At 47.4% G+C, this 70,970-nt stretch overlaps 4 protein-coding genes across 8 annotated transcripts; 1 reads left to right on the forward strand and 3 right to left on the reverse strand.

The window, feature by feature from the left end:
• Positions 1 to 26,635: 26,635 nt before the first annotated feature.
• On the reverse strand, positions 26,636 to 30,351 carry LOC122379624. 2 transcript variants are annotated; one of them, XM_043361964.1, is made up of 2 exons: positions 27,433 to 30,351; positions 26,636 to 27,399 (listed from the first exon to the last, which is right to left on the reverse strand). In XM_043361964.1, exon 1 carries the CDS (start codon positions 30,328 to 30,330, stop codon positions 28,741 to 28,743), a length of 1,590 nt encoding a protein of 529 aa, XP_043217899.1. In that variant the 5' UTR covers positions 30,331 to 30,351; the 3' UTR covers positions 26,636 to 27,399; positions 27,433 to 28,740. The 2 variants fall into 2 exon arrangements, with proteins under 2 accessions (XP_043217899.1, XP_043217900.1); XM_043361965.1 differs by having other exon boundaries at positions 26,636 to 27,390; positions 27,424 to 30,351.
• Positions 30,352 to 37,830: 7,479 nt separating this feature from the next.
• LOC122379631 (protein atonal homolog 1-like) lies at positions 37,831 to 41,912 on the forward strand. Its single transcript, XM_043361972.1, has 2 exons — positions 37,831 to 38,069; positions 40,605 to 41,912. The coding sequence occupies exons 1-2, from the start codon at positions 38,049 to 38,051 to the stop codon at positions 41,226 to 41,228; spliced, it is 645 nt and encodes a 214-aa protein (XP_043217907.1). The 5' UTR covers positions 37,831 to 38,048; the 3' UTR covers positions 41,229 to 41,912.
• Positions 41,913 to 46,910: 4,998 nt separating this feature from the next.
• On the reverse strand, positions 46,911 to 54,351 carry LOC122379626. 4 transcript variants are annotated; one of them, XR_006256204.1, is made up of 3 exons: positions 54,197 to 54,351; positions 53,647 to 53,993; positions 46,911 to 46,955 (listed from the first exon to the last, which is right to left on the reverse strand). XR_006256204.1 is itself a non-coding variant. In XM_043361967.1 (2 exons), exons 1-2 carry the CDS (start codon positions 53,170 to 53,172, stop codon positions 48,221 to 48,223), a joined length of 4,419 nt encoding a protein of 1,472 aa, XP_043217902.1. In that variant the 5' UTR covers positions 53,173 to 53,394; the 3' UTR covers positions 48,081 to 48,220. The 4 variants fall into 4 exon arrangements, 1 of the variants encoding a protein (XP_043217902.1); XR_006256205.1 differs by having other exon boundaries at positions 53,647 to 54,351; XR_006256203.1 differs by lacking the exons at positions 53,647 to 53,993; positions 54,197 to 54,351 and adding an exon at positions 47,159 to 53,394.
• A 10,597-nt stretch (positions 54,352 to 64,948) lies between these two features.
• Positions 64,949 to 67,216, reverse strand: LOC122379630 (pancreas transcription factor 1 subunit alpha-like). Its single transcript, XM_043361971.1, has 2 exons — positions 66,917 to 67,216; positions 64,949 to 66,328 (listed from the first exon to the last, which is right to left on the reverse strand). The coding sequence occupies exons 1-2, from the start codon at positions 67,149 to 67,151 to the stop codon at positions 65,793 to 65,795; spliced, it is 771 nt and encodes a 256-aa protein (XP_043217906.1). The 5' UTR covers positions 67,152 to 67,216; the 3' UTR covers positions 64,949 to 65,792.
• Between the last annotated feature and the right edge of the window lie 3,754 nt (positions 67,217 to 70,970).

Below are 70,970 nucleotides of genomic sequence, written 5' to 3' on the forward strand. Positions count from 1 at the left end.
AGCCTTAAACTGTAAGCCCGTATTGGTATTGTTTCTTTTATTTGGCTGTCGAACATTATTTATGGTTTGAAATATGATTTTATGTAAAATAATTGATATGAAAAAGCCGTCTTATAAGTTATGACCCCATTTCACCACACGCAAGTGGCAGAAATGACAATGATCAGCTGACGCATTTTTCTTGGCCGAAGTCAGAGCGCGCGGCCCGACGCACCACGCGTATTTGGAAATTCCGACCTCGACGAGCATCAGAAGCCACCTAACAGGCTTGTTCGAAACCGCAGGAGATGATGATGAACGGGTTTATCGAAACTTGATTGGATGAGCATATCGGTAATAGCGATTTCAGTGTGTGCATTTATTGTTCATAGTGGTGTGAAATGTGGTTGGGGTACGACCGACAACCCGTCGGGGCGAATTTCGCACTGGGGTACTCAAAATTTGAAGAATTTAAGACGTTTCCATGAGTTTTGAAGGTATGGATAAGTTCTAAAAATCCGGTTCTCCTTATCTGGGCCATTAACTCCATACGGTCCAAGAAAGCTGGCACACTACCTTTAAAGGGCCATCAGCTAGGGCCAAAGCACCCTCAGCTGACGTCAAACGGCCCTACGAAGGCCTCAAAGGACTCTTAGTTGGTGTCAGAGGGCCCCCAGCAGGTGTCAGAGGACCCTCAGCGGACATCAAATGGCCCTCAGCTGGCGTCAAATGGCGGTCAGAAGGCTTAAAGGGCCATCAGCTAGGGCCAAAGCACCCTCAGCTGACGTCAAATGGCCCTCAGAGGACCTCAAAGGGCTCTCGCCTGGCATTAAATGGCTCTCAGAAGGCCTCAAAGGGCCCTCAGATCTTAGGGCCCTTTGAGGGCTTCTTCGTTGTGACAGTGCTGCTTTGTCGGTAAGGTGCGCAGTCGCCGTGGGTCCCTCGCTCGCCGCCGTGACAGCGGCGGGACAGGGACGGGACAGCGAAAGGTTGGTGATCGGGGCCGCCGTATGCCCTGGTACGGTCTTCCTGAATATCTGTTACGACTGTTACTAGGAAAGTGAGCATGCCGCCTGAAAATTGTGTCTTTGTAGTTTGTGGAATACAAGTGAGAAGAAAAAACTTTCAGTCTCTGGTCTGTGATCTCGCCACGTATCATTGTAATGACTTTTCATGTCGATGTGCCTAAATAAATACGCGAATTGGCATGAAAATGGGGCGCTGCCCCGCTCATACACATCCGGGCAAACCCGTGACTAGCCTCCGCTTCTAGCAGCCGGGATCGGTCGGCCGGCCGGCAGTCAGGCGATGCCCGGGCTGATTTCCGAGGGTCCCTTGCATTCACGCTTATTAACCCGCGACCGCCTGGGGGGGGGGGTCGGATTCAACTCCCCCCCCCCTCCGTTTTTCTTGAATAACTCATGAACCGCTTACACTATCAACCTGAAACTTGGCATACCTTCTCCTCCATCAATTTGACGTCTCTTGTGTAATTTTTAAGATTTTTTTTCTACAACTTTTTTAGATATATCGAATTTAGCGATGTAACTCTATAGATGGCCTTGGATGTAACTACATGGCGTTTCCACTCAAAAGGTGGTAAATGTTTAAAAATAGCCAAAAATCAAGGTTTTAATCAAATTGTAAATTAGGGACATGAATAGACGCAGCTCAACGAGTTTTAAAATAGGTATCTCGGATTTTCCATGACATGCGTTTTTCACCCCTAAATATTCCAAAAACTTTATTTTTTGGAAAACAGCTAATGAAATCAAAAATTTTGAGAATTTCCAAAAAAGCGGAATATATGTTATAGAGCTCTATTAGAACATTAGATGTCCCAAATTTCAACTTTCTATCTTGATTTTTGACCCCAAATTGTAAAAAATAGCTGCAACATGGTAGGGATGGTGACGTCATAAGCATTTTCGGGAATTAGAGGCACTTCTGAACATCGCATGTGAAAACAAATGGCACCACTAGAGCTCTGGGACAAAGGTCGTATAGAAAAGTACATTTTTTATGTCAAAAATAAAAAGTTGAAAAATTGATTTTTGTGTCGCACGCCCATGTAGCAGAAAGTGAAAACCGTGACCTTTCGTGACCTGACCTGACCTTGACCCGTACTTAGTATGACCTCTATACGCACATGGTACCTTCACTAGGTCTTTGAGATCATTATTGGTGAGTTTCGAGCAGCAGCTATCGATTACACTGTCCGTAAGATTAATCATGCAAAACCCCAGAATTTGACCTTTGACCTAATCTTGACCCGAAAGTTGACCTCAATCTTAAAATCTTAACACGCGCACTGCAGGGGGGGGTTGTTTTCAACCCCCCCTGTGGTTTTTCGCAAATCGCGAGAAAACGGCGGCGCGTAGCGCCGCCAAATTTTGCATACCTGTTCTCCCAACTTTTGCACACCTTGAGTAAAAATTTTGACCCCAGGTGACCTATGGTCAGGTCACCAGGTCAGGTCAAGTGACCCTACCTCGAAACGTAAATTTCGAAGTTTGCAATCCCACCAAGCCCACAGTTGTTGAGATATGATCTTGAAACCCACAGGAAATAGTAAAGTCATCACGAGCTACAACTTGTATATCTCGGAATTTTTATATCGATGACCTAAGGTCAGGTTATTTTTGCGACCGGCCCATTATAAGTCAATGGGAGAAATTTCAACTTACTCTGAATGCCATCCTATGACTTCAATACGCTCAGGATCATAGTATTACAGGTCCCTGTTGGTGATTTCACCGAAACATATCACTTATGATCTTTGGAAGGTGATCTCCAGGTCATCTTCTTAGGTCACCTGAGGTCACCAGCGGTATCCGAAGGTTGGGACTTTTCAATTAAGAACAATCACTATTCTTTAGAATTGTGATTTTCTATTGAAAATCCCAACCTGAGCTACCTCTCTAGGGGGGTGTTTAGCGTTTCGGCCGCGATTTTGGTCATTTTGATCCCCGCGAAAACGGATAGTTAGATTTTCTTGCCATTTTCACCGTTTGGTCCCGTGTGGGGGAGCTACCGGCTGGCAAAGTTACAAAAAATATAATTGACACGTTTTGGGGTAATCGGCACGTGCATTTTCCCATAGGGTTAACATGGGGAAAAATTAAAAATGCGATTTACGGAAAATCTGTTCAGTAATATTTGTCCACATTTTTAGGGTCGGCTCTCGGGTTGGCACCCCACCCGTCGGTGGTAACCGCTTAAAATATAATTAGAGAACTTTCGGGTAATTGGCACAGACAGTTACCCCATGTTGAGCCTATGGCGAATTCGAAAAATTATTTTCAAATAGATTTTGCAAAAAAATTCCACGTTAGATTTTGAAAATATCCCAATATGTTGTGCCCCGGGGTGTCGGCTACCACATGGTATGGGTCAGATATGGGGCGATTGAAAAGCACGTGCCACGTGCAAACGTGTTTGATGGGGTAACCTCCGGGAAAATCCGACATTGGCCAACTGGGGGTCCTATGGCGTGGAAACCACTGCACCTAGCGACACCAAATAAGTGCAGCCGGTGAGCAGATGAGTCCAGCTTGTCCCACTAGTGGTCACGTGGCGCACGTGCTATTGCACGTGCCGTGGCACGAGGTCAATTTTTGTGCTTAAATACACCGACGTTGTTAAATGCAAGGAATGGGGGAAATGGCCGTCAGGCCGTCAGTTTTTATCATAGGGTCGATCTGAAAACGGGTATAGACACAAAATGAAAAGGCCTAAAAAACTGCTATCTCGGATTTTTTGCAAAATGAAAAATTTAAAATTCTGGGGAAATTTTATATTCGAAAGGTAAAATTTCCCTAAATTTTCCCGTTTTTCAAGTTTAGCCGTCCACTGTTCAGAGACGGTGACACCGGCCGGGGTCATCTTTTATATGCCGATGGCCACTTATATTGGTCATGACGTGGCGTGAGCCGTTAAGCTGTCAAAGGTCTGGCACGTGCCACGTGGCCACGTGTTTGAGCCGAGTACCTCCCACATAATGGTGTTTTGTCCAACTGGTGGCCGTATAGCGTGGAAACAGAACCAGCCAAGAACACTAAATTGGGTCAGTCGGTGAGGGGACAGGTCCTGCTTTCATCACCAGTGGTCACGTGGCACACGTGTTCAGCTGGGCTCCTCCTTTGCGGAGATATTTTATCGTGAAATATTCAAACGTCCATAACTTTCTCAAATATGGTCCGATTGGGTTCAAATTTGGTGGGTGGATGAATTGTTAAGCGACATGAACGAATGCGCCATGTTTGTTGCAGTGCGCCACATTTGTCTCAAAGCGCCATTTTTGCCGCAAAGCGCAGAATGTGCGTAACTTTGTCGAACATTGGACGATTAGGATGCGCTGTAATTAAGGGATGGCTGCTTAAACGGCAGATATGATTGCACCACATTTGCCGCAGGGCGCCATATTTGTCTTAATGCGTCAGTGTTAGCGTTTTTCTCACGGCGGGCGTTTTTTGCGGCGGTGTTTGCGTTTTTTTCGGGGTTTGCGTTTGACGGCGGGCGGCCGTTTTTGCGTTTTTGGCGGTGTTTGCGTTTGGCGGCGGGCGGCTGTTTTTTTGCGGCGTTTTGCGGTTGGCGGCGGGCGTGCGTGCGTTGCGGGCGTTTTTTTGCGGCGGTGTTTGCGTTTTGTGCGGTTTTTGTGTTTGGCGGCGGGCGGGCGGGCGATGCGGGTGATTTTGCTGTTTGCGTTTGGCGGCGGGCGGCCGTTTTAGCGGCGGTTTGCGGCGGGCGGCCGTTTTTTTGCGGCGTTTTGCGGTTTGCGGCGGGCGACCGTTTTTGGCGGCGTTTTGTGGTTTGCGGCGGGCTGCCGTTTTTTACGGCGTTTTGCGGTTGCCGGCGGCCGGCCGTTATTTGCGGTTAGCGGCAGGCGGTCGTTTTTTGCGGCGTTTAGCGGTTTGCGGCGGGCGGCCGTTTTTGCGGCGTTTTGCGGTTCGCGGCGTGCGGCCGTTTTTTTGCGGCGTTTCGCGGTTGGCGGCGGGCGATGCGGGCGTTTTTTTGCGGCGGCGGTGTTTGCGTTTTTTGCGGTGTTTGTGTTTTGCGGCGGACGCGCGTTTTTTTGCGGCATTTTGTGCGTTTTTTTCTGCGGTTTTCGGCGGGCGGGCGATTGTTTGTTTGCGAAGTTTGCGTTGGCGTTTTAGGCGTGCGTTTTGCGCGTTTTGCGGTGTTTGCGTTTGGTGGCGGGCGGGCGGGCGGTTTTTCACAATTAAAGTCCCAACCTTCGGATCCGCAGTGCTGTTCGACAAGCGCTGCCCGGGCCTATCCGAAGGTTGGGACTTTTCAATTAAGACAAATCACTATTCTTTAGAATTGTGATTTTCTATTGAAAATCCCAACCTGAGCTACCTCTCTAGGGGGGTGTTTAGCGTTTCTGCCGCGATTTAGGACATCTTGATAGGGAAGAAAACGGCACGGTAGAATTTTTTGCTATTTTCAGCGTTTGGTCCCGTGTGGGGGAGCTACCGGCTGGCATCGGTCGCTTGAAATATAATTAACCCGTTTTGGGGTAATCGGCACGTGCATTTTCCCATAGGGTTAACATGGGGGAAAATTGGAAATTCGATTTGCGAAAAATTTCGTCAATTATATTTGCTGATATTTTTAGGATCGGATCTCGGCCGGGCACCTCACCTTTTGATGTTAGTTATTTAAAAATCATAGGGTACAGTTTCGGGTAATCGGGACGGATAGTTACCCCATGTTGAGCCTATGGCAATTTTGAAAAATTATTTTCAAATCGATTTTGCCAAAAATTTCCACGTTAGATTTTGAAAAAGTTCCAATATGTTGTGCACCGGGGTGTTGGCTACCACGTGGTATGGGTCAGATATGGGGCGATTGAAAAGCACGTGCCACGTGCAAACGTGTTTGATGGGGTAACCTCCGGGAAAATCCGACATTGGCCTACTCGGGGTTCTATGGCGCGGAAACGACTTCATCTAGCGACACCAAATCAGTGTAGCCGGTGAGCAGATGAGTCCAGCTTGTCGCACTAGTGGTCACGTGGCGCACGTGCTATTGCACGTGCCGTGGCACGTGGTCAATTTTGGTGCTTAAATATACTAGCATTGTGAAATGCAAGGAATGGGGGAAATAGCCGTCAGGCCGTCAGTTTTTATGATCGTGTCGATCTGAAAACGGGTATAGGCACAGAATGAAGGGGGCTAAAAAACTGCTATCTCGGATTTTTTGTAAAATGAAAAATTTAAAATTCTGGGGAAATTATATATTCGAAAGGTGAAATTTCCCTAAATTTTCCAGTTTTTCGAGTTTAGCCGTCCACTGTTCAGAGACGGTGACACCGGCCGGGGTCATCTTTTACATGCTGATGGCCACGTCGATGGGTCATCACGTGGCGTGAGCGGTGAAGCTATCAGAGGTCCGGCACGTGTCACGTGGCCACGTGTTTGAGTCGCGTACCTCCCAGATTATCGTGTGTTTGCCGATTTGTGGCGTTATAGCACGAAAACAGCACCAGTCAGGAAGCCTGAAATGGTGCAACCGGCGAGGGGACAAGTTCTGCTTACACCACCGGTGGTCACGTGGCAAACGTGCAATTCTGGGCACCTCCGTTGCGGAGATATTTTATAGTGAAATATTCAAATGTGCATAACTTTGTAAGTTTAAGTCCGATTGGGCTAGAATTTGGTGGGTGAATGAATTGTTAAGCGACATGAACGAATGCGCCATGTTTGTTGCAGTGCGCCACGTTTGTCTCAAAGCGCCATTTTTGCCGCAAAGCGCAGAATGTGCTTAACTTTGTCGAACATTGGACGATTAGGATGCGCTGTAATTAAGGGATGGCTGCTTAAACGGCAGATATGAATGCACCACATTTGCCGCAGGGCGCCATATTTGTCTTAATGCGTCAGTGTTTGCGTTTTGCCTACGGCGGGCGTTTTTTTGCGGCGGCGTTTGCGTTTTTTTTCGGGGTTTGCGTTTGACGGCGGGCGGCCGTTTTTGCGTTTTTGGCGGTGTTTGCGTTTGGCGGCGGGCGGCCGTTTTTTGCGGTGTTTTGCGGTTGGCGGCGGGCGTGCGTGCGTTGCGGGCGTTTTTTTGCGGTGGTGTTTGCGGTTTTTGTGTTTGGCGGCGGGCGGGCGGGCGATGCGGGTGTTTTTGCGGTGTTTGCGTTTGGCGGCGGGCGGCCGTTTTAGCGGCGGTTTGCGGTGGGCGGCCGTTTTTTTTGCGGCGTTTTGCGGTTTGCGGCGGGCGGCCGTTTTTTTGCGGCGGTTTGCGGCGGGCGGCCGTTTTTTTGCGGCGTTTTGCGGTTTGCGGTGGGCGGCCGTTTTTTGCGGCGTTTTGCGGTTGCCGGCGGCCGGCCGTTATTTGCGAATTTGCGTTTTGCGGCGGGCGTCCGTTTTTTGCGGCGTTGCGCGGTTGGCGGCGGGCGATGCGTTTTTTGCGGAGGCGGTGTTTGCGTTTTGCGGCGGACGGGCGTTTTTTGCGGCGTTTTTTTTCTGCGGTTTTTGGCGGGCGGGCGATTGTTTTTTTTTTGCGAAGTTTGCGTTTGCGTTTTAGGCGTCGTTTTGCGGTTTTGCGTTTGGCGGCGGGCGGGCGGTTTTTCACAATTAAAGTCCCAACCTTCGGATCCGCAGTGCTGTTCGACAAGCGCTGCCCGGGCCTATCCGAAGGTTGGGACTTTTCAATTAAGACAAATCACTATTCTTTAGAATTGTGATTTTCTATTGAAAATCCCAACCTGAGCTACCTCTCTAGGGGGGTGTTTAGCGTTTCTGCCGCGATTTAGGACATCTTGATAGGGAAGAAAACGGCACGGTAGAATTTTTTGCTATTTTCAGCGTTTGGTCCCGTGTGGGGGAGCTACCGGCTGGCATCGGTCGCTTGAAATATAATTAACCCGTTTTGGGGTAATCGGCACGTGCATTTTCCCATAGGGTTAACATGGGGGAAAATTGGAAATTCGATTTGCGAAAAATTTCGTCAATTATATTTGCTGATATTTTTAGGATCGGATCTCGGCCGGGCACCTCACCTTTTGATGTTAGTTATTTAAAAATCATAGGGTACAGTTTCGGGTAATCGGGACGGATAGTTACCCCATGTTGAGCCTATGGCAATTTTGAAAAATTATTTTCAAATCGATTTTGCCAAAAATTTCCACGTTAGATTTTGAAAAAGTTCCAATATGTTGTGCACCGGGGTGTTGGCTACCACGTGGTATGGGTCAGATATGGGGCGATTGAAAAGCACGTGCCACGTGCAAACGTGTTTGATGGGGTAACCTCCGGGAAAATCCGACATTGGCCTACTCGGGGTTCTATGGCGCGGAAACGACTTCATCTAGCGACACCAAATCAGTGTAGCCGGTGAGCAGATGAGTCCAGCTTGTCGCACTAGTGGTCACGTGGCGCACGTGCTATTGCACGTGCCGTGGCACGTGGTCAATTTTGGTGCTTAAATATACTAGCATTGTGAAATGCAAGGAATGGGGGAAATAGCCGTCAGGCCGTCAGTTTTTATGATCGTGTCGATCTGAAAACGGGTATAGGCACAGAATGAAGGGGGCTAAAAAACTGCTATCTCGGATTTTTTGTAAAATGAAAAATTTAAAATTCTGGGGAAATTATATATTCGAAAGGTGAAATTTCCCTAAATTTTCCAGTTTTTCGAGTTTAGCCGTCCACTGTTCAGAGACGGTGACACCGGCCGGGGTCATCTTTTACATGCTGATGGCCACGTCGATGGGTCATCACGTGGCGTGAGCGGTGAAGCTATCAGAGGTCCGGCACGTGTCACGTGGCCACGTGTTTGAGTCGCGTACCTCCCAGATTATCGTGTGTTTGCCGATTTGTGGCGTTATAGCACGAAAACAGCACCAGTCAGGAAGCCTGAAATGGTGCAACCGGCGAGGGGACAAGTTCTGCTTACACCACCGGTGGTCACGTGGCAAACGTGCAATTCTGGGCACCTCCGTTGCGGAGATATTTTATAGTGAAATATTCAAATGTGCATAACTTTGTAAGTTTAAGTCCGATTGGGCTAGAATTTGGTGGGTGAATGAATTGTTAAGCGACATGAACGAATGCGCCATGTTTGTTGCAGTGCGCCACGTTTGTCTCAAAGCGCCATTTTTGCCGCAAAGCGCAGAATGTGCTTAACTTTGTCGAACATTGGACGATTAGGATGCGCTGTAATTAAGGGATGGCTGCTTAAACGGCAGATATGAATGCACCACATTTGCCGCAGGGCGCCATATTTGTCTTAATGCGTCAGTGTTTGCGTTTTGCCTACGGCGGGCGTTTTTTTGCGGCGGCGTTTGCGTTTTTTTCGGGGTTTGCGTTTGACGGCGGGCGGCCGTTTTTGCGTTTTTGGCGGTGTTTGCGTTTGGCGGCGGGCGGCCGTTTTTTGCGGTGTTTTGCGGTTGGCGGCGGGCGTGCGTGCGTTGCGGGCGTTTTTTTGCGGTGGTGTTTGCGGTTTTTGTGTTTGGCGGCGGGCGGGCGGGCGATGCGGGTGTTTTTGCGGTGTTTGCGTTTGGCGGCGGGCGGCCGTTTTAGCGGCGGTTTGCGGTGGGCGGCCGTTTTTTTGCGGCGTTTTGCGGTTTGCGGCGGGCGGCCGTTTTTTTGCGGCGGTTTGCGGCGGGCGGCCGTTTTTTTGCGGCGTTTTGCGGTTTGCGGTGGGCGGCCGTTTTTTGCGGCGTTTTGCGGTTGCCGGCGGCCGGCCGTTATTTGCGAATTTGCGTTTTGCGGCGGGCGTCCGTTTTTTGCGGCGTTGCGCGGTTGGCGGCGGGCGATGCGTTTTTTGCGGAGGCGGTGTTTGCGTTTTGCGGCGGACGGGCGTTTTTTGCGGCGTTTTTTTTCTGCGGTTTTTGGCGGGCGGGCGATTGTTTTTTTTTTGCGAAGTTTGCGTTTGCGTTTTAGGCGTCGTTTTGCGGTTTTGCGTTTGGCGGCGGGCGGGCGGTTTTTCACAATTAAAGTCCCAACCTTCGGATCCGCAGTGCTGTTCGACAAGCGCTGCCCGGGCCTATCCGAAGGTTGGGACTTTTCAATTAAGAACAATCACTATTCTTTAGAATTGTGATTTTCTATTGAAAATCCCAACCTGAGCTACCTCTCTAGGGGGGTGTTTAGCGTTTCTGCCGCGATTTTGGACATTTTGATTGGGGCAAAAACGGCTAGTTAGATTTTCTTGCCATTTTCAGCGTTTGGTCCCGTGTGGGGGAGCTACCTTGTGGCAAAGTTACAAAAAATATAATTGACACGTTTTGGGGTAATCGGCACGTGCATTTTCCCATAGGGTTAACATGGGGTAAAATTTAAAATTCGATTTGCGAAAAATTTCGTCAATTATATTTGCTGATATTTTTAGGATCGGATCTAGGGCTGGCACCTCAACTTTTGGTGTTAATTATTTAAAAATCATAGGATACAATTTCGGGTATTCTTGACGGACAGTTACCCCATGCTGAGCCTATGGCGATTTCGAAAAATTATTTTCAAATCAATTTTGCCAAAAATTTCCACGTTAGATTTTGAAAAAGTTCCAATATGTTGTGCACCGGGGTGTCGGCTACCACGTGGTATGGGTCAGATATGGGGCGATTGAAAAGCACGTGCCACGTGCAAACGTGTTTGATGGGGTAACCTCCGGGAAAATCCGACATTGGCCAACTGGGGGTCCTATGGCGTGGAAACCACTCCACCTAGCGACACCAAATCAACGCAGCCGGTGAGCAGATGAGTCCAGCTTGTCGCACTAGTGGTCACGTGTCGCACGTGCTATTGCATGTGCCGTGGCACGGGGTCAATTTTGGTGCTTAAATATACTAGCATTGTGAAATGCAAGGAATGGGGGAAATAGCCGTCAGGCCGTCAGTTTTTATGATAGGGTCGATCTGAAAACGGGTTTAGGCACAGATTGAAGGGGGCTAAAAAACTGCTATCTCGGATTTTTTGTAAAATGAAAAATTTAAAATTCTGGGGAAATTATATATTCGAAAGGTGAAATTTCCCTAAATTTTCCCGTTTTTCGAGTTTAGCCGTCCACTGTTCAGAGACGGTGACACCGGCCGGGGTCATCTTTTACATGCTGATGGCCACGTCGATGGGTCATCACGTGGCGTGAGCGGTGAAGCTATCAGAGGTCCGGCACGTGCCACGTGGCCACGTGTTTGAGTCGCGTACCTCCCAGATTATCGTGTGTTTGCCGATTTGTGGCCTTATAGCACGAAAACAGCACAAGCCAGGAACACTGAAATGGTGCAATCAGTGAGGAGACAAGTCCTGCTTACACCACCGGCGGTCACGTGGCACACGTGCAAATTTGGGCACCTCCTTTGCGGAGATATCTTATAGTAAAATATTCAAATGTGCATAACATTGTCAGTTTAAGTCCGATTCGGCTAGAATTTGGTGGGTGGATGAATTGTTAAGCAACAGAAACAAATGCGCCACGTTTGACTCAATGCGCCACGTTTGTCTCAAAGCGCCATTTTTGCCGCAAATCGCAGAATGTGCGTATCTTTGTCGAACATTGGACGATAAGGATGCGCTGTAATTAAGGGATGGCTGCTTAAACGGCAGATATGAATGCACCACATTTGCCGCAGAGCGCCATATTTGTCTTAATGCGTCAGTGTTTGCGTTTAACGGACGGCGGGCGTTTTTTGCGGCGGTGTTTGCGTTTTTTCCGGTGTTTGCGTTAGGCGGCGGGCGGCCGTTTTTGCGTTTTTTTGCGGTGTTTGTGTTTGGCGGCGGGCGGCCGTTTTTTTGCGGCGTTTTGCGGTTGGCGACGGGCGGGCGGGCGTTGCGGGCGTTTTTTGCGGCGGTGTTTGCGTTTTTTGCGGTTTTTGGGTTTGGCGGCGGGCGGGCGGGCGATGCGGGTGTTTTTGCGGTGTTTGCGTTTGGCGGCGGGCGGCCGTTTTTGCGGCGGTGTGTGGCGGGCGGCCGTTTCTTTTGCGGCCTTTTGCGGTTTGCGGCGGGCGGCTTTTTGCGGCGTTTTGCGGTCGCCGGCGGCCGGCCGTTATTTGCGGTGTTGCGGTTTGCGGCGGGCGGTCGTTTTTTGCGGCGTTTCGCGGTTGGCGGCGGGCGATGCGGGCTTTTTTTTGCGGCGGCGGGGTTTGCGTTTTTTGCGGTGATCGCGTTTTGCGGCGGACGGGCGTTTTTTGGCGTTTGGCGTGCGTGCGATGCGGGCGGTTTTGATTTTTTGCTGCGTTTTTTTGAGTTTTTTGCGGTTTTCGCGGGCGATTTTTTTTGCGGCATTTGCGTTGGCGTTTTGGCGTCCGTTTTGCGCGTTTTGCGGTTTTGCGCGTTTTGCGGCGGGCGGGCGGTTTTTCACAATTAAAGTCCCAACCTTCGGATCCGCAGTGCTGTTCGACAAGCGCTGCCCGGGCCTATCCGAAGGTTGGGACTTTTCAATTAGACAATCACTATTCTTTAGAATTGTGATTTTCTATTGAAAATCCCAACCTGAGCTACCTCTCTAGGGGGGTGTTTAGCGTTTCGGCCGCGATTTGGGTCATTTTGAATCCCTCGAAAACGGCACGGTAGAATTTCTTGCCATTTTCAGCGTTTGGTCCCGTATCGGGGAGCTACCGGCTGGCATCGGTCGCTTGAAATATAATTAACCCGTTTTGGGGTAATCGGCACGTGCATTTTCCCATAGGGTTAACATGGGGGAAAATTGGAAATTCGATTTGCGAAAAATTTCGTCAATTATATTTGCTGATATTTTTAGGGTCGGATCTCGGGCTGACACCCCAACTGACGGTGGTAATTATTTAAAATATAATTGACAAAATTTCGGGTAATCGTCACAAACAGTTACCCCATGTTAAGCCTATGGCAATTTCGAAAAATTATTTTCAAATCGAATTTGCCAAAAATTTCCACGTTAGATTTTGAAAATGTTCCAATATGTTGTGCCCCAGAGTGTCGGCTACCACATGGTATCGGTCAGATATGGGGCGATTGAAAAGCACGTGCCACGTGCAAACGTGTTTGATGGGGTAACCTCCGGGAAAATCCGACATTGGCCTACTCGGGGTTCTATGGCGCGGAAACGACTTCATCTAGCGACACCAAATCAATGTAGCCGGTGAGCAGATGAGTCCAGCTTGTCGCACTAGTGGTCACGTGGCGCACGTGCAATTGCACGTGCCGTGGCACGTGGTCAATTTTGGTGCTTAAATATACTAGCATTGTGAAATGCAAGGAATGGGGGAAATAGCCGTCAGCCCGTCAGTTTTTATGATAGGGTCGATCTGAAAACGGGTATAGGCACAGAATGAAGGGGGCTAAAAAACTGCTATCTCGGATTTTTTGTAAAATGAAAAATTTAAAATTCTGGGGAAATTATATATTCGAAAGGTGAAATTTCCCTAAATTTTCCCGTTTTTCGAGTTTAGCCGTCCACTGTTCAGAGACGGTGACACCGGCCGGGGTCATCTTTTACATGCTGATGGCCACGTCGATGGGTCTTCACGTGGCGTGAGCGGTGAAGCTATCAGAGGTCCGGCACGTGCCACGTGGCCACGTGTTTGAGTCGCGTACCTCCCAGATTATCGTGTGTTTGCCGATTTGTGGCGTTATAGCACGAAAACAGCACCAGTCAGGAAGCCTGAAATGGTGCAACCGGCGAGGGGACAAGTCCTGCTTACACCACCAGTGGTTACGTGGCACACGTGCGAAGATGGGCACCTCCGTTGCGGAGATATTTTATAGTGAAATATTCAAATGTACATAACTTTTTCAGTTTAAGTCCGATTGGGCTAGAATTTGGTGGGTGGATGAATTGTTAAGCGACATGAACGAATGCGCCATGTTTGTTGCAGTGCGCCACGTTTGTCTCAAAGCGCCATTTTTGCCGCAAAGCGCAGAATGTGCGTAACTTTGTCGAACATTGGACGATTAGGATGCGCTGTAATTAAGAGATGGCTGCTTAAACGGCAGATATGAATGCACCACATTTGCCGCAGGGCGCCATATTTGTTTTAATGCGTCAGTGTTTGCGTTTTGCCTACGGCGGGCGTTTTTTTGCGGCGGTGTTTGCGTTTTTTTTTCGGTGTTTGCGTTTGACGGCGGGCGGCCGTTTTTGCGTTTTTGGCGGTGTTTGCGTTTGGCGGCGGGCGGCCGTTTTTTGCAGCGGTTTGCGGTTGGCGGCGGGCGGGCGTGCGTTGGGGCGTTTTTTGCGGCGGTGTTTGCGTTTTTTGCGGTTTTTGTGTTTGGCGGCGGGCGGGCGGGCGATGCGGGTGTTTTTTTCTGTTTGCGTTTGGTGGCGTGCGGCCGTTTTGGCGGCGGTTTGCGGCGGGCGGCGGTTTTTTTTTGCGGCGTTTTGCGGTTTGCGGCGGGCGGCCGTTTTTTGCGGCGTTTTGTGGTTTGCGGCGGGCGGCCGTTATTTGCGGTTAGCGGCGGGCGGCGGGCGGTCGTTTTTTGCGGCGTTTAGCGGTTTGCGGCGGGCGGCCGTTTTAGCGGCGGTTTGCAGCGGGCGGCCGTTTTTTGCGGCGTTTTTTTGTGGATTGCGGCGGGCGGCCGTTTTTTTTGCGGCGTTTGTGGTTGACGGCGGCCGGGCGTTATTTGCGTTGTTGCGGTTTGCGGCGGGCGGGCGTTTTTTTTGCGGCGTTTTTTTGCGTTTTTTTTCTGCGGTTTTCGGCGGGCGGGCGATTGTTTTTTTTTTTTGCGAAGTTTGCGTTTGCGTTTTGGGCGTGCGTTTTGCGGTGTTTGCGTTTGGCGGCGGGCGGGCGGTTTTTCACAATTAAAGTCCCAACCTTCGGATCCGCAGAGCTGTTCTATCCGAAGGTTGGGACTTTTCAATGAGACAATCACTATTCTTTAGAATTGTGATTTTCTATTGAAAATCCCAACCTGAGCTACCTCTCTAGGGGGACATTTGCGTTTCTGTCGGAAATTGGGTCATTTTGATCGCCGCCGAAACGGCACGGTAGAATTTCTTGCCATTTTCAGCGTTTGGTCCCGTATCGGGGAGCTACCTTCTGGCAAAGTTGCAAAAAATATAATTGACACGTTTTGGGGTAATCGGCACGTGCATTTTCCCATAGGGTTAACATGGGGGAAAATTGAAAATGCGATTTGCGGAAAAACTCCACGTTAGAAATGGATTATATTTTTAGGGTCGAATCTCGGACCGGGACCCCACCTTATGGTGGTAATTATTTAAAATATAAATGACAAAATTTCGGGTAATCGGGACGGACAGTTACCCCATGCTAAGCCTATGGCGATTTCGAAAAATTATTTTCAAATCGATTTTGCAAAAAAATTCCACGTTAGATTTTGAAAAAGTTCCAATATGTTGTGCACCGGGGTGTCGGCTACCACATGATATGGGTCAGATATGGGGCGATTGAAAAGCACGTGCCACGTGCAAACGTGTTTGATGGGGGAACCTCCGGGAAAATCCGACATTGGCCAACTTGGGGTCCTATGGCTCCAAAACCACTCCACCTAGCGACACCAAATCAGTGCAGCCGGTGAGCAGATGAGCCCAGCTTGTAGCACTGGTGGTCACGTGGCGCATGTGCTATTGCACGTGCCGTGGCACGGGGTCACTTTTTGTGCTTAAATATACTTGCATTGTGAAATGCAAGGAATGGGGGAAATAGCCGCCAGGCCGTCAGTTTTTATGATAGGGTCGATCTGAAAACGGGTGTAGGCACATAATGAAGGGGGCTAAAAAACTGCTATCTCGGATTTTTTGTAAAATGAAAAATTCAAAATTCTGAGGAAATTATATATTCGAAAGGTGAAATTTCCCTAAATTTTCCCGTTTTTCGAGTTTAGCCGTCCACTGTTCAGGGACGGTGACACCGGCCGGGGTCATCTTTTACATGCTGATGGCCACGTCGATGGGTCATCACGTGGCGTGAACGGTGAAGCTATCAAAGGTCCGGCACGTGCCACGTAGCCACGTGTTTGAGTCGCTTACCTCCCAGATTATCGTGTGTTTGCCGATTTGTGGCCTTATAGCACCAAAACAGCACAAGCCAGGAACACTGAAATGGTGCAATCAGTGAGGGGAGAAGTCCTGCTTGCACCACCGGTGGTCACGTGGCACACGTGCAAATCTGGGCACCTCCGTTGCGGAGATATTTTATAGTGAAATATTCAAATGTACATAACTTTGTAAGTTTAAGTCCGATTGGGCTAGAATTTGGTGGGTGGATGAATTGTTAAGCGACATGAACGAATGCGCCATGCTTGTTGCAGTGCGCCACGTTTGTCTCAAGGCGCCATTTTTGCCGCAAAGCGCAGAATGTGCGTAACTTTGTCGAACATTGGACGATTAGAATGCGCTGTAATTAAGGGATGGCTGCTTAAACGGCAGATATGAATGCACCACATTTGCCGCAGGGCGCCATATTTGTCTTAATGCGTCAGTGTTTGCGTTTTGCCTACGGCGGACGTTTTTTGCGGCGGTGTTTGCGTTTTTCGGGGTTTGCGTTTGACGGCGGGCGGCCGTTTTTGCGTTTTTGGCGGTGTTTGCGTTTGTCGGCGGGCGGCCGTTTTTTTGCTGCGGTTGGTGGCGGGCGTGCGGGCGTTGCGGGCGTTTTTTGCGGCGGTGTTTGCGTTTTTTGCGGTTTTTGTGTTTGGCGGCGGGCGGGCGATGCGGGTGTTTTTGCGGTGTTTGCGTTTGGCGGCGGGCGGCCGTTTTAGCGGCGGTTTGCGGTGGGCGGCCGTTTCTTTGCTGCGTTTTGCGGTTTGCGGCGGGCGGCCGTTTTTTGCGGCGTTTTTTGTGGTTTGCGGCGGGCGGCTTTTTTGCGGCGTTTTGTGGTTGCCGGCGGCCGGGCGTTATTTGCGTTGTTGCGGTTTGCGGCGGGCGGCCGTTTTTTTGCGGCGTTTCGCCGTCGGCGGCGGGCGATGCGAGCGTATTTTTGTGGCGGCGGTGTTTGCGATTTTGCGGTATTTGCGTTTTGCGGCGGAGGGCGTATTTTGCGGCGTTTTTTGCGTTTTTCTGCGGTTTTCGGCGGGCGGGCGATTGTTTTTTTTGCGAAATTTGCGTTTGCGTTTTGGGCATTTGTTTTGCGGTGTTTGCGTTTGGCGGCGGGCGGGCGGTTTTTCACAATTAAAGTCCCAACCTTCGGATCCGCAGAGCTGTTCGACAAGCGCTGCCCGGGCCTATGGCAGAGATGTGAGCTATTGCCATTTGCTACCTTGCCATTTTTGCTCGGCGGTGCAGGTTAATTGCTCATTGCTCAGTGCATTAACTGACCCGAAGTACCTAATTCTTCGGTTTTGAATTCTGACAAGTTTTGTTTGAAATCAATAGTGCTCATCAGCAACAACTCCTTAAAGATTCTGGAAAAAGAACAGAGGAGCTTCTTCGACAAGCCTAGCTAACAAGAACACACAACTTCGTAGACAATTCGAGTTTGCTCATCCTCAAGCCATATCTATCAAGATTCAGCCGTGCTTCTCTCGCCGCCTGACACCGCCTCTGATGACCCGACACACCCCAAACGAGTGTAATTTCCCGTGCAAAATGACCGGCTCCTGTCCAGTCAAGTGGACCGCATTCCCCGACCAGTTTATATCCTCACGGAGCATCTCGTTTCATTCCCGAAAGTCACTCCCGGTCGCTACGGTAGCCGAGGTCACGACCGCGAGCCGCTCGAGTTGGATGCCACTGAAGATCAGATCACTTAAGATCGTCATCGTCAGCTGCGTCATCGACATCACCGACTTCGTCAGATTCACGACGATCCTTTGGGCTCATCCAACGACTCGGGGTCACTTCGTGGAGATGACGGTTTTGATCGCATCTGGCGACGGCGGCGGCGTAGGCGATGACGTCTTGCGATGTGGCCGGCAGCAGCGGCTGCGGCGACGGCGGCGGTGGCGGCTTAATCGCCTCATTTGGCGTGGACAATTGGGGCCTACCGAGCGGACGGCCGAGGTACCCAGCGAGAGATGACACGAGACTGGCCCAATGGGCGCGTGGGGAAGCGGTACGAGGTTTAGGAGGGCGGTTTTGCCCAGCCATTGTCATGTGTCGGAAGAGAGATACGACTGAATTAGCTTTGAATTGTAGTAGAGTCACGATCTCTGGTAGGAAGGAAGATTGTACGCGAATGTAACTTCAAAACAGACGAGTTTTTGGATGACGGAACGCTTTGCATATTCATATGATAAATATTAGACTATTTTTTAGCATTAAGATGTATACAAAAAGGGAATGGTGCTTTACTAGAGCCTATCAGAAGCCAGAACAAGCGATAAAAAATACACCCTTTCCCTAATCGAGGTTAAAATTTAAACAGAGACCCGCAGGTGCGGGAAATTAACCCGCGCGGGGCTGGGGTCTCCAGCCGAACGCGCGGGGCTGGGGGGGGGGGGGGGGTAAATTTTACCCCCCCTGTTATCTCCCGAACTAATGGTCCGATTTGGAAAATTCAAACGCCAATCGAAAGCTCTCATCACGAACTACTAAAAACATGTACTTAATTTAAAGTTTGAGGTCAAGGTCAAGGTCAGGTCAAGGGTACAAATTGCAAGTTTCTACAGTATCGGCCTTGCACCGTAGTTGCCGAAGAATGGAGTCATGGACTGAGACTGATCGCCCAAAACGTGTTTTTAGGCTACCAAGACAATATTAGTTGCATACAATATCATTCAGAGGTCAAGGTCAAGGTCAGGTCAGGTCAGGTCAGGTCACCAAAAAACAAAATATAGAAAAGGGCATGTGCGACACATGTTTTATGGGTCATTTTACTCATAGAATTCAATAGGCACACTCAATAAGTGATATGGACCACCTCTGGATGAATTTCAGGTCGAGGTCAGGTCAAGGTCAGGTCAAGTGAGGTCAAATTTTGAAGTTGGTTGTTAAGGCCTAAAAAGGTGTCTATCTGATGCAGGTTTTCACGGCGAATCGAATGGTGCTATTTTTGTTTCCGTACGAGGTCTAGAACGTCCAAAAAAGTCATTTTTCAAAAATTGTGTGTGTCGTGACGTCATACAATTTTGAATAACTCCCACATTTTTGAACCGATTCTTCTAAAATTTGGTATGTAGGTGCATATAGACCACTTCTCTGACATATATTCCGGTTTTTTCGATAGACTCAAAATTTTGGATTTTATAATGATTTTCCCAAAAAAATCAGTTTTTTGAAAAAATTTAGGCCAAAATCCAAAATTTTCAAAAAACCGAGATAGCCATTTGATAGACAAAGTAAAATTACGTATAACCTTTTTTGTTACGTCTTGATTCCTTTAAAAATGAAGATGTTAGCGGCGTTTGAACTTTTGCCGTTTTTGAGGCGAAAATGGCGAACATGACGTCACTAAAACGTCAATTTCTCAAAAATTTTCCGACGGATTTCGCTCAAATTTTCAGGGAAGGTGTCAAATTGATGTAAGAAAAGGTACTGAAAGTTTGGCGGCGCTGCGCGCCGCCGTTTTTGAGATATCGCAAAAATTCGCGAGGGGGGGTAAAATTTACCCCCCCCCAGCCCCGCGCGGGTTAAGACTTTATTTCACCCCATTCTGAGCCCCTCCGGTCGACACAGTTTCTATCGAGGTCGGCCGAAACACGACACCGACATTTTATGCAAGAAGATCTAGCGAAGCCCCAAAACGATCGGCGCACGCCTTTGGTGACGAGATGGAAGTGAAAGTGGACAGAAGGAGTAGCGCAGGTGGTCATGGGTTGAATACGACACAGGCCAAAATATGGTAAAATACGCAAATACAGATCAGGACCAGGGGGCGAAGGCTTCTGCTTGGACGGATAACTTCAAGGTTTTGATGGTAAAAACCGGGTATGTTTAATATGCAAAATTAAAGTAGGTGTATGCAAGTGGGTTCATACTATAGTAAAGCAAAAACGCACATTTACACAAAGTGAACAAGATCAGGTTGACTAGGCTGCACCTGCCATTCAACTGTCACTAAGTAGCTCTAACATCGCTTTACATTCAGCCGATGGAGATCGAACGGCGTCTTTCGGCTTTTGGCTCCTACATGATCTATTTTTTTCTCGCCATACTGCCAAAAGTGGAACCGGCTTTGGGAGATCGAGACATTGGCCAGGCGTGTGGAATTTCAGCTTTTTTTTACCTTCCAAACAATTGCCGGATATCGTCGGATCAAGACTACTCTAGCTTTACTCAGCGTAGCTCCTGATAAAAAACCCTAGCACAACATTAATTGTATCACAAATATCCATTACCACATTTCACCCTATTAGTGGCAGGCTCCTGGCTACCCCTATTAGTGGCAGGGGGGCTGTTTACGACCCCCCTTGATATCTCGAGATCTAACGGGCCGATTTTCAAAATTCAAACGGCATTCGATTTCGCTCAACGTGATCTACATTTCTAAAAAATAAAAATTAAAAAAATGTCAATAGGGGGGTAGAGGGGGGTAAAAACGGGCAAATTGCAGATACATTTTAGACTGTTTATCACGGCCAGGTTTCTGAACCAATCTTAACGCAACTTTTGCCGATCGATAGAGAATGAACCAGGAATTCACATGGATCCTAAAAATATGCATTTTCAAAAATCATAGGCGGATACAGATCATTGAGATTGGGGGTACACAAAAAGTATAGTAAATAAGGTTTTTGTTGGTACTGTTTCTAAAAAGGGTGGTAATGGTCTTGTTATGTTACAATTTTCTTATGAGAGAACGACTACAATTGTATTGGTCATGCATAGGCGGTGTCAGGGCACCTATGTTGGGAGGTAAAACATAACCCCCCTTTTTGGACGCCTGGATCCGCCTATTATAGCAAAAACGTGTCAAAAGAGGATGCACAATAACTTTGTATATGTTATCACATGATACCTTTCATTCACTGTTCGTAAAACTGGTGCATACAGTTATAATAATCAGCATCGTGATCTTCGCCCAAATGACTCGCTTTACGAATAGGACCCCCCAATTCCCAGTGCTCTGGAGCCGCCCCTGGTAAAGTTATGAACTTGAAATTTTCAGGGAATGTGCCCAATTTAGTTTTAGGAAAAGTCAGAAAATTTCAGCATCGTAGCTTCAGCGGTTTCGGAGATATTCCCGAAAAACCTGAGGGGTGGATGAAAACAACCCCCTGCCACTAATAGGGTTCAGTCGACTATCTTAGCCTGTTTTCCAGCCATCGTGGCGTGAAAACACCGGCTACCTTACGAAAATTCCACACGAAACTCATAATCATTCGCCGTGGATAATAGCGCACGCACACGCGCAATTCTGCGTGCCAATTGTCCATCGCTCCCCCACCCCTGCTATCATACCTCTCCCCACTCCGCAATCTCTCCCCTGCAGTTACAACTGTCCTCGCCTTACCTCCCCTCCCCTATCATCCTCCCCTCCCCCAGCACGCGCCGGCCGGCCCCCATCACTTGAGGTCCTCCTGGGGGGGGGGGGAGGGGTTAGGGGGGGTCAGCCGGACGCAGAGGGCGCACCTGTCACCCTCAGTGACCCTACTTGTGCAGATTCAAACCGGCTCGCTCGCCATATGTTGGCCCGCCACGTGTTTTTTCCAGGGGGCTTGCGCCGTCAGACGGACGATTAGACGCGTGCGCGCCGCTGGTTGCCTCCGCTGCGCCGGGATTGCCGCTAATTTGGACCGCCTGCGCCGTCACCGCCGCGCCCGAGGCACCTGACGCGACGGGACGAGTCTGGCGCACAAGAATGCAATTGCGGCGCACGGCACTGCGCTGGCAATGAGGTTATTTTGGTGGAGCTCATTCGTCCAGTCTGGGATGTAATGGCCCGTCAGATTGGATAATACACGAAACCTGCAGATCTTCTGATGACACAAATGTCTGGAAATGACCTAGTTGGAAAAGGTTGATCTACAAACTTCCCAGAAAATGGTAAACGAAACATTATGGTGCCTTCACAAACGTGCATTTTTCATTTTCTTACGAGTTTCATGTTGCACGTATTTCTAACTTGAGTTGAATCTAGATTATTTTCCTTTTATTAGAAGCGTTCTTGTTTAGAGGGATGGTTAAAAAAGCAGGTTATTTTGCATACCTACCCCAACCTTTTCTCGCTCGTGACGTCAACCAACCCTCTCATTTCGCAGTCATCCTCTACCCCTTGGCCTGAAACAATTTCCCCACACCACCGAAACCAACACCAGTCCTCTCCCGTTTCCAGTCCAGTCAGCGGGGTGAGAGTTTCCTCGTACATCTCCACAACTGTCCTCTGCTCTGTCATCCCCCGGTCGCCGCCTGTCCTGTCACTACGAATCCTGTCCTGTCACTATATCATTTGAGAGACACGTTCCCCATAGTCGCCTGAGGGCTGAGCCAACCTCTGACCTCTGGGCATTCTGGGTCAACGAGGCCAATCAGCTGTCTGGCCGCAGGGTGTCAGCCAATCAGCTGTCTGCCCGGAGGGCGGCGGCCAATTAGCGTGCAGCAGTCAGCTGATGAGCTGTACCACGGTTGTTGCATCGCAGAATGATAATGCTGCAGAGGGTACCTTAACAGCGGCAAAGATGCTGGCCTGGCTGGGAACTGGGATGGAGGTGCGAGTCAGTGGCGGATCCAGGATTTTCACTGGGGAGGGGCTGCAGGTCATAATTGGGCGCCACGCCCCGGATGGGCGCCATAGTCGCATCGTATTGGCGCTGAAATATTGGCGCCCAGTGGCCCTGACAAGAGGCGCCCAGGATCAGTATGTACAGTGACACCACACGATTGGAAATATCGGTGCGGAGCGTACTGAAACGACGTTATTCGACTGATTTTTGCATCCTAGTCCTAGTATGCGGCACTCCGATGAGTTGCGAATTGAAAATTGGCGCCACTGCGCCTTCGGCGCAGTGGCGCCAGTTTTCCTTGGGTGGGGGCTGCCAGCCCCCGCAGCCCCCCCCCTGGATCCGCCACTGGTGCGAGTAATCGCAAAGACGTAGAGGATTCTGAGCTTGAAATACCAGAATGCTTTTGTTGTTAAATGAATGTAAATCATACGAAAAGAAACGTTCTATATATTATTAGGTAACCATGTCATGCTGGTGCCTGTCATTTTTTTGTATACATAGGTGCACCGCTCTAAGTAATGGTTTATATCTGCAGCTTTTAAGAGTAACCGTTTTTGTATCATTATTTTAGCACAAAAAATCCGTGTAACATCATGTCACATTATCGGTCAACCTTTTGATTAAAGTCAGCAAGTGAATATGTTCATAAATGAAAGCACATTGAATCAGGGTTTGGCATACCAATGCGGCTAACGCTAGTGCTTCGAGAGCAGCTCGCTTATAGAAATTACGTGACATGGGTGACAAAAGCGGGTTCCATCGCGTGACACCTACGAAAATAACAGAGGCGGCAAATGCAGAATGTAGTTCACACGTGCCAACTTTGAGCTGCAGTCAGTCATTCAGCTCAATGACGGGTCTTGTTAAGTCTGTGTGGGTCGGGCCCCGAGGTATGAGCAGACCCTAAGTTGAAAATAATTCCCGTTGTTACACAAGTCAATCTACCGTCACATAGAATCAAACTAGATAGTTCGATGGCACGAGACTGCTAAGAAGTATGGGTTTCTCTGCACATAAACATAATCATACATGCAAATTTTATTGAAATATTGCACTAAATTCTAGTCATACAAGGTCATATTGTTGGCTGTGTGCAAATATGAGAGATCACTTAAGGCCTCGTTTACATCATTTTGAAATGAGTAAAAGGAAAATGCCGTGCTAAACATTAGAATATAATATACGATCCCGAAATAGCTTCCATGCTTAGCATGCAATTAATGCAATATATTTTATCAAAACATAAACAGCATGATATCACGAGGGTCGGTAAGCAACTGCCTTGGGTAACAGGCAACTATTGACCGTAATTTCGGAGGCCAGCATTTAATTAGTCGGTAGTCCTATTACATTTGAGCCAATAAATGGAAGCCGTGTATAGGGAAAGAAGGAGTACGAAGAACCCTTCCTGACAGTTAAATGGAAAACCGGTAGGGCGGTAAAAAAAAAAACGGCTTGGATCGTTTCACCGCTCGCTGTTTCCCTCCGATGGAACTAGGCTATGGACAGGGGCACGGTGGTGGCTGCGTTGCAAAGCATATGAGAAGGTCCAGAAAGCGTCTAGTCTAAGTAGAAAACCTCAGTTGACCTGTATCATATAACAAGCAAATAAAATCGCTCACCTCCGAGGACCCCAAGATGATTGAGCCTCTTCATGAAAATCATCTCTTGTAGGACCCGTGTCCGACAAGACGATACACATCGGCTCAAGGAGTAAATGAACATCTTCCGACACCCTATCTGGTTCAAACATATTAACTCGTGCGATGTATACAGCCGCACCGCCGCGATAAGGGTCAAATGAGCTGGTTTTACGTTTGGGAATCTGTTTGACGTCATCGGAACAGAAATACTGCCGCTGTCAGCACACAACTGGGTGAGCAGAACACAATTATTTGCACGGTTTCGGCCATAAACCGTGGGGTAATTGGGCTTCTAATCGTGACATGGTATGTCAGCCAATATTGATGTGAAATTTAGAGTTCCGGTGGTTATGCATGGCCAAGCACATTGGCTGTAGTTTTTCGAATAAAAGCAGTTTCATTTTTGAAGGGTGTGTGACGAAACAGAGCACCGCTGTTTTTGAAAGCTCCGCTTTTAAAGTCTGTTTATTATTCACTGTTCACGTAAAGCCAAAAGTTTTGTTTGTTTCCATTTTTCAAGCTACTCTAAACTCCATTACATATCTGAGGAGTTTGATCATCTATGAGATTCACAAGTCAAAAAAAAAAAGAAAAGAAAGACAGCTTCCCGCAATAAAAACAAAAGCATTCAACCAAACCAAATCGTGATTCACATAAAATCTAGTGTCATACTTCAACAAGCAATCGTATTCCAATAGACCCCAGTAACGCAGGACCAACTTGCACAAACAATCTAACTCCTGGCACGAACAATCAGATTCCAACTCGCACCAAACATTCGCATCCAGCTTACACCAACAATCTGACTCCGCCTGGCAGCACAGCTCCGGTAACCACAGCACTGGGCAGGTGGTAAATGAATTAATCGGGATCGTACATCTGCGCTGCGGTCACCACATTCACAATTACCATCCTTCAGAGCGCTGCAGAGGCGAGTAGTGCATCACCAGGCCGCATTATCAATGACACCGTAATCTGAGCACACGGGACGGGGAGAGGGGAGAGAGAGAGAGAGAGAGAGAGAGAGAGAGAGAGGGGGGAGGGAGGGTGGCAACAGGCCGACAGAGCCACAGCGCGGGGACTGGAGATCAACGGTGAGCGGGGGTTGGTGATGTTTGGGGGAGAAGGATAAACAGCGGCAGGTGGTTGGCAAAGAAGTGGATAGAAAATTAGATCCCAAAGTCAAATATCATGTCGCCGCCACACGTCTGGACAATCACTGGCAGGTGATATTTGCACATAGTTTTCCAGAAATAATGTGCCCTGAGTTTCCAACAGCAGACCTTGCAAAGACCGCCATATTCGAAAATGTCTTCTTGATGAATGAAACGTATGATGAAGGGTAGACGTCAAAGTGGCTCGTATTGGATGAAGTAGTTTTCTTTCAAATAAAAACAGTTTCTTTTTTTAACAATATGTGATGAATGAGAGCGCCACTGATTTAAAAAGCTCCGATTTTAGAATATGTTTGCTTTTAAAATCTCGTTCTTTCAATGTTAAAGCGATGTTCAATGATGGAAAAGTACCTAGGCCAAAGAAGTTTCAACGTGAGCCATTTCAGCACGGTGGCACGGTGGCACTACTATGAACGTCAAACCCCTTGAGACCCCACTTTTTTGCGATAATTTTTAAATGCGTCAACTTTCGTTGACAATATTCTGGCAATGTATGTTTCAGAACCTGCCGAAACTTTTATTACTAAGGTATTTTGACGCCAAACGATTATGGAAGGTACTTCTCATTCACTCGTAATGTTAAGGTCAATTCAGGCCCGGGCAGAGGCTTGCGCTCGGCCACACTCGAGCCCCGCCACCAGCGCCATCTGCTCTAAATGCCATCTACCAGCGCCCGCTACCGCTACCAGCTACCGCCCACCATCAAGCCTGAATGGAGCGAGAGACGCGAGTGACCGGTCGCCGGGCAAGGAGCGCCGGAGGGGTAGGGCGGAGCTTAGCGCTGACGTCATTACGTGGCTCCGCCCCATGAGCGCGTAGCCTCTACCCAAACAGCAGACTCGTTCCGTGAAATTTAACATTACGAGTGAATGAGAAGTACCTTTAATAATAGTTTGGCGTCAAAATACCTTAGTAATAAAAGTTTCGGCAGGTTCTGAAATACACATTGCCAGAATATTGTCAACGAGAGTTGACGCATTTAAAAATTATCGCAAAAAAGTGGGGTCTCAAGGGGCTTGACGTCCATAGTAGTAGGGTCTAACATCACTTTCCAATAAGACGCCGAAGATTGCCAAAAAAAGGGATTTCCCTCTTCACCAATTCTTTTTAAAAGCAAAATCGTAGCTTCACAAATAAGGTCAATTCGGAGTTCTATAGCCTTGGCCAATTCTTTCACACGTTATTTGTATTGCTTACTTATAGCTTAACCTATATGAGTCAAGCCGATTTACTGCCTCAGTTTGGATGCTCGAAGCAAAATTCTTTGTAACAAATGTAAAAAGTAAATAAACAATTTCTTCTTCTGTGATAGTCTGTTTGGGGACCTCTTGTTCGAGCCGTATAACCAACACAGTTTTTCTTTTCTTGAAGTATGTATTGCAAATTTGAGGACAGAATCCAAAAGTAATAAACAGTCGGCCGAGACTTTGAATAACGATACGTCAGGCCGCTACGGCGGTTGGCTTTCGAATGAATCTTTCACAGCTCCTGCTCGGCGTTCGGCGTCGGCCGCTATATTGAAACGTCATACACACACGTCCTACATATAGATGTACGTCATATCATAGCACCAATCAGAAGCGGGCTAGGACAGGCGTCGCAGGTGAGGAGTGAGGACCATATAAGGATATTGTAAGTGGGCGAGGGGGCTGGGCAGTAAGTAGGTACAGAGGGAGGTGGAGGACGGGGTAGGAACGAATTTCGTTACAACACAACGCGAGGTCCTTAAAGCTGAAATTTTGACCAAAATTTTCGGCTTGGGATACTCCTAATATGATGCATGATATAACGTACACAACACACGACACAGCAAAAACAACACCTAACACAACAATATACACAGCACCTCAACACACAATTTCCCGTTCTTTTTCGTTGTAGTCCTCGTAGCTATAAGTCTATAGAGTCTTCTTCATTGTCCGCTTACGAAACATAGTCTACTGTCCCACTCGTGCTCATCGATTCGGTTCTCGCTTCGCAATCACTGGTAAAATTCCGCTGCGGTCACATCAGTTCAGGGAGTTCAGAGAGTTCAGAGGGTTTAGGTCACCTTTGACGCTGCTGTCTGACACGTGTTTGTCAGTCCATTGTCCATTGACACCAGATCGTGTGTCAGGTGTCGACACGCTGTCGCCAGATGATGTGTCAGATATTGACACATTGACGTTCTCACGTCTCGCGTATTGTTGTGGGTCGTCCGTCCGGTGTCGGCTGACCAGACCACTCGTCAGCGTAGTTTTATCGGGGCGCCCGGACGTGGGGTGTCCGATGCGGGGCGGCCCGATCTCAGTGGCGCTGACTAGCACCGGCGGCGGCTCGACCGAGTGTGGGAGCGCCGCTACTGGTACCTCTGCTGCGGAGAAAGAACTCCTCTGGAAAATATTTGCATCAGGCATCTGCGGATTTCTGAGAAGCGAGGGTTGGAGACGGTTTTAACCATTTTAAGCACGAGGGACTTGGGTCCGTGAGTTTTTCCCGGGGCTTGATATTTGGAGCTACACTTGACGTTTCTTCAACAATAACGCTGTCAGGGGCAGGATTTTGAGCGGATACTTTCTGGGGTCGGATCATAATGGGTTTAAACACATGACATCGGACGTATAGAACAGTTAATAGCACTAACGCAACCACAATACACGTTGTGACCGAGATGGCGGGGATAACGACAGTTTTATTATGCTGAGCATTGCGTACTCGAATCTGTTGAATATGTTTCTTCAAGTTAGACAAATGGACACTTTTGTCCTGAAGTGGGGGAATGAAGTTTACGGCTTCGGGGAGTGAAACATTAGTTTCCGAAAAATCAACAAGTACCGCATTTGACCAAGTATCTATTACAATGTCAATAACTTTTACGCTCTGGTTAAACTTAGCAAAAAGCTGAATTGCCTGGTCACTTCGCAATTGTTGGCGGTGCTCTGCAAATATACTACTGACTTTACTTTTAAAGAGCTTCACATGATGCTCCAGCTTCAATACAAACGTCCATGATGTCCTGGTTTCGATGGGGATGTGAAGAGTCCAGTGGTCGTATGAAGCGTAGAGATGGCCTCGGGGCAGGAAGAGAACGTTGGCCGTTGTCGGAGATGTCAGATAGAACAGGAATGTCAGGAAGAACGGTCTTGCCCACATCTCTGGAACACACACAAACAACTATTAACATTTCGCAAACATGAGGTTAGTACACGAACAATTGAACGGTTCACTGACCGAACGTAAAATGAACAACACATAAATGGCTGTGGCATACTAGCCAGAGTCGGTATATCATTCAACCCAATACAACGTGGTACCGCGATTACGTTGTCTTCGGCATACAAACCGGGATCCATATTCTATATAAACCCTATAACACCATACAGCCGTTCAGCCTTCATCGTACTAGCTGGGTTCCACAAAATACTGTAGACATTCGGCTGTCATCCGACCTGTAATAACTCAGGGGGCCGGGGAACCTTTTTACATTTTTTCTAATTGTTTGAACATGTCGGTCATCAACTTCTCATGCGTTTTCAGCATCTTAACTAACAGGGCTTCTTTCACACGTGGGTTAGTACACATTTGCTCCTTTTCAATATGTACACCATCGGCGTCCAATTCGTCTGAATCCGATTCGTGGTCTTGGTCGGCACATTGTAATTTTGAAGGAGGGCTACGCGCTTCTGCATCCATGTCGTTCGACTCTGATTCTGTACGGGTGAGTGGTCGTTTCATAGGGGTAGGTTCAATTTCGAATGGATCAGATAACTTTTCCGTTCTCAGGCGCTTTGCTAATTGGGACAAAGGAATATTCTCGTCGTCAGAACTATTGTCTTTCGATTTTTCTTCTCTCCATCGTTTTCGCATTTCGGATAACGGCACGTCAAGATCTGCATCGGAATCAGAATCTTCAGGTAAAGGTGGGTAATTTTGTTCACTCGGCGACGGTTTCGCTGGAGCGTAAGTTTCAATAGGGGTTGATATCGAACTGGGGGTTGAATCACGAATAGACCGATCTGTGACTGTTTCAGTATTATGCATTTCCGTATCGGCGAATGAGAACTTTGATTGACGTGGAGGCTGCACACGAAGTGGAACTGGGATAAACGACTTCTGTTTACTTTCGTACTTGCTGTTGATATGATGTGGTTCTTCTGTCACGTTTTCCCAAAGGGTATCTGGATCAGCGAATCTCAAATTATGAACGTTCACTACTTTGACATCGCCAGACAGCTGGTTCTTAATGACAAAGGTTACGTCGTTGATGGCTTTGATAACGCGGTAAAAAGGTTTCCAATGGCACGACAGTTTGGAAGCATTTTGAGTCGCCTCTGTAGGGTTTCTGAAGTAAACCATATCACCGACTTTGATTTTCGTTGGCTTGGCGGTACGATCGTAATAAAATTTGTTTCTCTCATGACTTCGTACTAGGTTGTGACGCACATGACTGTAGGCAGAATGCATGTTTTCGAGCATGGTAGGTACGTAATCTTCACCTTGGTAACGATATTTTGGAGATAAAATGCTATCGAGTGGTAGAACAGGGTCACGACCATAAAGAAGGAAGAAAGGGGAATACTTGATAGTCTCGTTTTTCGCGGTGCGATAAGCAGACAAGATTGAAGGAAGCTTTGTGTCCCAGTCACGTTGAGATTTACTCACTAACTTTGCTAACATGTCGTTCTGAACTCTATTATATCTTTCGCATTTGCCGTTCGATTGCGGGTGGTAAACGGAAGTTCGGATATGCTTAATGTTGCTAAAAGTTGTAATTTGGTCTATGACGGCGTTGCAAAACTCTGTACCATTGTCTGAAATCATAATCCTAGGACAAGCATGGCGAGGGATGATATGTTCTAATAAAATTTGGGCAACCGTTTCTGCACTTTTTGATGAGGTAGCGAACGACTCTGGCCATCCAGAAAATAAATCGATGACAGTAATAATGTACCGGTTTCCTTGGAAACTTTCAGGGTACGGACCGGACGTGTCTACTGCGATCTGCTCGAAAGGAAATTTTGGGATTGGCATATCTTGCAGAGGGGGTCGCTCGCGTCTGAGCTTCCGCATATTGCAGGCGACACATGTTTTTAAGTAGGGGAGAGTGGGGCAAAGCGGCCACCCGGGGCAAAGCGGCCATCCATCGTTTTAGCCCTCCACAGCTGGCGTCAGTTCCAATTTATGATTTCCAATTATACTTCTCTTTGCGGTCGTTCGAATGAGCCAGACCGGGGTTTCAGGCCCATCGCCATTGTTCTGTGAAACACGGAAAAGCCTTTCTTGCCAGGTTACCAATTATGTTTACAATTTTTAAATGTTATTTTATTCCATAACCGTTTGGAATTTTTATAAGCGTTTTTGTCCATGCATTGCGTGGTTATCGTACATGCCTTCTACCAATTTTAATGCTTTTTACCCCACTAATAGCTGAGCTGGAATATTTTTGTCTCGGACGGTATGCGCGGGGCAAAGCGGCCGGGGCAAAGTGGCCAGCCCCCAATTGGCAATAAGTTGTTTCCATCTGGATAAAAACATTATTTATATTCAAATGTGTCGTCATGCATTCATCTTGGCCACTTTTCGGTTACATGAGTTACCAAATTATGCAATTAAATGTTTTTCCAAGAAAATTCTTTCTTTGTTTAGCAATAGGTGGGAAGATAACAAAGTAAACATCCATCTTCCCTTAAACCTTGTCACCATCAAATACCCTAGTCGTGCATGAGGCAACTATTCTGTTTCTCATATCGAGACTTGAGAAGTCGGCAGTGGCCGCTTTGCCTCAGGGATGGGGCAAAGTGGCCAATATGCTATAGGTTTAAAGTTTTGTCAATATCTCCCATATGTGAACGCCTTTGGAAATGAAACGCAGTCGGAATAAAAGACAATTTAATAGGGATCACATTGGTATAGAAAGAATCTTTCCAAGTTTAAAAATCAAGCGTCGGCATCGTTAGAAACGTTAGGGTGGCCGCTTTGCCCCACTCTCCCCTACTGAACAACGTCTCGATATAGACCGGACCAAAAATAACGTGAACGGGTCTTGTCGTACGTTTTATCTATACCTAAGTGTCCGCCGAAATAGCCTGAATGAATTTCTTCGATGATCAGTTTCTGTAGGGGCTTGGGAATAACTAACTGCAAGCCTGGAAATGAGGGGTATTTGGACGGATCAGAAACTCGATATAGTAGACCGTCTTCCAAAATATAATAACGAGACACTACAGCATGGTTCGAATGATTTGGGTCCTGTAATACTTTGATCAATTGTTGGATCTCGGGATCCTCTCTCTGAAGTAAACCAAGGTCGGGGTGTCCTTGTAAAAACTCTTTGAATTTTTCCTTGGGAGGAACCTCAGGTAACTCACTTCTTTTCACTTCAGTCTCTACTTGAACGTCAGGCGCTCTATCGGAATCAATCACATTCACACTACACGAAGATTCATTATTTACACCAATGTGTCTACGCATTCATCGACATGGCACGGTGATGACTCACTAGTCATTAATCCATTTCCTGGGATATCCGTGTGACAATCCTCTCCTGAGGTGTCCAGTCGCGACAATGCGTCTGCAACTACATTCTGACGTCCGCTAATATACTGTATATCACATCCATACTCATCTAATATAATCGCCCAACGTTGAATCCTAGCATTCTTCATTTCACTGGTGAACAGGTGCTTGAGGGGCTGGTGGTCCGTCATAATCGTAACTTTACAACCGAGTAAATAGGGACGGAACTTTTGTACACTATATACAATCGCATAAGCTTCTCGCTCGATAGTAGGCCAGCGTTGCTGGGTTTCGTTGAGCTGATGCGATAAATATTGGATGACTCTTTCACCCAATTCAGTCTCTTGGACTAGCGCAGCACCTATGGCGTTTTGTGACGCGTCAGTATATAACTTGTACGGCTTATCCACGTTCGGATATGCCAAAATTGGTGCAACTGTTAAAGCTGAACGAAGAGTTTCAAACGAAGACTGACATGCATCATCCCAATAAAAACGACGATTTTTCTTTGTTAGCTCTGTCAATGGTTTGGCTATCCTTGCAAAATTTGGAACGAATCGCCTGTAGAATCCACACATACCAAGGAATGATCTGACGCCTTTGACATTTGTCGGAGGACGGAGATTTTGTATTGCACTTATTTTCTCGGGATCCGGTTTGATACCAGATGGAGTAACTACATGGCCTAGGTATTTTACTTCTTGTTTCAAAAACTCACATTTTGACATCTTTAATTTCAAGCCAGCGTCTCTCAAACGTGAAAAGACTGCATCTATATGTTCTAAATGTTCCTCAAAGGTTTTTGAATAGATCAAAATATCATCCAAATACGCAATAGTAAATTTGTGTTGAATGCCCCACAGTACTTTATTCATAAGCTCTGAAAACAGACTGGGTGCATTGACATACCCAAAACATAACTTTTCAAACTCGTATTGACCCATGAAACAAGTGAATGCCGTTTTGGCCTTTGACTCGGGATCCATGGCTATCTGCCAGTACCCACTGCGGAGATCTAAAGAAGTGAAATATTTCGCACCTTCAAGCGAAGCCAAAATGTCGTCTATGCGCGGAAGAGGGTAACTATTTTTGACAACGATCTTGTTCAAAGCACGCAAATCAACACACAACCGTTTTTGTCCGTCCTTCTTATCTACAATCACAATCGGACTAGACCAGGGACTACGACTAGGGGAAATGATGCCAGCCTGCAACATTTTTTGTATATGCTCTTCTACAAGTTTTCTCTGACTGAAAGGCAACCGATAAGGTCGCTGTTTAATTGGTGGATGATCACCAGTTTCAATTGTTGCTTTCACTAAATCAGTACAACCTAAATCCAAATCACTTTTTGCAAACAAATCCTCATTTTGGGCCAAGAAGTCTTGTATCTTTTTACGTTGACCTTCGGACACATGTGACAATCGCGCTTTTTGACTTTCGGGGACGTCATCTGACGGTTCACTACACTGGTCACCTTCCTCACTAGCTGTAAATATGCATCCTTCCGGGTCTTCTAAAACTTCCGCAATGCCAATGACTGATCGAGAAGGCAAAACGTAATCCCTACCAGTGGCGTTCACTATCACGACTGTAATACGCTTGTTGTTGTCTACGTGACCTACACTTTCAACCAAACACAAACCAGGTTCTTCTCCTAGAACGGGTGCATTGCTCAAAGGTTGAACTATGCAATCTTGATCCAGCAATTGAACACGGTTGACTAACGCAGGAATCTCTATATACGACTGAGCAGGAATTGTAACTTTGTGAGGCACTCGAACCAAAGATGTCGTCGTTTGGCAAGTCAGACGTTGCGGTCGCAGAGGGATGACGTTACCGTTGAGGTTCATTGTCTTTTGTCCAAAATCCAATTGAACACCGAATGCGGAGAGAAAGTCGTTGCCTAGGATACAGTCGTTTTTCAGACCTTCTACGATTTGGAATTTGAACGGTTGATTAAATCCTGCAATTTTGACTTGTAGTACGGCCGTTCCGAAGTTTGTGAGTCTATGACCAGAGATAGAACGAATAGGAACGCAGTTCCTCGTAGAAAAACCCTTGATTTTCCTGCACTGGATTTTGTCAAAAGCTTCACGTGAAATAAGGGATATGTCCGCTCCTGAATCTACTAACGAATAGGCTTTTTGGTCGCTCAGAGATACATAGCACATCGGCGTATCAGGTTTAATTTTAATTTGTGCTGCTTGCGGTCCAGGTTTCTTTGTAGAAACTTTCCGTTTCGGACCGTCTTTCTTTGGCGCGTTTCTGGTCGCTATTTTTCGAGACGCGCGTTCGCGTTTCCCTGGGTACTTTGGGGAGGAGGACGGGTGGAGTTGCGTCGGCACGTTCGGCGTACATGTCCAGGTGTGCCACAAGCGATACAGATGGGGGATCCATCTTCAGTCCACTGATAGTTCGGTCTGGGAGTCTGAGGGGCTTGAGGGGGAGTTTGTACGTTGCCATAGTACGACATCAGCGGGGGTGGAACATCAAAGCGGACTTGCGGGGGAGCTGTCGGGGGAACGTTGAAGTAAGTCGGTGGGGGAGTAGTCGGAGGTACGTTGAAACGCACCTGCGGTGGGGCGGTCTGAGCACGTTTTTGCGGTTTCAGTTTTTGGATGTCGCGAGACATTCGCTGCACTTGGGAGGTTAGATTCTGAATAGTGGTCCGAAGTTCAGAGTCTGTAGCGGACTGAATACCACTGCAGTCCATGGGTTCGACGTCGGACTGAGGAGGGGAGTGATGGCGGCAGATTTGGAAAGTCCTGTCGGCCTGCTGCTCACTTTCAGCGAAAGCGAGGGCGTCGTCGAGGTTAGTGAATCTTTTCCTGATCAAATTTCGCGCCAAGCTGTCGTCGCTCACGCCTTTTTGGAACACTTCTACTAGGAAGCGTTGCGCCTCAGGGGCAGAGAGATTTTCGAATGCCTCCGACGCCATTGTCCGCAGCTTTTCAGCAAAATTTTGTACCGACTCACCACGGTTCTGTTTTAGACGTCTGCATTTTTCCGAAGCCAGGTACGGATCAGTCATTTCGCTATACCTTTCCTTTAGTTTGCGTCGGAGTTCCGACCACGTTATTTGGGGGTTTTCTTTTTGCATGCGTGAAGCGTACGCACCAGCGGATCCGTTTAAAGTGATGGTCGCCAAAACACACATACGCTCTGAATCGCAGGTAATAGATATCTGATCCATGTCGTTTAACCATTGGGCGAATTTGGCGGAACCCTCTCCGGAGAATGTTCGGATGTGCTGAGTTAGACCCTGAATACGGAGTTCCTGACAAATATTTTGGAGCGCTTTGGTGATGACTGCCTCGGACATTTTGAAAACTCTAGTAAATACAAATCAATCAGCGAATACAAACAAGTGGTGTTTATGGAGCGTTGACAAATAAACAGTTCAGTTGACACACGAAAACATCTGCGGAGATAACAGTCACACAATGCAAAAATTACACAAATGTACACAGGCACAATAACAGTTGAGCAATCGAAAGCGAAAATGTGGGCGAAGACGTTCAGGGAAAAGATAGGAAAGAGTGACAGCTTACTGTTCGTAGACTTGTAGAGCAATTTCTTGCGGAACCAATTTCAATTCTTGAGTTTTTTTTTATTTAGATCCGGGTCACGGCACCATTTGTAACAAATGTAAAAAGTAAATAAACAATTTCTTCTTCTGTGATAGTCTGTTTGGGGACCTCTTGTTCGAGCCGTATAACCAACACGGTTTTTCTTTTCTTGAAGTATGTATTGCAAATTTGAGGACAGAATCCAAAAGTAATAAACAGTCGGCCGAGACTTTGAATAACGATACGTCAGGCCGCTACGGCGGTTGGCTTTCGAATGAATCTTTCACAGCTCCTGCTCGGCGTTCGGCGTCGGCCGCTATATTGAAACGTCATACACACACGTCCTACATATAGATGTACGTCATATCATAGCACCAATCAGAAGCGGGCTAGGACAGGCGTCGCAGGTGAGGAGTGAGGACCATATAAGGATATTGTAAGTGGGCGAGGGGGCTGGGCAGTAAGTAGGTACAGAGGGAGGTGGAGGACGGGGTAGGAACGAATTTCGTTACATTCTTCGGTAAAACATGAATATGAGATAAATACGTTCATTAGCTGTAGCACTGCGCTCATTAGCTTATAGCTCTATCAGAGGCACTTTCTCACGACTCTGCTCCATTCAATTGTTAATAGCCATATGTTACATGATGTAAGCAGATCAATGAATGACTTAGTGCCGAACATTAAATAACACTTCAACAGCGGGTGATACATACACGAATCATCCATCTGAGTTCTGTTATTGATTATCTAAGCCCCTCAGTAAATCGCTCGTCATTTATTGGTAACCGATTTTAGTATTCATGATCAGTTTCATATCATAACCACCGATCACGATAGAAAATTGCGCCCTGGGAAAACAAATAATGTCTTATGGTGCACCGCCCTATTCTGTCATTGGATTATTCTCTCCCAAAATCACCGGTAATTATATGATGCAAGCAGAAATTCGTTTTACCCTGTCGTTTTACACTGACTGTTTTTTGAACAGTGCGCGCGTGCAGTGCAGCTGCACATCCCCACAGAAATGTTGAACAGATTGTTAAACGCAGCCACGGCTACAATAAAGTCAAATTATTTCTCTAACGGCCGGTCCAGAATAAATCTCTCACTTCCTGCCACGCGCCCTGATTTCTGGAGGACACCCCTCCCCCTCCAGACCACCTGCACGGGGGGGGGGGGGCGACAGATGCTGTGCGGCAAGCAGCAGATGTCAGAAGCACATCTACAATCCGTGTCCTGGGGCGGCGCCGACGGCAGTACGACTTCACACCAAGCATTGGCTGACGGACGCGATGGCTAAAGAGCAGTTCACATGACTAAAAAGCAGTTCACACCACGGCCATAGACGCGTTTACATAGGGTTTGTTGCAAGCTCCGTCTGTGATGTTGCAAAAGATGCCAATGGTGCTTAGCAATTTACAAAATGATTCCCTCTAAATATTTGAAGACCACTGCATCGAAACTATCGCCAAATAAAGGAGCTAGAGACTCGTCAAAAATGTTATGTAAACGCGACTCATGTATCGTGCGGTGATCAGCTGACTAATCCTGTGTCCCGAGGCTGGCTGAGCGACCGGGGTTGTGGGCGGCAGCAACTGGGGGCGGTTAGTGCGGTGGTGGAGGGGTCAAAAGGTCACTGATGCAAAACGGGCAGGGGTCAGAGGGTCAGCAGGTGTGAGGATGTGAGTCAGACTACAATCTGTGAGGCATGTGGAATCCGGGAGCAGGGATCTCTAAAGATTACGCCCAGATGAGCCTCAGCAAATTATGGTAAATAACAGAGACATCGCTGACACCCACCCTGAAAAATTCAAAATGCTCAACTACTGTAATTTTGCAGTGCACGGTCCACTCAATCATTGATGCGTGTTCAAAAAACTTGTTAGATGAATAAACTTTCAAAGAGGCTGGCAATCACATACTCGTACTTATTATTTTTTTTTCTCTAAAGACAAAATGATCGCTTCGATTTGAAGTTACCTGTAAGAGAAACTCCGCAACCTAAATTCAGCTTTTCTAACCAAGAAGCAGGCAGTGTTTCCAGCTTATTTGGAAGTGGCTGATTTGTTGAACTTCTAGTCAGCACATGGTCCTGACTGATAACAATTAGCTCCAAACAAAACAACACAGCATCACTTTCTCCTGTCAACTACTTCAAATCCTTGACCACATCTCCCTGCCAAAATAGTACCAGTCACGCACGAGCAGCTTTCGGCAGTAACCCGAGCGTCACTCCTTGATGGTTTTCCGATCGGGCCCGTCCCGATTATAACCCTCCCCTCTCCCTTCCCCTCCCCCTGTCATCACATCGCGGGGACAGCGCGCGGACCACGAGTGACGACGGCGCGCGCGGGGCGGTGGCTGGGGGGGGGGGGAGGAGCGAGGGGGAGGCCAGCTCTCGTAATTGGGGTGACGGCTGGCGGCTGGGCACGTGAGCGTGCCAGCTGACGCCGACGAAGCCGGCCACCTTCGACGGAAAGGTTCGGCCAGTTCCCTCATTCTCGGCGAAGAGGAAAGAACTGGAAGACCTGGTGCCAGGACGGAACTTGGTGGAGAGTTGACTCATTCCAAAGTGACGTGGTAGATCTTGGGGTTTTGGAAGGTGTCGGGAGAAGAAAGGGTACAAGTGAGGCTCTTGGGGAAAGGTGTGGCTCGTTTTGCAAGAGTGTTTCGCAAGAGGGAACTTCTGTGGAGTCTATGGGAGAACTGAAAACCCAGGTGAGTCTCGAAACTATTGTTTGTGTCTGTCTGTACCAAAATGTTGGATTCTTTTTTATATCTAATTACAAGAATTAATCTTGAACACTACAAGCGTAATGTTAAGACACATTAGTGATTTTTGTGCTAGTTCTGAGCTTTCGTTCATGTTTTTAGTTAGAAATTCTGAAAGCTGAAACTGGGAGCAAGGAATTCGTTACAAGCAGGAATTCATTTGCAATGAGTTTTGATTTTTGACTCGCGGACAATATTGGAGAATAAGAAATTACTCAACTAAGGACAGTTAACAAATATTGTATACCATTGCAAGGGTGCTTCTGTCTTTTATAGTTACCCTACACATGTAAGCCAAGAAAAACAGCTCATTGCTGCATTATACAATAATTTACTGCAAACTACACATGTGCATTGTCTTCGCTCAGTCCCCAGCAGGCACCCTGGCCATCCCACTATCTCTGAAATGACCTGGCCCACTACCTTGTTGTCCGCGGTCGCAGGGGGCGGTCCCATTTGGAGCCGGTCACACTTCATCGGGCCCTGTTTTCAGCCCAGTCTCTAACCTGGCGACACACCATTTCTGGCCCCCCGGCGGCACCCCGAAACAGGCGGGCCACTTCAGAAGCACCGGCTCGCCCCGGGAGCTCCAATAATGGGATGGCATCCCTGGACCGTCCGGCCGTCCCACTGGGGCCCGCTGGGATCCCGCCGGGACCCCGTGGGGACCGAGTGGTGACCAGTAGGAGCACCAGCCCCAGCGGGGGTCCCGCTCGGGCCCCGCAGGGGTCGGTGGTCCCTGTGGGGGTCTCCGGCGGGCCACGATAGGTGTTATGATAGCCAGCTAGCCCGTGGAGTCCCATGAAGTATGACACGTGTTATGGTCCTGCTGAGACCGACCTATAGGTGTTTGATATGGTCGGTGTAGGGTGCAGTCCCGTGGAGTTTATGGAGGGAAGACAATTGACCGGTGAGGGGATGCTAAACTGCGTGTGATTGCATTGAAAACGAGCTGCACTCATGAAAAGTGAGACCATTATACGAGGGCAGAGCTGGCAAATATTTCTTGGGCTAGTTTCTAAAGTTGTTGGTTTAATTACGCAGCCATACGCAGCCTAGCAACACAGCATCGTAAGGAAAAACTGGGTCACCTGTTATATAGTAGGTAGGTACTAAAAAATTACTGATTAAATTACCCGCCATTTCTTGCAAACATAAAATGATCATTACTGTGACCGATTAATTTCGTCGAAAAACTGTACAGCGAGAAAAGTTTACGTCACCAAAACCATAACATGTTTAGTTCAGCTTGAGCTACTTTTTGGTACTGCCTTCACCCAGGATACAAGCCTAAAACAAAACAAAATGCACATATTTTTTAGAAGCTGATAGACGTTAACAATTGTAAGAAAAATTATGAATGATATAGACTATTTGTTGTTTGAATCAGAGCGCATGAAGGTTGTGGAAGAGGGAAAAATGTGAGGCTGTTAACCCTCGCATGTGTGCGGCGTTTTCCAGCTTCTAATGTGTAGGGGTCGGTTGGACCCCCCCTTGCCGTTTGGCCCCTGATCGAGCTAGAGCTTCGCGGAAAAAAACGAGCGTGCTGCCCGTGACGAGAGGAAGCCGATGATACCCAATTTTAAGGTCCTAGGTCATTGGTTGACCTTCCAGGTCAGGTCAATGACCCAAAGTCGGGAAAATCGGGACCTATTAGAAAGTCGTAAAGTGTGGCTGCTAAGGGGTTTTTCGGGGTGCTGATCACGAATATCGTGTTAGTTTTGATCAGAGATGATGTCTTTAAGCATTTAGACCAGGTCGGGTCAGGTCAGGTCAGGTCAACCAGTAGGCGTCGTGACGGGTATTCGTAGTACGTGTCAACCGCCTCTGACAGCTTCGTAACATGTTACGAAGGCACCAAAACTACTTCGTAAATGTTCAAATGGTTGCTAAATTCGAATTCAGCTCCAAAAACTAGCCTAGAAACATGTAAAACTCGAAAAAGTGAACCGAGGTCACCCGAGGTCACCAAAGGTCAATGACCTGACCTGACCTTCAGGTGACCTTGACACCCACCCTAATGCATGGGAGCAACATCAAATCACATGTTTGAACGTTTGAAACCACGAAAAGCTTGCAAACGCACGGCTAATGCGAGCCGACGTACGCCGAATCGCGATTCCGGCCAAACATGGTCTCGGAAAAGAGGTCACAGGTCAAAGGTCATTTGGGTCAGGGTCATGAAATTTTCAGGGTAGGTGTAAAATTGATCAATGCGAGGGTACTGAAAGTTTCGTCGCGATCGGCCGCTTTTTACGCGAGTTATTCGCGAAAAACCATTGGGGGGGGGTCCATCCGACCCCCCCTACACATGCGAGGGTTAAGCAATAAGCCTGAGTAAAAATAATAAAATGATTTTTTTCATCACAACGTTGCCACACCTTTGCAAATGATTAATCAATTGCTAATTCAATGACGGTCTTTTCGCCTTAATCTATGAGTATCGGACAAGTTGAATTTATCTTGTCTCTCCCGTTTCAGATGGCGACTGATTTCGGCTGTCTGCGGCTGCACCGTCCCGAGGTGTCACGTGACTACCGTCTGCCGGTGACCGGCGCAGCACGTGACCTGACCTCTGACCGGTGCCGGGTCACCGCCTGCTCGCCTCCGCCGTACCGGGCGTGCTCGCCTCCGGCGTACCGGGCGTGCTCGCCTCCAGTGTACCCAGATTCCACGGCTGGGCGCTACGATCAGCCCCTGTCGGAGGCGGCGAACCCCCGTCTGCTCTCCCCCGATCAGACCCGCGACCCGGCAGCGCTGGCCAATAGGGAGCGCAGTCTCAAGGTCACACCGCCAGCCTCAGTCGCTGCAGGCACTGTGCAGATCAAACGTGAGGGCGCGCCACCGGCACTTGTGCGCGTGGCACCCGCACCGCGAGCCCCCGCGCCGCGACCGTCTAAAGCGCGCCAGAATGACGGTCTGCGCAAGAAACGGCGACTAGCGGCGAACGCCCGGGAGAGGAGGAGGATGGACAATCTGAACCAGGCTTTTGACCGCCTGAGAAGCGTGCTTCCCTCCATTGGAGATGACAGGCAGTTTTCAAAGTATGAGACACTCCAGATGGCTCAGAGCTATATCACGGCCCTGGCAGACCTACTGGGTTGAGCTGTGAGCTATGAACTGTGAGCTGTGAGCTAAGCTGGACTGAGCTTGGTTGTGCGAATTTGTGATGAGCCTTGTTCGTCTGTTTTGGGAATCGGTCAGTATTCAGCATTGAAGAAAATGCGTCTGCTGGCAAGTCTGATGTCATCATAGTTAGAGCGACTAGAAAGTATTAGCGCAAATAGCTTGTGAAGCCCACCTGCGTCGGTTAACGTCCCAGTGCACCACCGCGAGTGTCCTGTATTATTGACCAGTGCACCACACCTAGTGTTTGAATAGTCTCAGCACTTTTAGCCGTTGCTTAATATGCATTCAACTGTTACAATGTCTTCAGCCTGTAGTATGATATGTCCATTGTCCGTAGAACCAGAGGGCGTCCAAATAACAAAATCTTTGATTTTAGTCTCCTTTCATCATAAAAGGTATTATAGTGGTTTGATAAAAGCATAAATGTGAACAAATACGAGTGGGACTGACGCAAGACGTGGATCGAAAATGCGATGGCATTGATAAACTGTGATTCGCGTGGGACAGACTCGCCAAGTATTTATTGTATGTGTGACTCTTCTGCAATCTGCATGCGTGTGAAAGTGACCATAAAATCTTTCTTCCCTGTATCTTTCCTCTGTATGTAAACGAACTCTGTAGAGACAATGCTGCTCATAGTTGATAATTGTAATGTGATGATGTAAATATTATTACAAAAACAACTTGAGTTTCTTCTTTGCTTCATTTTCATTTTACCTTAGGAATGCCAAGAGCTTGTAGCAGCCACAAAGAACATTGAAAAACAAGAGCTGCAGACACCAATTGTCGGATATACGATTAAGCATAGTGAATGAGTAGTTGATACACTGTTAATACCTACAGATTACCGTGCTGAGCGAAATAATTCATTTGTATTGGATAGACAAAGATACTTGTCCTTGTATCTCTGTTCAAGACACACTTGATCGTGTATAAGGAGATTTTTTAAGCCTTTGTAGATTACATTTGTCGGCAGCTAGAAAGTCAAAACACTTCTTATAAGTGATAAAACTGGAGCTTAATGCAGTAGAATACCCAGCTCGTTGCAATCGTAAATTCAGTACCTATATTATCTACCAAGTAGCCATACCTACACACCGCGGCAAATCGTATTGCACCGAATTCCCTACGCAAAGCTAGAGATGCTTGATAAATTTCTAGATAAATTGTCACGGAAGAGTTTCCAAGGGAATGTCCGCTGGAAGTGAATCTAGGCAGAATCACACTCTTTCTTGGTAGTTATTTTGTTGCAAGAGACTTCTGGGTATCGTACACCCAAAAAGGTAAACATTTCGAAATAGATGAGTTACAATTCTATAGAATGTCCTTTTCAGAAAACATATGCATAATCAATCGTACCTTGATGACATAATCATTATTATTAAAATTATCATTAATTAATTAATAGTACTTTATGCGACCTTCACCTCGTTTAAATGTATTTTATGTCTCGCTCGACTTGTTTAAGCACGAGTTTATAAATGAACGAGTGAAACGAGTTCATTTATAAACGAGTGCTTAAACAAGTCGAGCGTGACATAACATACATTTCAACGAGGAAAGGTCGCATAAAAGATATTTAAATGATTTTTCCCGCCGATACGTCAATAAAGTCTTACTATCTTTGAAAAATAGTTGTGCATGTGCAGCAGATCGGTACAAAAGGAAGAATAACATTGTTAGTAAATGAAAAAACAAAGAACTTATAATGTAGACGAAAACCATACAATTTTCCATCCTCTTCCTTCCCCTCACACTTGGGGAAAATGTGGGAAACCGGGGTTATGGGTGGGGGAACATTTATACACATGTGCTGAATAGGAGCCGCAATTCCATCAGCATATAACCATCCATTTCTGTGTGCTCCTTGTGTCAAGTACGAATACAAACACGGTCAAATACTTGACTTATCACAGAGGACTCGGATAGGACTCGGATATGGTGATAATTTAATAGTCAATGATTATATTCGTGTCACCCGACTGCTGTAGGACACTGTCCAGTGTCCATTGTTCCTTGGTCGGCATTTTGCTCTAAACGAAGCAGCTGTCCTTAATTTATTTGAGAAGATATATGGTTTGCGGATGCATTTGTCACCCACTTCCTCATAACAGGGAGCATAAGGCACGGTACAAAATATTATCAGAGTTTTGGAGCGTGCCTGCTAAAATACGCAATTGGTAGGGCTGTTTAAATGCCATCACCGGCAGAACTGGTCAATTCGTCAATATGTTTTTTTTAAAAAAAATTCTATTGATCGATGTGCACGAATTTTCTTGTGATACCTATCAGCAAAGACATCCAATATCCATTTAACCCGCGCACCGACGGGGGTCTGCGCCAACTTCGCACCGACGGGGGGGGGGCGGATGACCGCCCCCCCCTGAGATCTCGAGAACGAAGCAAGATAGCGACAAGCGGTAAGCGGCATCGGATACGCACGGCCAAGATCTACAATTTTTACAAAGGTCATTTTCAGGTCAGGTCAAAGATGACGTCACAGGGGTCGAAAAAGTCAAAATGGCGGCGCCAGATATGGAGAGAGTTTTTCTCGAATAACTTTCGAATTAGTCAAGATAGGAACAAACTAAGGGCATCATCGTGATCCTCTCGTCAATCCGCATCGAATGATATATATGTTGACCTCGAAAGGTCAAGGTCAAAGGTTGACCTCAGGTCACGTGACCTCGAGGTCATCATGTATATCATTCGATGCGTCTTGACGAGCTGAACACAATGAGACCATCCACGCGTCTGTATCTTGTTCCTGTACGGAGTTATTGGCCAAAAACCTTTGGTGACCTTTGATGACGTCACATGACCTCACAGCTGCCCAACAGCAAAACAGACCTCAAGGTAGTGAAGGTTGATCGTATATGAAGTCATGTATGGTATATGGGGCCATTCCGACCCGTTTTAGTGGTAAAAACAGGGAGTTGATTTTCCCCCCATTGACTTATAATGGGGAGGTCGCGAAATTGACCTGACCTTAGGTCACCGATATCAAAATTCCGAGATATACAAATTGTAGCTACTAATGACCTAATAATATCCTGCGACTTTCAAAGGCCTCCGACATCTACTGTAGCTCTGGCACGGTGACAAAGTTGCAAAAAAGTGACTTGAGGTTGGGTCATTCAAAGTGACCTGGTGACCTGACCTTAAAAGGTAGGAGGTTCAAACTTGCACACCATGTGTAAAATTGATGAGGTTATAGTCATACCAAATTTCGCGGCGCTACGCGCCGCGGTTTTCCCGCTATTCGCGAAAAACCTCAGGGGGGGGCGGATATCCGCCCCCCCCCCGTCGGTGCGCGGGTTAAGTCAGTGGTCTATAAAGGTGATACAAAACAATATCATTACCCATACAATATACAGCTATGATAAGGCCATATCTGAATCTATACCAGGGGTCAATAAACCCAAAGTCGTTTAAATAATATTTATGCACTAGTGCATAAATATTCAACATTGCTTCAGCATTGCATGACCTTATTTATCATCTGGCGCCTCCGATTTCAAAGGATTTTCTTCAACATTGTCGAGGCGGGAAAAGTCATTTAAATAATTAATTAAAGGAAATAGTTCACTTTTTAACATGGGTTTTGAACTGGAATAGCAGTTCCGTAGCTTGGGCTGAGACGAGCATAAATCAGGAGCTTTTACAGCCCAACGATCACCCTAGGCAAAGATATTCTATTTCTCGTCCCTTGGGCTTGGGCTAAGACGAGCATAAATCAGGAGCTTTTACAGCCCAACGATCACCCTAGGCAAAGATATTCTATTTCTCGTCCCGAAAAAGGTGTCTTGCGTTGAGGATGTGTGCCTTGCATATATTTCCATCCAGTATGAAAAGAGCATGGGTCCCGAAAATTCTTCAGAAACTAGAGAAATTATCTACGAGAACTCTAGAGAAATTCTCGTACTGATCAATTAGGACATTCAGGGGAACATTATCAGATCGAGCAGATCGCCCAAATGCCGGTGGCTGCGATAATTTCTCTGTTTCTGAAGAATTTTCGGGACCCATGCTCTTTTCATACTGGATCGCGTGTGCCTTACAGAAACTGAAAAGTTCTTCCTATATCAAAATATAGAAAATAATATTTTGTTATAAAAAGGTTTTATTTTCTTTGCTGATTATTTTGAACATAAAAAATCATAAATCCGTTGCAAAAAAAATAATTTCGTGAAAGTGAACTATTTCCTTTAATAAAATTATCATTAAAATTTCAATTAAGAATTATAATGCAAAATGTATGTCAATATTTTGGAGAGAGTATCTCATCGAAATAAAAAAAAGGGGTGCAAAGTAATACTGAATATCTGTATCATCTACACGTAAATATGAGTAATACAACATATGATTATGCAAGCATAACACTTCAATGATGGGTTCTTACAAGTTCTTAGTTTTGCATGACATAAAAACATCTTATAGATATCAAATTAATATACATCAACAGAAAATCTTAGTTCCAATAATAATAGTACCAAATCTGCATGAAACACCAAACAAAGAAGTCCAAAACACTGGAGTTTTGATGCTATAAATGAGAGCACCCAGCCTGGCGCCGTGCCCAGACTGAGCCCACCTGACAAGGCGCCGACAAACCACAGGATACCGGTGAGTTAGTTGACAGCCTTTCACCAAACCCCTCGCCAGCCACCCAGCAGTCAAACATGAGCCTCTGAGCCCTCCTTTGAGTGATACCCCTGTTTGCCAGCCGCACCGCACAAACCACCAACCACAAAACGGCCTAAAGACGCAATAAGCGGGCCCAAACGAGGCCTAAAGACACCACACCGCCCCATGCGCGTCCCGGCCCGCCTATACAAACCTCAAAACCCCAGCATCGCCGACACACTAATAGAAACTGGACCGGTGTTTTACGCATTCAAATTGACCCCTCCAGAGCGTGGTATCTTATTTACCTCTTGCTTGTGTCCTTGGCGGAGCGTCTCAACGGCTTCCAACCAGCCAGACCGACGCCGGGGAGTTGTGAGCGACGCTTCTCCTCACAGCGTCGCGCCGAGCCGCGCACGCCGCTTTGCGCGTAAATTGGCGCACGAGACAATAAGTGGCGCGCTTAATTGTCGCTGATTAGGCGTCTGGGGGCGACGGGAGGCGGCGCTGCCGGCGAGCAGTGCGCCGCTGGTGGGCGGTTCCTTTTGTAGCCCGGCTGTAAGTCACGCTTGATGTCATATTTGGACTTGGGGCGAGGTTGAGGCGCCGGAGGGGTACGCTGGGGGGGGGGGGCGAGATTTGAAGAGCGGGATGTGCGAGTGATGGCCACTTAATTATCGTTAAATGATGAGGTGTGCGTAGTAAAACGGTAGTAATGATGTTAGAACGGGTGCCGCAGAATGCCGACAACACGTGCAGACCGAGTTTTTTTTTATTTTTATCCAAAACTTCAATGTGCCGTTTTATGCGATTACGTACAGCGTCAATAAAAACAGCTTCTAACAGCCAGAAGGGCTAAAGCAAGGGGAAAAACAGCCTTATTTGATGCGATATCAACATAAGAAAAGCATCACTAAACATTTGGGTCCTTTGTAGTTGTGACCGCCTGTGCTTTTTGCAGCAGTTCGCTTGTTGCCTCAAAGTGGGCTCGTAGCAGGTGTCTCACTCGCCGGGCCCCTCTTAGAGGCGATATCTCGGTACTCATGTATTATGCCGGGTTGACACAACACACGGTTCCTAAAACGAAAAATCACACAGTCAGGTCCCATACAGCACTTGAGGACTTACAATTCGCCTCCTCGCCTGGCGCCGTGCCAAAACGATTCCGATCATTCAACTAGGTAAACGAAAGCGACAAAACACAATAAAAATACCGAGAAGCAGAATAACAAATTAAATTGAACTAAACCAGCCTAAATAACCGAAAATAAACATCTTACCGAATTATATCGCTTTTACCACTGCAGACACAGGCCGGCCGCCTTCTACACAGACTCGGCGGGGCAAAAACTAAACGTCTCAAAACATACATGAGGAGAGCCCACGCTGGAGGTTGTGGCCGGTAAATAAAAGGAATAAAGGACAGAAATACATCTTCGCGCTTACACCCTCCTCCTTGAACCGATCAAGGTTCAACCAAACTCTAGGCTCTCTCCGACCTGATGAAGGCTGGCAAGCCGCCACCAGCTGAACTACAACCAATACAAGGTAAGCTATCCAACCTCCACCTGATTCAAACAGAAACCCGCTACTCCTCTTGCACGAGCACCAGCTTGTTGATCGGTCGCTTGAGAACTGAGCGTGCCGTCTTGACAATAACAGTCCTCACATGGCCGCTAGCATCTGGGAACACCTCAGCCACACGTCCTAAAGGCCATTGAAGTCGCGGAAGAGATAAGTCAACAACCAAGACGAGATCCCCTACTGAGAGGTTTCTTTCAGTTTTCATCCACTTCTGTCTGTGCTGCAACAGCGGCAGATACTCCGACACCCATCTTTTCCAAAAGATGTCTGCGAGGTACTGAACCTGGCGCCATCGTCGCTTGGAGAAGCTGTCTGACCTCACAAAGATGCCGGGTGGAACAGCGCCGCCCCGGAGCAACAACAGGTGATTTGGCGTAATCGGTTCCAGGTCTGCAGGGTCACTGGAAACGGGGGTGAGCGGACGGCTGTTGATGACGTTTTCGACTTCACACATGAGTGTGTGAACTGCTTCATCGTCCATTGTCTGCTCCTGAAGCAAGGCTTCCAGAACCTTCCTGATGGTTCGAACTTGACGTTCCCAGACGCCTCCGTGGCTCGATGCTCCTGGCGCATTGAAGATCCAAGTGATGCCCTTCTGAAGTAAGAAGTTATGCACCTCTTCACTGTTCAGGTTGGACACAGCTTCGCGCAGTTCATGTTCCGCCCCTACAAAGTTTGTTCCATTGTCGGAACGGATGTATTGAACTTGACCCCGCCTGGCTTGAAAGCGCCGTAGTGCATTGATGAACGAGCTTGTATCAAGACTGTTTGCCACTTCTATGTGAACCCCACGAGTGGTCAAGCAGGTAAAGAGTACACCGTATCTCTTGCTCTGCCTTCTACCACTCTTCACAAAGAACGGGCCAAAGTAATCACATCCAACCTTGGTGAAAGGAGGCTCATCCGGTGTGACTCTTTCAGGCGGCAAGTCTGACATCACTTGACTCACGACCGGTGCCTGTCTTCTTCTGCAGCTGGTACATCTTGACAACACCGCTCGGACTGCTGAGTTGGCCTTGATGATCCAGTACCTGCTGCGGAGGGCAGCCAGCACGTGTTCACGGCCGGAATGACCGGCCAGCGCGTGGAAGGCTCGGATCACCAAGTCCGTTACGTGGCCCTTACCCGGCAGCAGGAACGGATGACGTGCACGCGCGTGGACAGGCGCAGCGCCCAGTCTGCCTCCGACACAAATGATGCCATCTTGAATCTGAGGATTGAGCCGGAACAGAGGACTGGATCGTTTGACCAAGCCACCTCTCTTCAGCGAACTCAGCTCTTCTGGAAACGCCGACGCCTGCACGACGCCAACGATTGCCCTCTCTGCTTGATCGAGCTCTTCCACCGTGATGCGTCCGCTGAAAGATGCTCCCTCTTTCCCTGACTTCCGCGCCTTGAGGATCTGCGCCACGCGTCTGATCCACACAACTGCTCTTTTTAGCCGGTACCAGGTTGAGTAGTGCCTAATCAGCCTCCAGGTCGGAGTCTCTTCCTCGATGACAGCTGTGGCGACCTTGACTTCTTTCCTCACTTCTGGGTCGTCTTCTTCAGTGACCATGGCTGCCGGCATCTGAGGCCACCGCGCCTCCTCTTCACACAGGAACTCTGGGCCGCGCAGCCAGCGCTCGGTCTGCACTCCTCTGGTTGCATCGTCGGCTGGGTTCTGCTTGGAGCCGACGTGTCTCCACTGGCAGGTTGCTGATCCATCACGGATCACTGCGAGGCGGTTTGTAACGAAGGTGTGATACCTGGCCCGGTCGTTTCGGATGTACCGCAGCACGGTGGTACTATCTGTCCAATAGTAGACTCCGTGGATAGACATCTCAAGAGCCTTCTCCAGCATCGTGCTTATCCTGACAGCCATCGTGGCTGCAGCGAGCTCCAACCGCGGAATTGTCATCGCCTTCAATGGAGCCACGCGTGCCTTTCCAAAAACGAACGCACAGTGAACCTTGCCGGCAGAGTTCGTGAGGCGCAGGTACGTGACACAGGCGTAAGCCTGTTGGCTGGCGTCCGAGAAGTTGTGCAACTGAGCCGATACGACGTCGCCAAAGCCAACTGGCCGGTAACATCTCGGAAGCGTCACCTTTGCCAGTCCAGGAAGATTCGCCACCCATGCTTCCCACTGTGTCTTCTGCTGCAAAGGAATGGATGAATCCCAATCCAACTGCAGCCTCATCAAGTCCTGCATGATCAGGCGTCCTCGAAGAACGGCTGGCGACACGATTCCCAGGGGGTCATACATGGCTGCGATCGTCGCGAGAATGCCTCTTCTGGTAGCCGGCGAACTTCTTGTCGTCACCCTTACGCTGAGTGCATCGTCCTCCAACGTCCAGCACACACCCAGGACCTTCTCCACTGGAAGCGCGTCGATACTCAGGTTCAGTTCAGTGACACATCTCCCACGTTCTTCCTTTGGAACCGACTCGAGCAGCTCACGGCTGTTGCTGACAAACTTTGTTAGTCGGAAACCGCCCAGATCACACACATCTTTCAGCTCCTTCGCCATCTTCACAGCATCTTCTGGCGTTTCAACTGACACAAGGCAATCATCTACATAGAACTTCTGTTTCACAGCCTTGCTCACTTCGGGATCGCAGTCTTCCTTGTCATCAGCACACTTTCTCAAAGCGAAGTTGGCACAGCTTGGAGATGAGCTTGCCCCGAAGCAGTGCACGGTCATCCGGAACTCCTCCGGATCTCTGGAGAAATCGCCACCTGGCCACCACAAGAACCTCATGACGTCTCGGTCCTCTTCAGGAACAGCTACCTGATAAAACATAGCTTCCACGTCAGCCATAAACGCGCAAGGACCCTCTCTGAACTGCACCAAAACATCTGTCAACGAGTTCGCGAGATCTGGCCCCTGCATGAGAACACTGTTCAGGGAAACGTCCCGAAACCTTGCCGCACAATCGAAGACTACTCGGATCTTCTCCTTTTTGAACGGGTGGTAAACCCCATGATGAGGTATGTACCACACCTTTCCATCATTTCTTGTCAGGCTCTCCGTGGGAACCTTCTCGGCATGTCCCTTCCTGAACATGTCCTCCATGAATTTGCGGTAGTCTTGAGAGAACTTCACATCCTTCTCCATTTTCTTCTTGAGGCCCACGAGTCTTCTTTGAGCGCATGTCTTGTTGTTTGGCATCGCAGGGTCAGTATCTCGGAATGGCAACGCTATTTGGAAGTGTCCATTTGCCTGTCGTTTACAACTCCGAGTCACCTTCTCCATCCAGCGACGATCCTCCTCTGAGGGCCCCTTCTCGGTGGCGCTGATCTTCTCTGGAAATTCTTTGTCGTACATGTTGACCAGCATCTCATCAAGCTTCATCTTGTCAACTTGCACGCGGTTTACCTTCACTCTTCTTCCATCCAGCAGAGAGTTGTGCCTCGGGCCCTGCACCACCCAACCCAAGTCTGTTCGAATAGCGTACGGACCACCGTTCTGACTTCTTCTGATCTCTACAGGCTGGAGAGCTTCTGGGCAATCATTTCCTATCAGGAGTCCAATCTCTGCATCGATGCGGGGCAACTCGATCCCCCTCAATTGGGCACACTGATCAACATCTTCACTTGAGGCCATATCCTCATGCTTCACAGGGATGGCACTGAGAGTGTAAGTAGGAGGGAGTGGAATCATGTTGTCGCCGTCCAAGCTGGCAACCTTCAACCCTCGTACTACACGACTGTCCAGCTCCTGATTCTCGACTGAAGCTGTGGTCATCGAGATCTTGGTGTCTTCCCCAACAACTCCCAGCTCATCCAGAAGAGACCTTGAACAGAATGTAGCTGAGCTGCCTCCATCCAAGAAAGCGTAGGTCTCAACTTCCTTACCACCATCCGAAGACCACACCCTGACTGGCAAGATGGACATCATAACGGCTGGCGTCCTCGACTTCAACCCATCACCTGTTTTCAGCAGATCAACCCCCAGGCTCTTCACTCTTGTTTGTTCTTGAGGACTCTGCGTCCGTTCTCCTTCACTTGGTTGCTGAGGCTGCTGTTCATAGTGCAAAGATGTTGGGTGTCTCTTCTTACAGATCGCGCATGTCCTCCTTCTGTTACAGAACTTTGACACATGTCCTTTGTTGAGACATCCAAAACAGAGGCCGTTGTTCTTTACGAAGGTCTCCCTTTCTGTGCGACATTTCATCCTTAGATTCTTGCAGGCCTCCACGTGATGCTCTTCTCCACAGAAGAGGCAGGCCCGCTGTTGATCAGCCTCGATGCGGTTGCACTTCTTTACTTGACCTCTAGGGCTTGAGCTTCTAGGGTCTGACGTCTTCTTCGAGAAGTTCGAAAACAGCTGACGACCAAAAGAGGAGTTTGACGCTATCCGTGCCTCTACCTCAACGAAGTTCACCAGGTCTGTGAATGAAGCTTGTCTTTCATTCCTTTCTGCGATCCTGTCCACTTCTCGTCTCCATCCCTCTTGAATCGAGAATGGCAACTTCTCGAGAAGTCTCCGTAGGGTTTTGGGATGGTTGAGTTCATCGGCTCCACCCAGGCTTCCAACTGCATTGCTGCAGGTCCGCAGCTCCACTGCCAGGCGATCCAGAGCCGTCACGTCATCATTTCTTACCTGAGGCCAGGCCATCAACCTTTCGATAAAAGATTCAGTCATTTTTTGAGGATTGCCATATCTCTTCAGCAACAATCTCCTCGCCTCCTGGTATCCACCTGATGACATAAACATGCACCCTCTGACAATATCACGTGGTACTCCTGAAGTGAACTGCTCCAGGTAGCAAAGCTTGTCGCCTTCATCTGTCACAACGCTGTCAATACGTCCGTCAAAAGCCCTGAGAAACTGATGAAACCTGGTCGGGTCTCCTGAAAATACCGGAATCTCAGGTTTAGGAAGGATGCTTGATGTCAACAGCTTCCTCATCAAAGCAGAGTGAGGGTCCTCACCATCTACTCCTCCAACTTCCGGAGCTGATACCTGGGGGCGAGAGATCTGCTTCACAGTGACTGGGTTCTGACCAATGTCATTTGCATATTGGTCAACACCTCCAGAGACAGCAGAGTTTGGGCTGCTTGCCGTCAGTGCTGTTTCAATAGCCTCTGACTCCGCCAGGGCTTGCTGCAGCTCGAGTTCCTCTTTCTTCATCTTGAGCTCTTGTTCTTTGAGTTCCAGTGCTTGTTTCTCTCTCAAGTACTTCATTTTAACCTTCAGAGCAGCTTGCTTGGCAGCCTGCTGAGCCCTCAGAGACGCCAGTGTCCCTGACGATCCTGAAGAATGCCTGGATGCTAGGGACGCACCCACTTGAGACACACTGTCACCTGGCTTCACATCATCAGTTGGCTGACCTCCGTCCCCTTGCTTTCGTCCTCTTCCGTTCTCTTGGTCTTCGATCAGCGTCTTCAGTCTTCGATCAGCATCTTCAGGATCAGCATCTTCAGGATTCACCGGGGCAAGGTAGCCCGGACCACCTGGACTCTTCACCTCTGGCTGGCTGGGCACTGGAGCGCTGACGTGCTGCCTCACAATGGCTGACGGATCTTCTGCAGACTCATCTGCCTGTTCCATTCCACCTGTAGGGTTGCCAAACAGCTGAGCAACAAAGAATGCCTCATCAACACCTTCACCATGAAGAACTTCTCTCAATCGTTCTACAAGAACAGCTTTAGTTCCTCTGATGTCAACATTTCTTGCTAGCAGCTGTGCCTTCAACAATGGAACTGTTAGGCTTGACAAGTCCATGATAACTTAAGACAGAAACCTCAGATCTTCTGAAGAGTAATGATCCTCTCAACCCCTCAATGAACTTATCAATGGCCTTCCAGGCTGAGGATTCAGGAATATCTGGCTAGGGACTCCAGGCAGAACTATCAGGAGCTTTCAAGTTTCAACATTTGACAACTGAAATGTCACCTTCTACAGAAGTCAAACCCGTCAACCTGGTTATGGATGCCCTACAAAATCACTCTTTCTACAGCATGGGCACGCATGGGCATGTTCCACTCATTCAACAGCCAATTCTACAGATATAACAACCGTCTCAACATTTAACATCAGGCAGCACATTCACTATCTCCAGTTGACGACGAACGAGGCTATGCACAGCAACATATCTGAAGGCACATCATCAAAAAGTTCAATCACCAGCTGCAATTTGGTAGCAAGCAGTATAGATAAGTCCTTAGCAGCATATATGAAACGGCCGTCTCTGCTCACCACAGTTCAGATGCAGTTGGCGTAATGCCAAGTACTGGTCAGGTCTCGCGCAGGTTGCTGTGCAGCAGGTGACAGCCAGGCTGCGGAAGTGCAGGCTGAAGATCCCCTCATCAGGAGGAGGTGAAGCAGTAGATACGCCAGTTGCAGATCTGGAGACTGTACTTGCGGTTTCCAGCGTCTGTGGCGTCCTTCAGGCGAATTCGGAACTGTGACCGCCTGTGCTTTTTGCAGCAGTTCGCTTGTTGCCTCAAAGTGGGCTCGTAGCAGGTGTCTCACTCGCCGGGCCCCTCTTAGAGGCGATATCTCGGTACTCATGTATTATGCCGGGTTGACACAACACACGGTTCCTAAAACGAAAAATCACACAGTCAGGTCCCATACAGCACTTGAGGACTTACAATTCGCCTCCTCGCCTGGCGCCGTGCCAAAACGATTCCGATCATTCAACTAGGTAAACGAAAGCGACAAAACACAATAAAAATACCGAGAAGCAGAATAACAAATTAAATTGAACTAAACCAGCCTAAATAACCGAAAATAAACATCTTACCGAATTATATCGCTTTTACCACTGCAGACACAGGCCGGCCGCCTTCTACACAGACTCGGCGGGGCAAAAACTAAACGTCTCAAAACATACATGAGGAGAGCCCACGCTGGAGGTTGTGGCCGGTAAATAAAAGGAATAAAGGACAGAAATACATCTTCGCGCTTACAGTAGTTGTATGATGCATTCCATTTGGAAGACATCAGTCTCGTTATGTGAACTTCATAGACGCCGCATTTCAGGCGCTCATGCTAAAATAACACCAGATAATCTTCAATCCCACTTTCCCAGACGAGCTCCACAGCATCCTCGTGCTTTCCAACTGTCGAAAATCGCAGTGTGCCTTGCCCTGGCAAATACAGCTAAAAGAAACAATGACACGAGGCATTCGGCCAGTCAACGAGAGTTTACGACTGACTGGGTTTGGTATCAAGTGTCGCATTGTTTGCCAAGTGGTATTTCATGGTATCTTTCGGTGGTGGTATTGAACACACATTTCCCACGTATTGGGAATCCACACAAATGATCGTTGGTGTACCTAAGGTGATCGGAAGCCGAGAAATAGCAGGAAGTCCGGAGATAGCGGAAGGCTAGTGATAGTGGCATACGCGGAAATGCAGTCTCCGCACGAAGCGCCGCGCAGGTAGTGGTGTTAGTGACGTATGTCGCGATGCAGTCACGCGCCACGCAGGTGGTAATCTGGTGTTAGAGACCCATCCTACGTTGCAGTCACCGCCTGAATCGTGGGGATACGTTTGAGGATTGGAGTCAGACAAATGTAGAAGCCAGTCACTACCGAGTGCTGAATGGAACTGCTGCCATGGGTGTTACCGAGTGCTGAATGGAACTGCTGCCATGGGTGTATAGTTTCACCGCGACATTTTGCTATACTGTTATGACATTTGATTTGATAGTTTCCGAATAGCTTTTATAGAAGGAGTGTGAATAACGGTATACAAGCTGGGTTTGAGTAAGCGCATACAAACTTTAAGCTTAGCTTATACTATGCTTCCAGCAAAAAATAAATGCATAACTGAACTAAAACACCTGAGCGCAGCTCCCTGCAGTAGCGGCACCTGTTTCCACCTCGATTCCCCATTACCGCTTCCTGGTCCACTCCCGCCCAAATATCCGTCAACACACCACCCCACACGCGCCCCACATTTCCCCCATTCTCCTTCCGTGTGCCGAAAACCATTAGCACGTATTATAAAGCCATCACCGAGCTATTTCATTGATTGTCGACCATTAGACGGGCCAGGTCACGACCTCTGCTGCCCGGAGGCGCCCTAAGCCTTACAGCACGGGTTAGTTGTGCTGACCAACCATTCAGTGGCACAACACGTTAGTTTCCGGCTGGGATAATCCCGCCCAAATCCCGCCTCGGGCGGGGAATGAGAGGAGGGATCTGGCAGGAAGGTGGGCACTGGTGTGGCCCAGCTTCCGTCAGTGATAAATGACAGCTTGAGAGTTTAATTGAGCGGTCATTTATACTCGCAGTTCCGGCACAGATACATGCGTAATTCAGGAGCGCGGTGCGGAGGAGGGCGAGGTCATGGTTGGGTGACCCCTAACAGGACGACGCCTTCGTGCATTGAAAGCTTTAACCTCAAACTTAACCATGCATTTATGAAGAACGGTACATCAATTAATTTCGCATTCATGCAGTTTTGTTCTCGATAGCGTTTCTCTTGCGTGCCTTGCATGCGATAAACTTTATCTCCCTAATTCATTATAAATGGCGCTCAGAAATTCCTCCAGACCGCAAACCCGACCGCTGCGGTCGCCGGTCGTTGTATAATACCCAATCGGTAGCCGAACCGTCCGCCCTTCTGGTCACTCATGGCCAATTTTCGGTCCGACCGCTCTCCGCACCGACGCGCTATATTTTTATGACGTCGCTACTTTTTACGACATCCCCGCCCGTTCTCCCGACACCTAATGAAAGCAAAAACAAAGGCGTCCCGCTGCCCCCGGTATAGTATGTCGCTATCGGAGATAATCGGCCAGATAGCTGGGAGCTGCTGGTGGCGGTAGCAGCCGCGCCGGATATGTCTCGTCTGCGCCGCCGCTGTCCCAGCGGTGGTCAGGAGACACGTGACCGGACAATCAGGGGAAGGGAGGGCACAGATGGTCAGATTGCATCGCCTCACATTGGGAATTCCTCCTCACACATGACCGAGCCCTCCGACCCGTCCACACCGCCCGGCACATACACTCACCGGCGCAGACAGACACACAGACGGCTGTCGGCCGATCGCCGGCCCGATGATCGTGCATTTTTAATGAGCGGCGCAGCGGGCGTCTCCCGGGGGCGGCTCGGACGCTGCGAGGGCCGTGTTTTACCGACCACCTCCACCGCTGGGTCACTGTCTCCTGGCCCAGTTTTGGTCAGCGGGGCCCGCTCAGAGGGACGGTAATTTGGGGCCGCCGGCGCTGTGGCCACGAGGCGCCCTAATGGAGGAGCACCTCTGACCTGGCGGCGTAATGAAAATTACCGGCCAGGCGACAGCGCGGACACTGTCCACCGGCTCGGCCAGATTAATTGGAAGTGCCCTCGGTGGTCGGTAGGAGCATTTGTTTGGCTGCGCTGGATGCTCGACAACACGTAATTTGCCAGGTGTCTGGCATCTCCTTTCAAAAGGAGCAAAACAGAAGCCAGGCGACCCAGTTCTGCATAGGTACTCCTTGTCTAGTTCCTGAATATGAGCAACAGTTTTTAGCTTCACTACTATAGCAAAACATAACCGACACAGCTTCGTTACTTTCGTTTTTCTACAACGAATTGCTTTTCAATTCCCCTTTTAAACTTCTCAGGCACATGTCCAAGTTGTCTTATACTGAAAACTAAGCCTTCTGCTTTCTTGAATCAGATGGTAAGTTAAGGATAAGTAAAACTTAGAGAGGGCTGTGAAATATGTATATTTCATTTCACTACAATCTAAGGTTCACTGACGACGCTGCGATTGCTGATCGCCGCGAAAGTCGAAAACGAAAACTTATCGTAGTATCTGCGTAGGCCACTCATCAATTAGCGCGTTTTCTTCAACTTAAGACAAAGTGTGCGTGTAGAATTAAGCCGCCTTTGACTTCGTTTTCATTAACTTTTTCGCACAAAAGACGGCAACGAAATCTAATTACCGCTCGCTGGAATACAGTAGCTTCAAAAGGACCGCACGCAATTTCAGCAGAACAGGGAATTCATCCTGATTGCGCTTAATTTCACAGCGATTATTTCGTGTGTAAAAATAAAAGAACTGAAGTGTAAGGTCAAGGTCGGTAGGAGGTGTGATAAATGAGGAGCTTCTGACCACAGAATGGTGTACGCGGACCTTCCTCCCTGCTCTTTCTCACTCTCACTCTCGGCTCGCTCATTTATCTCTCATTTTTATCTCAACCAAAACCTCTGTCTCCTCCCTCCCTCGCGCTTTCTTTTTCTGTCTCCTTCTCCCTTTTATTTCTCTCTCTCCCTCTCTCTCTCTCTCTCTTTTCTCTCTCTCTCTCTCTCTCTCTCTCTCTCTCTCTCTCTCTCTCTCTCTCTCTCTCTCTCTCTCTTTCTACTCCGTTTCGTACCCCTTATAGCCTCTCAATGAGGTGTGTGAACCGCCAAAGGATTCGCTACCGCATATCAACATTCATTTGATGATTTATTATATCAGTATTCATTCCCTCAACACGCGAGCCCGCCAGTAGTGTATGTGTAAATAGATGAATGATGAAGCATTCAAATAGAGATGGATCGCTACACAATACCGATCTATCATCGTTCAGCCGTTTATAATCAATTAATCACATAGAGCCCCTAACTAGACGGCTCCCATCTGCAGCTAGTCAGGGAAGAGGGAGAAGGGTGTGATGATTTATTTGTGTCTCGCCCAATTATGGAGTGCTGATGTGATGAAGCCTGATTTGGTGATAGCGAGATTCACAGTAGATAATTGCAGTTTGAATTGTTCAATGTTTTCTTTCACACAAATACTATAGAAATGCTTGTCCAAAATATGAAAAGGAATATACAGTGAAGTCGAAAATAAGTCCGCACGGTATCGGTATTGTGATTTATAATTAGTCTGCTGTGAACTACAAACTATTTTACGTAAACTTTAACATATTTCATGACGTGTTTCATTAAATTTTGACGCATTCTACAGAAGTTTTCAAAGCATACGGGCATTGCTCACCTCTGCTACTCCGGTACCTCAATTCATTGAGGGAAAACTCCTTCATCTTTCATCATAGCTCCGATTCTAATCTATGCAGATTTTGCTACGTTCCGAAACTGTGGCGCTAATTTAGACATCACACGCGCGTCAATTCATATTTAGGTCGGCAGATACACGAGCAAATACGATTCCCCGCTCGTTATCACATTCTCATCTCCTTCCGTGCCGCTGCGGGCGCGCGCAGGCAAGCGCAGCAGGAAGTCACTTGCCAGGAGCAGATAAGCGAATTTTAAACTCGCACCGGCCAAATCGCGCGACCCATCAGCGGTATTTGCGCGCGAGGTGTGTTTGCGGACATTGCCGCCAAATTGAAGATAACTTTATGTGGTCGAGATAGGACATCAAGGGATAATTAACCCACGTGTCAAATTATGGTAGGTATTTGTGCTGTATTTGGGAGGTTTCACTTAGTCAAAATGTCAGCATGGTACCGCGGCATGTTGAAGGTTCAACAAGAACGATGCTTGATAAGAAATGCTCATAAGCGACAGCATGAATTACATATTCATAGTGCATCCTACCGGCATTCATCAAGTCAACGAATTGCAAAGTTACACCACATGCTTGTTGTGTAGAAGAAGAGAACATCACGAATTACACTCTGCAATCTCATAATTAAAAATGGTCACATCTGATCAATTTATCAAAAATGATAATAGTTATTATTTATTTGATTTCTGGCTGCTATCTAGATGTTGATATAGCTGCTGATTATGTCTGTGTTTTAACCCTCGCCCTGGCAGGGGGGGGGGGGTCGATGCGACCCCCCCCTAAGGTTTTTCGAAGATAGCGTAAAAACGGCGGCGCGCAGCGCCGCCAAATTTGGCACAGCCTATGGCGCAACCTTTTTACATATGACCTGAAAATTTCAGGTCCGGGTGACCTTGGGTCAGGTCACCAGGTCAGAAAAACCGGTACAAGGTCATGGTCAAATTTCAATTTTCTTTCTGCACCTGTATAACTCACAGTTTTCGACTGATTTCCTTCAAACTTTCAGGATGTGCTAAGTTCACCGAGTTGTATAATATATAGTCCGGCTTTTTTGAGGTCACTGACCTGAGGTCAGTTAGAGGTCATTACGTCGTAATGTTAAGCCTATGGGAAAATACTAAATTCGGAAAATACTGGAGATATCCGCTTCGTTCTATCACTTTTGTGCTTTGAAACCACGGTACATAACAGCAGGTCACTAGGTGCTGCTTTGTTTGGTGTACTTATCCATGGGTCAGGTCAAATGAGGTCAACTGAGGTCAAATGACGTTTTTGCCAATAACTTGGCACATAATGACGCTAGAGCTTAAAAAATGGTACCGTTGTGTTCCTGGTGATCAGCCGAATCGAATGATATGCGATATGATGCAATTTGGTTAACTTAAACTTAATTTATAAATTTAAGTTTACTTAAAATTTAAGAAAAACTTTAAGTACACTTAAGCAAGCTAAAAAGTATATCATTCGACGCGCCTTGACGTGCTGAGTTCACTGGTGCTTTTCATTTTTCTCTATCTTAATTAGATCAAAAGTTATAAGCGAAAAACTTTTGACCTGTTTTTAGCGAAATTTTTACATTTATACCCCCCAAAACCCCCCTAAATATTGACTTAGAGCAACCAAATTTGCACAGGGGCGAGAACTCCAGAGGGCCCACCTACCTACCAAATTTGGTGTTTCTAGGTGCCATAGGAGCCAATCGCGAGGGGGGGGGGGGTCGCATCGACCCCCCCCCCCCCTGCCAGGCCGTGTTATGAAAAATGCCCTGCCAGGGCGAGGGTTAAGGGTGCAGAAAAACCGCAGAGCTCTAGGACAGACTTATTAGAGCTGAGGATTATTGGCATGAAACAGGCTTTGGGAAAACATTTAAGGTAAATAATTGACAAAGATATGGCAAAGATATGATACTAGGACTGTCGGAATCAAACAATAAGAAAGGGTCTAACTGACAGAAATATAAGACGTTATTGGCGCCAAGTGTGCTTACGCCTTTCAAGGAGTTAACATAAAACGAGTATAAGATAAGTTTTGAATGTGCAATTTGACTTACTTTCACTAGGTTCACTGGCTTTCTCATGCGCGTGCTCTTACCTACGAATTGATACCAATATTTTATTACAGAATCTGCACCAGGGCTCAATCTTATAAACGCCGTGGAATGGATATGGCAGCACTGGCCGAATTCAGCCATGCCGAAAACGACTATCAAATGCAAAATGGTTTTCACGCATATCAGTCCATCGTAATTTGACGGTCTAAAGAATCATTTCGTTGACTCCGATAAACCTTTTTCAGCACTGGTCTCACTGTGAATGTTACCAAATGCCGTAAATAGAATAGTACGGCATTTTATAAGATTGGGCCCAGTAGCTACATGGGACAGCGTGTCAAAATTAGTGATGAATGTCGCTACTTAGGATCTCTGATCTCTCTTCAGCTTTTTTCCTCTTTTCTTCAATTTGTTCTCGAAGAGACATCGGCAATACGATGTCATGGAGAAGCAGATGCCATATTCAGCTTATCCAGTAAGTGTTATATTGTTATAGACAAAATAGCCAATTGTTTACATTGAAAAATGATAAATGTTCGAAGAACCAAATCACCCGGTCCGAACAATTAGCGCTACGGCGGGTACCACGGAATCATCTCTGATCTCAGGTGTGTAGGAGGGGAAAAGCACAATAAAAGACATTTCTTTGCTTTTCACTAAAACGAAAGACAGCATTTATGGGAAGAAAAATATGCAGCAGCATTTACATTCAGATCGAAGAAAAATTTGTCTTTATAAATCCTGCTATCAAGTTTCATTGGAATCGGAGCTAGTTAGAGTTCTCCGTGTTTTATGTTTCTGTTTTCACCTGCCGTAACGAGTGCAATGAAATGCAGATACACACACGCAATCAAAAACAATGTATTGTAATGGAAACATTACCCGGTGTTTCAACACGAAAACAAGAATGTTCATGTAACTTGTAAACATTGTCTGCATAGGTTTTTGCGAAATATTGAATTATAATTGAAAACAACTCGAAGTAGGAATGCAGAACACTCGGAAATGCGTCATTAGATCTGCACTGTTCGATGCTTTTCTGTAGTCAAACGCTTAGCAGCATAAAATAATATTGCATATTAAAAATGTTGATGTAAAACATTCAGCATGCCATGTAGCATAATTTGCCTCTCCGTTTTAGTCTAAGTAGCGCTGCAATCCTTTCCAATTACTCTCTGCACAAAAGACCCTTTCTAACCGCACGTGCGCTACCAAGGTCGGGTCTGCAACTGTGGCAGCCATAATTGTCCAGTCGGTAATCCAGGCCAAATTGTGGGCCACTGCCAGACGTGTATCACTGGATTTAGAGAACGGTGGCTCAGAATTGAAAACGGAGTAGCCGTGGAAGCTGCACAGAAGATGTGTCGAGTGCAGTTTGCAGATACACTTTTTAGAAATATATTTACAGCGTGGAAGAGGACGGAAGAACCGTCTGGATTTGAATGCACCTATGGACGCTTTTTACTGCTTACCCGAGCGATTCCAAGTTAGTCGTTTCATTCCGTTCACCTACATTTGTCTCGTGCGAACTATACATATTCTACGCTAAAGTCTACACTAAAGATTAGGCTACAGACTTCGTACGCCTAGTGATTTCATTGAAATAATTCTAGTAGTTCTTACATGTAAGCCTCTTGCCAGAGTCATAGATGACTCTGGCAAATGTAACTGCTAACCTGCTAGAGATAGATCTATCTCTAACTACATCACAGACAAATGATGCTTCCCGCAGCTTCCACATACTATAACTATCAGCCCCCTCACCTTGCTCCCTTCTTTATTCGCTAGGTCTGGACGATCGGAAACACATCACACAACCCTTCCTCTCTGTTCTTCTCAGATCTTCCAGACGACTGTCACTTCTGTGAGTCACCAAACCTTTCCCCTCCGAGGCGTGGAGGACAGTATCGTCAGCTCTATATATCACCTGACCAGACCCACCGCCGTCCAGACCACATCAGGGCGGTGTTACCTGTCATTTCAGTCGACGGCGCAACCCTTTGGGGCGGCGGGCGCACTTCAAAGTCGGCGAGGTCGAAGGTCACGCGCAGGTGACACCTGGGGTTACCGCCGGGGGGGGGGGGGCAGGAAGGGACGGTCGGGTAATTCGGGACTCGGGCCGGCGATGACGATATGTGGGATGTCGTCGATGTCTGGTCTCATTAGAGGCGACGATGTGACGACTGTCCAGGGCAAAGAGTAGTGAGAAGAATCGTGAAGGAAATGGCAGCGATTATGTATGTAAGTAGCAAATCGAAAATAAAAACAGTCAACAGTGAAATCGTAACAATGGTATAGGTTCAAATGAAATGCATTCTTGAGGATATACTATGAAAGGACAAAATTATACACACCTTTTATAAGAGTTCAAAATAAAAAAAAAAATCTTAGAAATATTTGAGTGCCAGGCATGACAACCAGCATGACAACTATCTAGCCGTCATCCGCTGATTAATTCAGTCGAATGTCCTTTTCTTCTCCATCGCCATCACCAACACCACCACCAACACCACCAACACCACCACCATCACCATCACCATCATCACCTTTAAAAGCACTAACACCATATACCCCTAGCCAGCCTTAGTGACGGCGGCGGTATTGCATGGAATTGGCGGTGACGGCGGTGTCGGCGGGGCCTCTCGTCTGCCAGACTCCTTCAGGGCACCATACGGTGGCCATTGCTAATTGCTCTCTGACCTCGCTGGGAGCGCAGCACTGGCTGAGCGTCGGCCCGTGCCACGTAGACCTACGGGGGGGGGGGGGGAGGGGCTATGGAGGCTGGAGAGACAGGTATTTGATGTGTAGCCCCAGTTTTTTTTTCAATTTCTCTCGGTTTAATTTGCGCAATGTTCGATGTCTCTGTGGATATCCACTTGTTTGTGTGATAAAGTGGGAGGAAGACAGTGAGAAAGAATGAGCTGGTGCTGTATGGCTTACACTGGTGATTAGTTACAGCGCATGCGCAAATAACAGACACGTGGACCAGGCGTTGGTGCAAACAGAAACCACAATCAAATAGCTGGCGGATTATCAGAAAATCTCCGAGTCAGCAGTAAATAAGGACCACCACCTACTGTGAGATGTTGAGGTGCAGCAGCTTATCAGTCAGACGGATAGAAACGAGCGCGGCGCGGGGTTCCAGTGTGGTTCAGCGGTTTCTAAGCAGTTCCGAGGGAAGCATACAGCAGTGAGAATCAGTTAGTTGTGTATGGTGAAGCTGGTGAAAGAATATGTTTGTTAAATGTTGAGTTTATGAATTACCATATGAAAATAAGTTCAAAATGCGAACTTTTCAAACTCAAAGCAATCCAAGAATCACACTTCTTAGGCTGCGGCTCATGTCAATTGACGTTATATGAGTCAGACCCTAGTGGGGCTGATGCTCGTTTCTAGACGGGCTGACACGTGTTTTTTTTTGGGGGGGGGGGGGGGGGGAGAGCAATTAGCGGCTTCCCAGTTTCCCACTCATCAGCCCTCCATCACTATACACAAACTCATCGCTGTAGATCATCCTTTCTTCGTTACACCCTTATTGCCTATCGTCGAAAGTAAGACTTCTCTTCCCTCAAAGCGCTCCTGAGCCTAAGTCATTTCTTCGCTAAAACAAAAACAACTTCCAACGTTTCATACCATCTCACCTAATTACATTCCGGCGTTAGACCCCAATCACACCTCTAACCTTCGAAACTCCCGACCTTGCCCTCAACATTCAAACTCCCCAAAAACACCCGAGCGCATCGCCGCCACGTTTCTCTCTGCCCAGAAGCTCGTGCCTAGTTTGTCGCGGCTACCCCGCCCCGTCTCCGCCAGATTCCTCCCCTAATTAACCGGGTCCAATGTGGCTATGCCCACTCGCTAATTGACGCTCCGCTCTCCGGGGTGGGCTCTGCACTTGCACGCGGCCGTCCATAAATAACAAATACAATTAACATCAGTTTGATGTTATTATCCGGGTGATTGCCGGGAATAATTGGCGACTGGAGTGAGGCGGCGGTGGTAGCCACTCACTAGCTTGGAACGGAACTGGCGGTTGCGTGACGGGGAAGGCGTGAGCGTGCCGGCAGCGCACGTACAGAGGTGTTGGTGTTTATAAACACGGAGTGGTGATAGATGGGATACTATCAGTGGTCGGTCAGGCGGCGGGGGGACGGCAATTGGTATAGGAGGTGCAGAGTGGTAGAGAAGGAGAAATGTCGGAGGGTTTTGGATAAACGTAGTTTTGCGTTTATGTTCTTGAAGAGGATGTTTTCTGAAAATGTATTCAGTAAAGTTACAATAAGGATTAGCAAAGAGATGGAACAATACATCTTTTATTTGAAAGCGACACTACGAAGCAAGGATGCAAAGTGAATAGCTGCAAGTTCGTTTGGAAGGTTGAAAACTAATAAAAATCCACACACAACATCGAAGGATTATTTCAGGATCGACGTGAAGTTGACTTGTCATGGTAATTCCTCCCCCCTCAAATCTCAGAAACAAAACGACAAGTAAAAACTTGGTTGCACTATTTTTCACAGCCCATATAAACATTTCGATCTAGGGCACATCCACAGAACACTACAGCAGATCTAACAATACAATCCCCGTAGAACCCGCTCTCGTATAATACCAGAATCGCACATTTTATGCAAGTTTCCATCCCTGGCAAATCCCAGGACAGGGATCATATGGCGAATTTCTACCACTAGCCGTTAAAATCACTCACTACGTCACGTAAAACACTAGAAAAAGGTACAGTCACTGAAGGCACAACTGCCAATACTGGCAACACAAATACTGATCGTTTCTTCCGAAAAGCGTTTTAGTAGCCCCTGAAATCAGCACTGAAACTATGGGACGATGTAATACACGACTGAAATCATGGCAGTCACTCAGTACACACTGTGAGTCGAGCCGCGGTATTGAGCTCCATGACACATAACCGTAAGTCATGTTACATAGCCTACTAGACATAGGTGTTGTTCCCCTTGGGTGAGACCCATGTCACTAACACAGGACGGAGAAGCCATGTCTGTCATTCGACATTGATGTGTGCCATGCGAAACCACCGGCATTCATCAATGGAAGCAGAGCTTCCACTTAGCTCTTGGCACACCGCGGAACTCTTACACCTCAGATGAGCTACATGTCACCCAGGGTCCCTCAAAGACACTCACATGGCACTCGCACATGACACTCAAACATAACACTCACAATGGCACTCATGCATGGCACACGCTACATTCATGGCACACAACGCCTTCACCCGATGGGCAGATCGACTTCAACCTCGCCCTGACTAGACTGAGTTCCTTCACTTCCAACAACTTCTCCCTCTATCTCTTCAGTATCTTCACTCTTCCGGCTCCAACTGCTCCTGGAGAGCCAGGATGTATGTGATTGCCATCTGCAGAGTTTCATGTTTGGACAGCGGGCAATCGGATCCCGAAGGAAGGTGCTCCCTCAGCAGATCAAACGCCTCGTTCAACCGCTGCATGCGCCTCCTCTCGCGGTAGTTGGCGCTCTCCCTCCTCCTTCTCCACCGCTCTGCCGCTCGTGCGGAGGACACAGAGCGACTCTTGGAGGGGTTCAGCTTGACCAGAGATGTGCTGGAGGACTGAGTTTTCGTCGAGGTTGTGTTCTCAGATGGCTCGATTTTGGTGGACGCCGTGGCAGCGGGCGAGGCGGCTGGTGAAAAGGTTCTCAGTTGAGGACTGCAGAGGGGCTCAGTGGAGACGGAGCCGGACGGAGACCGGTCGGGGAGCTCGGGGGAGGTGTAACACTCGGAGGAAGAGGACGGAGAGGAGGCAGAGTGGTGGGGAGGACTGCGGGCGGGGTCCAGCTCCGTGAACCGTCCCCCGCCGCCGCCGGTACCGGCGAGATGATCACCTGTCGGAGAAAGGGAGCGAATCATGAACGACGTTCACCTAAAAATGGTTTCAAAGCAATTTTATCTAATACTTTTGATGCAGGCCAGTAGGTTACAACGCCTTTTTTGCGTTGATAACAGCACTCACTGCTAAATACCTGTAAAACAACTGCATCCCTAATGACAGGTGGCCAGTCTACGTTAAAACAAATACTTTTTGACTTCGTATATGAAATAAGATTGCCAAATATCGTAGATATTTTAAGGAAAATAAGACCCTAATTGTTTAGATACAAGCATTATTACGATTGCACACAGCATATCAATGCTATATATCCTTGTGATTACATATAATTTAACTTAGCCGCAGATATAAATAAACTAAAAATAAATTCAATTGAAAATCAAAACAAAACATGTGCAAGGGAAGCTTCAAAGTTTCTAAGCATTTATTTGTGGCTCTTAATAAGATCCCTTTCAATGACAAGAGAGACACAAACAGTAGAATAGCTGCTTTCTTTTGCAAACACATTACCAAATATGTATGAAAAGCACGATAACAAATGCTAAAATTACACCACATATTAAAGCCGCCATGCATTACGCACCTGCCCTGAACTGTCTGGTAGCCGGCCTTCCGAATCCGAACTGTTCCAGCTCCTCTTCCACCGCCATTTCTCCGCAGATTCTTCCTTCTTCGTCTTCTCTGTCCAGCTCTGCGGACGCCTTGTAGTGGTTCAGGAGAACCCTGCTCATGCTGGTCTCTTCCAGTAGCTGTTCATAACACAAACTGTCCCCGAGCAGTAGACCCGTGTGCAGCGTATTCTGTATAAGGTTGGTCATCGTCGTAAAAAATGAGGACCCAAAATAAATGAAGAAGTACGCACGCGCGTGGGCTCGACGCTGATCCTTCGGCGGCGCGCGCCCGACTGAAGAGGAGAATGGAGCCGGGCCAGCACGCGACCTCTCCGCGCTGATTGGCGGAGAGCGCCGACAGGCTCCGCCCACTGCACCTCAGCTGGTTCCACCTGTCGCCCTGTGGCGGTATTCGGTGATCAGCTGACGGCTGCACTGTGCACTCTGCACTGGTGCACTGGTGCACTGGGGCACCACTGCACCACTGAGCTGGTCTGACCCAACAACAGGTTACCTAATACCTACCTAAAATTGGGCTGGTAGCCTTTTTCTTTAGGAAACACGTGCAATTGAAATTTGAATGACGCTTCGGGCGGCCCGTAAGCCGAATATAAAAATTGAAGATTCCGGACACTTCGCCGTTAAGCCTGTTTTATAGTTTGTTATTCGAGTTATTCACACAAGTTATTGACCCAAGTCATAGCTTTTTGGATGTGTATTGTGTAGCCATTGACTATTGGTTCCTGTCCGTTGCCTGTTTCAATCGTTATATCTATTCCGTTCGAAACATTTCAACAGTAAATAAAACGAAGCGCACGCCAAAATTATGTAATAGATAACAATAACATGCACAATAAAATGTGCAGTGAGGAAGAATAGCTACCAAATAGCTTTTTCAATAGCTAGGTCTTTGTTAGCACGTCTTATAAGTTATAACACAGTTCCTGTCAGTACGTGGTTAGCACGTGCTTAGTCTTCGCGGCTTTTATGCGATCATATTTATTGAGAGCACATCTTTCTGCATCTGAGATCTGCTTGTTGTTAGATTTGCTATTTCATTTTCAATTTCAATTGATTGAAATTGAAACTACCAAAAAAAAGCGCTACCAAAAAAGCGTTTTCTTATTTTCATTTCATTCCTAAGACGAAAAATACAAACTTTATTTCCTAAGAATAGAAACGTTGCCGTCAAGAAGCAGACGATTCAGTAATGTTCTCTACGATGTCAAGGGCTGTGGGATATAAGAGCCATCTTGTGAAAAGTGAGCTGCAGCGTGTTTTATTGTTGAACACAATCCGAAAATTTAATCGATTTCTGCAGAAAGCCCGTTCCTTATGCGAGGTCTTTTGCATAGTTTGAGCATGTTATGACGGATGAACGGCTACATACTTGCAAACAGAGGCAGTGTGTAGCTGTACTGATAATTTCTAAGCACATTGCTGTTGTTAGCTGACAATTAACCCTCGCATGTGTAGGGGGGGGGGGTCAGATGGACCCCCCCCATGGTTTTTCGCGAATAACTCGCGTAAAAAGCGGCCGATCGCGACGAAACTTTTAGTACCCTCGTATTGATCAATTTTACACCTACCCTGAAAATTTCATGACCCTGACCCAAATGACCTTTGACCTGTGACCTCTTTTCCGAGACCATGTTTGGCCGGAATCGCGATTTCGCGTATGTCGGCTCGCACTAGCCGCGTGTTTGCAAGCTTTTCGTGGTTTCAAACGTTCAAACATGTGATTTGATGTTACTCCCGTGTGTGTCAAGGTCACCTGAAGGTCAGGTCAGGTCATTGACCTTTGGTGACCTCGGGTGACCTCGGGTCACTTTTTCGAGTTTTACATGTTTCTAGGCTAGTTTTTGGAGCTGAATTCGAATTTAGCAACCATTTGAACATTTACGAAGTAGTTTTGGTGACTTCGTAACATGTTACGAAGCTGTCAGAGGCGGTTGACACGTACTACGAATACCCGTCACGACGCCTACTGGTTGACCTGACCTGACCTGACCCAACCTGGTCTAAATGCTTCAAGACATCATCTGTGATCAAAACTAACACGATATTCGTGATCAGCACCCCGAAAAACCCCTTAGCAGCCACACTTTACGACTTTCTAACAGGTCCCGATTTTCCCGACTTTGGGTCATTGACCTGACCTGGAAGGTCAACCAATGACCTAGGACCTTAAAATTGGGTATCATCGGCTTCCTCTCGTCACGGGCAACACGCTCGTTTTTTCCGCGAAGCTCTAGCTCGATCAGGGGCCAAACGGCAAGGGGGGGGGGGTCCAACCGACCCCCCCCCCCCACACATTAGAAGCTGGCAAACGCCGCACACATGCGAGGGTTAAAGAAGTAAAAGTGAAAGCTAAATACCATAACACGCGTTACTGTGCTGAACAGTTCCACTGAATTCAATAGGATTGCTATACAAACATTGTTTTCATTGCTGAACCAAAACAAACATTGTTTCAAACATTGCTGTTCACCTTGCTCACATGACAACAGCAGCCATTATGAAGTCCTCTGAAGTCTGAACACATGTATATTACCGCTTGCAATTAACTACGTATGCTGTGGGCCATCCATTTCACTCATAACCCCCGTAAAGCGGTCTACCCGTAGTGTAGGTCATCAAATCTCCATGGCAACATAGATGAAGCAGAGATAAGAGTCGGCTGAGAACAGCAACTATCTCAATAATAGTCCACAGCTGTCTTCGGTGAGGGTGAAAGGGAACTGAGAGACCAAGTGATTAGTTGTTGAGGATAAATGACGGGAGATAAACCTAAGCAAGTGCCGTGTGTCAAGCGAGGGGTTTGAGCTCAAAAATGGCAAGCGTGATCCTAACAAATGCATAAGTAAGATCAGCAATGGGGTTGGGAACTCGATTTTTTAAGAATGCATGAAAATGATCAAACTATTTTCACAGAATTTATGGTGCATACCATTGCCTCATAAAATCAATAAGCTGAGAGCAATGGGGGAAGAAAGATAGGAAACTTGTTTTGAAAAGTTCTTGAAAAAAGATGCTCTTGATGCTGTTACGTCACATGTCACCTTCTGCGGTTGACAAATAATGGCGCATCTGGCGCACCACAGATTACATGTTATATCAATGGGTGAAAGATGTTGTTTGCTTCACTCTGCCATTCGCGCTGTTTTTAACTTTAACCCTCGCCCTGGCAGGGCATTTTTCATAACACGGCCTGGCAGGGGGGGGGGGTCGATGCGACCCCCCCCTCGCGATTGGCTCCTATGGCACCTAGAAACACCAAATTTGGTAGGTAGGTGGGCCCCCCGGAGTTCTCGCCCCTGTGCAAATTTGGTTGCTCTAGATCAATATTTAGGGGGGTTTTGGGGGGTATAAATGTAAAAATTTCGCTAAAAACAGGTCAAAAGTTTTTCGCTTATAACTTTTGATCTAATTAAGATAGAGCAAAAAGAAAAGCACCAGTGAACTCAGCACGTCAAGGCGCGTCGAATGATATACTTTTTAGCTTGCTTAAGTGTGCTTAAAGTTTTTCTTAATTTTTAAGTAAACTTTAATTAATCAATTAAGTTCAAGTTAACCAAATTGCATCATATCGCATATCATTCGATTCGGCTGATCACCAGGAACACAATGACACCATTTTTTAAGCTCTAGCGTCATTATGTGCCAAGTTATTGGCAAAAACGTCATTTGACCTCAGTTGACCTCATTTGACCTGACCCATGGATAAGTACACCAAACAAAGAAGCACCAATTGACCTGCTGTTAAGTACTGTGGTTTCAAAGCACAAAAGTGATAGAACGAAGCGGATATCTCCAGTATTTTCCGAATTTAGTATTTTCCCATAGGCTTAACATTACGACGTAATGACCTCTAACTGACCTCAGGTCAGTGACCTCAAAAAACCCGAACTATATGTTATACAACTCGGTGAACTTAGCACACCCTGAAAGTTTGAAGGAAATCAGTCCAAAACTGTGAGCTGGACAGGTGCAAAAAGAAAATTGAAATTTGACCATGACCTTGTA

This window comes from Amphibalanus amphitrite, unplaced genomic scaffold (genome assembly GCF_019059575.1).
Source record: "Amphibalanus amphitrite isolate SeventyFive unplaced genomic scaffold, NRLGWU_Aamphi_draft 000081F_arrow, whole genome shotgun sequence".
Lineage (NCBI taxonomy): Eukaryota > Metazoa > Arthropoda > Thecostraca > Balanomorpha > Balanidae > Amphibalanus > Amphibalanus amphitrite.

Bases quoted from the DNA above. Each gene is read 5' to 3' on its own strand.
- LOC122379624 (XM_043361964.1), bottom strand. From the start codon at position 30,330: ATGCGGAAGCTCAGACGCGAGCGACCCCCTCTGCAAGATATGCCAATC.
- LOC122379631 (XM_043361972.1), top strand. From the start codon at position 38,049: ATGGGAGAACTGAAAACCCAG. The intron at 38,070-40,604 runs GTGAGTCTCGAA...CTCCCGTTTCAG, and splicing joins TGGGAGAACTGAAAACCCAG to ATGGCGACTGATTTCGGCTG.
- LOC122379626 (XM_043361967.1), bottom strand. From the start codon at position 53,172: ATGGACTTGTCAAGCCTAACAGTTCCATTGTTGAAGGCACAGCTGCTA. The intron at 48,263-48,795 runs GATCAAGCAGAG...CTTTACCTGCTT, and splicing joins GCATCACGGTGGAAGAGCTC to GACCACTCGTGGGGTTCACA.
- LOC122379630 (XM_043361971.1), bottom strand. From the start codon at position 67,151: ATGACCAACCTTATACAGAATACGCTGCACACGGGTCTACTGCTCGGG. The intron at 66,329-66,916 runs GTGCGTAATGCA...TTTCTCCGACAG, and splicing joins TACCAGACAGTTCAGGGCAG to GTGATCATCTCGCCGGTACC.